The sequence below is a fragment of the Microtus oregoni genome, unplaced genomic scaffold (assembly GCF_018167655.1).
Source record: "Microtus oregoni isolate MIOR12 unplaced genomic scaffold, Mior012 000040F_ref0000088, whole genome shotgun sequence".
In the NCBI taxonomy this organism is placed as follows: domain Eukaryota; kingdom Metazoa; phylum Chordata; class Mammalia; order Rodentia; family Cricetidae; genus Microtus; species Microtus oregoni.
Genome location: NW_024543207.1, coordinates 6,977,647 through 7,049,735, shown reverse-complemented (window position 1 = coordinate 7,049,735; position 72,089 = coordinate 6,977,647). Strand labels below are relative to the sequence as shown.

The following is a 72,089-nucleotide window of genomic DNA, read 5'->3' as shown; positions in this document are numbered from 1 at the left end:
TCAATTAGCCTTTCAGCCTTGGTCATAACATAATCAAAGTTTAGTAGCCTACTCAGCTCACACTTGCTTTCCTCAGCATTCTCTCAATACTTCAAGGTTGACTCATGTTCACCAATTGCTCAATAGTAACCTGTTATTTTAATAATATAGAAGTCCTTAAATAACGTACTTCTTTTAAATTCTCATACTGTTTTGAAATATTGCCTATTTTCTTGCATCAGTCAAAACTGCTAGTAATAGTTCCCTGAATCAGGTGTGGAAATGAGGTTTCTTTACTCCTATCCGATTTTTCTTCCTGCTGTTTTTAAAACCTACTTTCCATCATTCTGACTTCTATATTCCCTGATCAGATAGCATGTGATGCTACACATCAAAGCAATTATAAAGTGATTGAGGACTTCCTGTTCGATAAATATAAGTTATGCCATTTTAGAGAAATACCAGTGATAAATGTAAACAGAATTTCTCCTGCTCACCGAATCATTTAAGTGGCTTGCTGCTGTGTTTCTGCCTCATTCAACAGGAAGGTAATGTAGATTTGTTGCCAGATGAGAGCTTGTAATGGAAAAGTGGATTTCTGTCTTCATTTTTAAAAACAGTTTGTGACAAATAAACAGTAAATGGTTTTATATGAAAACATATCTGAGGATGACACTAATTGTTTTTTCAAAGTATATAAATATGACATTTTCAATATTTAGTATTATTGACTTTTTCATAATATTTTTGGTTTGCATTATTTTTTACGTATCTCCAACAAATAGAGAACTCATTTTAAATATACATATTAATCTGTGCTATATCTTGATTAATATTTCCATTCAAATTGGTAGATATACTCTCTCACAATCACTGACAATATTGACAGTTGTAGACAAATAAATGGAAAGTATTGACATTTTACAGAGTTAAACAATTTAACCATAGGTTTACTATATTATTCAGAATATATACATAAGAATATGTTTAAATCTTACAAATGATTAACTAATAAAAATAAAAGGCACATTCAAATAAATACAATACATTTATTCTAATATACCAGATATAATATACATTAAAATTAATTTGCTCATCGTTTGCCTAACTATCTTATAGTATGGGAACCAAGTAAAGTTATTGAAGGCAAAGTCTGTGCTAATACCAATTACATGAGACATCCAAGTCATGCTATAAAATGATATCTACGTGGATAATGAAGATGTTTCTCTAAATGAAAAGAAATCAATTCAGTGTGATAAGACTTAAGTTTTATCATAGCAATAAAGATATAAATCATTTATCTTACATGTCCTTGTCTCTCCTTTTATTTTTTAACCAGCAAGTTAAGCTGCAGTTTACTACAATTCTACCTTTTAAAACCGATACACTATCAAAGTAAATATGGGAAGAAAATATTACAATTAATGTCTCTATAAAAGTCCTATTTATCTAAATCCAAATCTGTAAGTGTAATTAATTAATTTAATTAATATCTCATATGAGAGATGTAGGAAAGGGACTTAATAAACCTAAAAGCTTTCCAATTAGACTGACAGGTCAATTTTAACTGTAACAGGTGACTGAACATCCACCTCCTTCATTACCCGACAAACACTCTGAGCCTTAGTAGCAATGGTCATATATGTCTATAATTAATTACAGATTACCTTCTCAACTGGTACCTGACACAGCTGTTGTGCACAACCCACAGAGAAAATAACAGTCACCCTCACCTTGAAGTTGTGCAATTAAAAGTGATGTCATCAATAGACTTCTCTTGAAAATGTTATAGTAATGTTAAGAATAATATAAAATAGAGTCATTCTGTTTATATCTTGTTTTCCATGATAATAAAATTTGACATTTGAATTCTTTGCTATATTAAATGTGTTGAAAAGTCTCATTTTTGTCTATATAGATTCAAATTTTGCCAAGTTAAGTATTCAGAAAATACCAGATGGGAACATGACAGGACTCTAGCATCAGTTGGAAGAAAAGCGTATTGGCCAAATCTAGAACAAATTAAACATCTGAAAGAGTAGTGGTATTTATATATTATAACATATTGAATTAAAATTTAAAAGGAACGGTATTTAGTTAGTATGTCAAGTAATCATAATAAATCTTCATTTCCTGGTTAACACCTTCATTCAGTATAATAACGCTCTGTGCTCAGAAGACAGATAATGTGTGGTACGAATGAGCGCCTGTCAACAATGCAAAAGCTGACTTTACCACATATTTGGCTGTGCACACCCACTTTTTCAAGGTTATGAAGCTGAATTAATGCTTATCTTCTGCAGAAATCTAAAAATAACACATAGAGCAGCAAACAAAATATTTTAATTGTTATTTTGCAAAGAAAAGCTATAAGTGCAGCTTATTTAAAACATCAATATCCACTAATTGCTGGAAAAAGAAAATTTTCAGTGGCTAGCATTTTATTCTAGGCAGTGACCAATCATTTGCAGTAATTAAAGGGGATAAAACATTTTAGTTTGAATGTTAATGTTAAAAGTTTATGAATTCGTCTATTGACATATGTACATTATTAATCTGCAAACCTGGACTTTTCTGTAAACAATACTTTATTCTCTCTCTGTCTCTCTCTTTCATTCTGTGTGTGTGTATGTGAACGTATGTATGAAAACTAAGATTTTTTTTTTGTTTTGTTTTTGTTTTTTCGAGACAAGATTTCTCTGTGGTTTTGGAGCCTGTCCTGGAACTAGCTCTTGTAGACCAGGCTGGTCTCGAACTCACAGAGATCCTAAGATTTTTATTTTTTTTTAATTTCACAAAGTCAATGCAATAATACATTAATACTCTGGAAGCACCCAGCTACAGGCTTGAAAACACAGAGATAATTATAATTGTACAACATTGCTTTTAATCAGTTTTTCTGATCTATTGAACAAGACATTCATCTATGACAGCCACCACCTGTTTATCTATGATATTTCTGTAGCTGTTAAGTTTCTGCACAAGATTCATCCTGACATAAGACAGTTTTCCAATTAAGTGGATTAACATGACTTAAACAGAATTTTCATTCAAGTTTAAAGCTGAATTGTTAGGGAGATTGACATCATAATAATTATCAAAAATGATGATTTGAGCAATTGTCTTTTGTAGAGAAATTTTATATTGCATGGTTAATTAACAGACTAATAGAGTTACAACATCCAGAATTCTCTTGTTCATGACCACTGCCTTTTCTTGGAAGCATTCAAATTATCATGTTTTGGAAGAATTCAGTTCATTGTATAAGACACAAAGTCTTCTCAATTTAAGTGCAACTTTTTAAACTCTTTTAGGAAACTATATTTGTGTTCATATTTAAAACATCCTATTACAATAACATTGAATCAATTGCTGTACCATTTTAGAAACTGTATATAAAATTTTAAGTATTATTTAGTGGTTTTATGTTGCTTTAATTTTTTATTCTTCTCTTATACAATACATCCTGATCCCAGTTTTTAATCCCTCTACTGCTCCCCATCACACTCTTCCCCTTCGACTCCCTAAGACACACTCTTCCTCCATTTTTGATAATTGCATGGAATTCACCTTGGTACAATTTAAATATTTCACTTACACAGTCTGCTTCTAAAGGTGAGTTTTTAATTTAACTGGGATGCATTTTAGAAATCATTGCCACAAGGGTTCTCAAAGAGTCAAAGTGGAAACACTCATACATGGTAAATTAGGTCTAGTAGTAGATATATTTTTATTTCATCATTTGTTAGACATATTTTCAGTGATTCTTCTCTATGTTCACTTTATATTTAAGCATGTTCCTATCACATTTTCAGTGTGGTTTAGAGATATGTCTATACCAGTATTAATTAAGTTAATTAAATAAATAAAAACCTCAATACTGTGACAGACTAGATTTTGTGTTGAGACAAGAAGTCAATAGAAACAAATGATTAATAGAAAGGAATATTTTCTCCCCTGCCCTCCAGTCCTAAGAGGGGGCAGGAGACCCTGCCATGTGAAAGTTCAATGTCTTCCCCCATCCATCCAGAATTAGGAAGATATACATTCAAATAGAATAGGATCATAAAAAGACAGTACATTCAGTAGAGATAAATTCCAGTGCCATTATCATTGGCTTCTCAGTCTGCCTCAATTATGAGCCACATTCAGAGGGTCCTCCACTGCCCAGGGTCCTAGCTGGAGACATCCCCGTGGACACCTGGGAATCCCTCTAGAGTCAAGCCTCTTGCCAACTCCACAATGCCTCCCTTAATTACGATATCTTCTTCCCTGCTTGTAAATTCTTAATTCTTTGATTTAGTTAAAAAAATACATCTTCAGTGCTATGTCAAGGGCAATAAATACATCAACAATGTCTATACAGTTTGCATTTGACATATTCAGAAAAAAATACTCCACATATATCCTGTCTTGATGAGTCTGAAATCTTGTACCTATTTTAATTTCTGTCATAACTTAATTACCCTCTAAAACTATTGATATCTCTCAATCTTATACACTTTACACTCCTTTATTGAATTTCTTTTCCGAGTCTTCATAAAAAAGAAAAATTATATAACTGTCTAGTCTTCAACTCCCTCAGAAATGTGAGAAGGAAATAATATTAACTGAGTAAGCAGAAAGTGCAAATAAGAAACTTACAAAAAATATGAAAAATGACAGAAACATCTGGGTGCCTGGACAGTCACCCAAGGCTCCTCTGCAACCTTGGGCAATCTATCTTCTGCATATAGACTTAGAATACTTGATAGACTTCTGTGAAGCAGAATATTCTGAATTGCTCTCCTACTTTGTATTTGCAAAGTTCAGCAGTTCTATCTTTTGTGTCCTGCTTGTCAACTTTGCCAAAGCATATTGTCAGAAGTTGAGTCATGAGCACTTTCTTTGTTACAAAAGAAAAAAGCAAACTCCATTTGGAGTTTCTTCAACACCCATCATCTTTTTTGAAGAAGATTCGTGCTGTCAGGAACAGTGTAGTAGGAGGTTTCTTGCTCATTTCTTGGCCACGCTGACTCCTGAAATAGTCACAAAGAAACTGTATTATTTAAATCACTGCTTGGTCAATCACTTAAGTGTATTGCTAGCTAGTTCTTATATCTTAATCGAATGAACCCATTTCTATTAGTTTATATTTTACCATGAGACTGGCGGCCTACTGGCAATGTTCCAGCTGGCAGCTTGCATCTTTCCTCTTTGGCAGCTACATAGCATCTCTCGAATCTGCCTTCTTTCTCACAGAATTCAGTTTAGTTTTCCCCACCTAGCTCTATTTTGTTAAGCCACTGGCCGAAACAGCTTCATTATTCATTAACAACTAAAAGCAACACATATATAGAAAGACTTACTACATCAGAGCAGACAATTCTCATTAACATAAAATGAAAAGAACCTATGCTATTAAAACATCTTAAATGCCATAATCTGATTATCTCCGCTGTGTTTTTAAAATAACCTGTCTATCTAAAATATATTCTTGTTTGACCTTGAAAACATACCTAACGTGACTACAAGTTTAATTGTAATAGGTGTCTAATTGCTAACCTGCATTTCCTTATTACTTTAAATAGTTTGTGGTGATAATTTTCAAAAGCTAGAAAATTTCACTACATTTTTAAATAAACTACAAAAGTACCATACCTTGAACAAGATTAGAAATGTATATAATGTTTGTTTTAACAAAATTATTCTTAGCTGGGTTTCAATCTACATAATTTATATATAATACACAAAAGCCCAATGTAAATATTCAAAACTAGTAGCTAATTTTTAAAAGTAGACTCAATAATCGACCCCTTGTATCCTTTCATCTCTGTATCCCCCTTTCCTCTTTTCAGAGTAAATTCAATAATCTACTCTTTTAGCCTATCATGTTTATATTTACTCTTTTCTCTCTGTTTCTGGGTTTTTATTATTCCTATTATAAGGGGTAAATAACAATTTTTATAGCATGGTATTCTAGGACAGAGGATCTGAATAATGATGTTCACTTCAACAAGATTATGAAGACTAACAAGATTGTTTTAAAAGTACCAAATTCAAGCTAATTATCTGCTTTAGGGCAAGCAGAAGACCAGAGACATTGGAAGTGACAGACATCATTGATTAGTCTGACAAGCTATAAGTTGTGACTAATAATTATTCTTGACACCATTACCCTGAAATAAAGTTGACAGGAAATAAATAAATTGTGTGCCAAATTCTATTATTCTGGCAAACTTGTTTTTATTTCCTTAACAGGACTTTGTGTTTAAAAGTTACAGTAAAATAGCATTTGATAAAATGTTCCAGCCGTATGAAACCACTCAGCTGTATATTTGTATGTACTTGTAGAAGTTAAATCTGCATGAGCTATTTATCCAATTCTTATCTTTAGTATTTTGAATATTGTAAAATCAGACTGTTCATTGCAAGTTTGTAGTAATTAAAAAAAAATTCTTTCCAATTTGTTAGGACATTCCACTTGTATTTTATTAATTTCTGTTTCCTTGGTTTAACCTATCATACACAATCAGACCTGGCAAATAAAAAGGAACATCTTTATAATTTGTAATAACAAAACAAAAGAAAACAATTAATCCAGGAAGGTTGAATTACTTACTTTGAACAAACTTTACTGACAAAATGATAGATCTCTGAAACAAATATTTACAATGTAGATATTTCCAGGCATGCAAGATTACTTGATTGTAAGTAGCAAGCACAAAATAGCTTGTGTTAGTTGCATAATTTGCAATATAACTCTTGTTCTAGCAACTTGAATTAATATATGTAATACACGTCAAATAACTATTGATAGATTTTAAGCCAATAACAATTTCCTCTTCTGAATAAACTCTTATCCTTATGTAAGTAACCTATGAAGAACACACATGTACAATTTCAGGTACAAATTCAATGATCTCAAAGGCAGCATAAATCTTACAAATTGTAGGTGGAGATTGTTTGTTTCCAGGACACCTGTATATAAATAATCACACAAAAACTCTATTAATTCTGACACTCTTTGGCCAATACCTTAGGCATATTTCTAACTAATTCTTACTTTTTAAACTAACCCATTTCTATTAATCTGTGGCCTACTGGTAATGTTAAGGTTGAGGACTAGATTCTTTTCACTTTAACATCTACATGGCATCTCACTGACGGCCTACTTTCTCTCTGTGTCTCTGTTCAGATTTCCAGCCTGGCTTTACTTTACTAAACCATTGGCTGAAACAGTTTCTTTAAAAATTAATGGTATTAAAGCATATTCATAGCATAGAGAGGGGAACCTCACATCATCAATGTATTTGCTAAGATCATATGTCACAATTTTATTATGTTTTATTCTTTTAAATAATAAAGAAAATATTATCATTGAGTTAATTAATTGGGCACAATGATTTTCAAAATATGTGTACATATTGCATAATGTTTAAATGAATGCAAAGTATATCTATCTCTTCAAATACTACTATTTGTGGTTAAAACTTTCAAATTGTTTCTGCTCACTATAAATATGTGCCGTATGTATTTGTATTCTTACTACTATTCAATAATGTATAAAATTGCTTCATTTTTTTGTAGCAATGACTTTGACCTTATTGAGTAGCTTTTACCAATATTTTAAAATATAATGTTTTGCTAATATTTGCAAAAATGGAAATATTGTGTATATATATATAATGTATTTTTATTATATTTGAGCCCATTCCTCCTTTAACGCATCACAGACCAATATACCTTGTTATAATCAGTTTCAAAATTTCATATTCTATTAGAACCAAATATGACTTGGGAAAAAAGAATGACAATGTAATAATGCCTAATGATAGTATGTTATACTCAGAGGTTAGTACCTAGCCAAATGGTCATCAGAGAGCCTACACCCTCCAACTTAAGGAAAAAGATTCAAAGGCCCAGCCAAATATTAGACTAAGCTCTAGGATTCCTGCTGAAGAGAGGGAGGAAGGATGTAGGAGACAGAAGAGTCAGGACATCACAAGAACAAAGAAGAATCAAATAACCATGGTGCATATGAGCACAAAGAGAGTGAATTGATAACCAGGAAGCTTGAGTGGGGCTGACCTATACATTCCTATGTATATATGTAAGAGTTGTGTAGCTTGATCTTCTAGGAATCCTGCTTTGTCTGGCTTTTAGGACTTTATTTCTCATACAGGTTTGCTTTTCCAAGCCTTACCACAAGAAGAGGTGTTTATTTTTACTGAAACTTGATATGCCATGTTTTGTTGATATCCTTTGGAGGCCTGACCTTTCTAGAACAGTAAGTGAGGAGGAGTGGAAAGGGTGTAGAGAGAAGGTAGAGGGACTAAGAAAAGTGGAGATTGAGGAAATTTCATTTGGGTTGTAAAATGACTAACTAAATGTTAAAAAAGAAATGCTAAAAGAATATAATACGTATAATGGGATTTGCTGTGTCCATTATGCTTAGATGTTGGGCCCTCTAAAAGAACATACAAATCTTACCAGTTACCATGACTTTATAAATAACTGAATTTACCCTTGACAAACAGCCATCAATTGTCAATAACTCAATAGCTAGAGGTGAGATCTCACAAACCCCTCCCACTCCATGCTTTCCTCTATTTTTCACAGCCTCTGGTAGCATGAGTTCTACCATTCTAGATTCCAAGCATGAATAATATCAGACAGAATTTTCATTTATAAGCTTGAGTAACATTTCTTAAAATAAAAGACTTACAGTTCTACTTGATTTTCTTGATTTTTTTGAATAATGGGATATTCTCCTTCTTTTTCAGTTTTGAACTGAATAATATTCCATCATGCATATTCACTGTATTCTGTCATCAATCATTTAGTAGACACTGAGATGCTGTTATTCCTTGACTAGTACAAACAATGTGTAGTGAACTTGGGAGATCAGAATACCCTTTGGCATAATGAATTCATTTTCTTTACAAATTGACTTGCAGTTGGAATGGCTAGATAGTGTTGTACCACCTTGTACTAATTGTTCAGGGAAACTACACAGTGTTTTCAACATGCCAGTTTTCACCCTCACAAGAAGTTGCCCTTATTTCCCTTTGCTCTATTTCATCACCAGCATTTGTTGATGTAATTTCGATGATTATCATTCTTGATGGAACAAAGGGTTAGCTCATGATTGACTTGATGTTTGATTTCCATGAAAGGTGAAATTTAACATGTTTGTACTTATCTATTGATCATTTGTATGCTTTCCTTTCAGAAATATATGTTTGTCACCTCTATTTTCTTTGTAAGTATAACATTTCAACTAGATTATTTATAACGGAAAATGGATGAAATGATTGATAAATTACTTAATTTTAGCATATAGAAGTAATTGTTACCATTTTAGTAGTTTTAGGCATCATACTTCAGTTACAATGAGTTTACATAGGATTTTACATTAGTGGAGCTTTCTCCATAACTCAGAATAATTAAACCTCTCAGTGGGTTCAGTTCCTTGAGTGTCTTCCTAGTCATTTATTTCTGTCTCTTCATTTCAATATGACAAAGCTCGTTTTACCATTTCTAATAAGCCATATTTGCTAGTGATATCTTCTTTCATATTTTGATTGTTGGAGGGTATCTCACTTTCCTTCTCATTTTTTATTGTTACCTCCACTGGTGCACTATAGTTAATGAGATACTTTCATGTGTTGGCAGTACTCTGTACACTATGTACACCATGTATACTGTGCACACTGTGTACACTCTGTACACTCTTTACACTATGTATACTGTGCATGAGTTAGACTTACTTAAATTTGACTACTGACTTTTGAAGATCCTACATATGTATACCTTCAGGTCCTTCTTTCTTATTTTTTAAATATTCTGCTATTCTTTTCGTCACTGAATAAACTTAATATCATTTTGGCAGGAAGTTAAGTCTTAAATTCTTTTTTTGTAAATTTTTTATTTATTATGTAAATATTCTGTTTGTGTGTATGCCTGCAGTCCAGAAGAGGGCAACAGACCTCATTACAGATGGTTGTGAGCCACCATGTGGTTGCTGGGAATTAAACTCAGGGCCTTTGGAAGAACAGGCAATGCTCTTAACCCCTGAGCCATCTCTCCAGCCCCAAGTCTTAAATTCTTAAATTCTTTTGAACACTAATAGATTGAACACATGATCAATCTTAAATGTTCCAAAATTTACAAAAAACTTTCTTTATTCCACTATGATTGAGTATTTTCAATCAGTTTTTCTTTAAGGAAACTCATTCATCTCATTTATTTGTCCTGTTAGTGATATATTCTATCTTTTTTATTTGATTGACTGTAGTTTTAACATAAATGATTTCTGCTTCTTTTTTATTAATTGTATCTAAATCATTTATAAATATTTATTTATTGACACATTTAGTTCATCCCTTCAAGTTCACTGGCCCTTAAATACTAGAACAGAAACACATGTACATTTACATATAATTTTTTGTTGTTAAGCTTTGCTTATGCTAATCTAAATGAATTTCTGATCTTTTATTTGTCTATTGTAGTCCCACAGTTTAACTATATATATTCATATATATAATCATATATATATATATATATAATCTTTGATTGCATCTACTTACAGGTTTGCTATAAATCTGCAGTTCTTGTGTTATTATTGTTTTGCCACAAGACTACTGTATATAGTTTTGTTAAATCCATTATTTATACTTATTGTGAATAAGCAATCTAAATGCCTCTAATGAATAATCCTGTCTCATAATCCTCTGTTTAGGTTCACAGAGGTACAGGAAACAATCTGTGTTATTGCCACCAATTATATGGCAAGTAAAAGATGTGTATGAGCCATCCTGATACACTAACATCATACATGAGGCCTTACGTATGACCATGTTTTCATGAATAAGACCAACTTCAGAACAGGTTATGTGGAGGCCAGCACAATCCTGAATTATGTAAAAAAAAGGCCACACTAATAAAGAAAACCCACTTTTGAAATGGACCTATGGCCCAAGACTAGTGCAAAAATCTGTAGGTGATTGTAGACAAAATAAAGGCCCAACATTTATAAACACATGTCCTTTATTTGCAGCACTCTGGAGGCAACAGGTGGAATTCTATGAGTTTAAGGACAGCCAGAGTTACCATGGTAATTTGATTGCAAATTGCCCATAGGCTTACAGAATGTGGCATCACTTGAAAGGATTATGATGTGCCGCCTTTGTGTACTGGGTGTGGCCTTACTAGAGAAAGCACATCATTGAGGGTGAGCTTTGAGGTCTCAGAAGCTTAAGTCAGACCAAGTGGCTCACTCTTACTTCGTTCTGTCTGTTGATGCAGATATAGAACTCTATACTGCTTCTCCAACCCCATGTGCGCCTGTGTGCCTCCATCATTCCTACCATGACAACAATGAACTAAAACTCTAAACTGTAAGCAATCCCCAATGAATGTTTTCCTTATAAGAGTTTCCTTGGTTTGATGACTGAGGAAGGAACAAATCTGCTAAAAGACATTTGAATAGAAATGCTGCTGCATTATATATATATATATATATATATATATATATATATATATATATATTATTCTTTGACTTTAAAATTTACATCAAAAGATATGTTACTTTGGATAAGAGGTTTTGTTTTTGTTTTCACAGGATATGAGGGACTGTGGATTCATTCTGCATTAATAAAAAGCAAGTTTGATCAAGGAAGACCCCCTGAGAAATCTCTAATAGGAGGAATGGCCCAGATGTCTTAGATCTACCTCCAGAACAGTTCAAAGACTGCTGCCTGAGATGATCAAGCCTTAAATAATTGTCCACTCAGGATATGACCATAATCTTAAATTTTCCTTAGGTCCCCGTAAGATTATCAGCACTCCCAATCAGCAGGAAGTAGCCTGGAAAACTCTACCCACATTCCCAAAAAAATGGATTATAAATGTTTGCCTTTGTTTTAGACTGTTGGTTACAAATTGTCATGGATAATGGTCAATAGAAAAGCTAAACAAAGAAAAAAAAAGAGTTGCCTTGGTCATGTTGTCTCTTCACAGTGATAGAAATCCTAAAACAGCTATGTAGTGAGACTCTTTATGAAATAACAATAGTGGATTTTTATGTCATTTATATTTCCCCTCTCTTCTGGGATAGGGAAAATCAGTTCAATGAAGTGACACTGTGAATATCTTCTACTCCATAGCAGGCACCACATTAAGCCTGTAGTTGACCTGCATATAATGAGCTAGAAAATTTAAACTGTATCAGAGTTGCATCAAGAACCTTGCCGCAACTAGTGGTGTTATATGTGAAAACTCAGTTTAGTCATAAACTTTCCCATCTGATGGGACCATAGTCTTATGACTTCGCCTCCATGTATCTGCTTCTGCTTAGAGCTTTTGGTTCTACATACCTGTCAAGTGTGCTACTATTTTATAAGAAAAAAATATCTTAGCCGGGTGGTCGTGGCACACGCCTTTAATCCCAGCACTCGGGAGGCAGAGGCAGGTGGATCTCTGTGAGTTCAAATTCAGCCTGGTCTAGAAGAGCTAGTTCCATGACAGGAACCAAAAGCTACGGAGAAACCCTGTCTCAAAAATCAAAAAAAAAAAATCTTATTAGTTTTATGATGTTTTACTAAGTAAGAGTTTTACTCCTTCTAATATGGCTGAAGTCAATGGAAGATTTCTTGATCCAGTGTGTGCTTTATGGATAATGTTCTTGTGAATAAGTTTAATTGAAATGCCATAGATAATATAATAAAATCATTTGGAATAAAAATTAAAACATAACATTCTTTTATAGTACTAAAAAATAATGCAATGTCTCTCAAATGGTTTTCTTAGATAGTTTTGTATATTATGAATTCTTGGTCTTACAACATATGCAAAACAGCTGCTATGAAATAATACCATATAATTATGCTTTTTCAGTCTCATTTTAAAAATTAATGTAACCACTATTAATTTGTTATTTGTAAATTGAACAACTGCTAACAGGAAATCTGTGAACAAGTTTCATTGAAAATACATTGGTAACATTCATATCATTACTGAAAATAAAATTAAAACTTAAAGAATATAGCTCAAATGGAAATTTTATTATGGCTATTTTTAATAGCTGTGGAAAACTGTTTGGACAGCAATTTATAAAGTGTCCATCAAAAATATGCTCAACGATTATTTTATGCTAGAAATTTTAATGTGATTATAGATCATGCTTCTGAAAAATTAAAGTTGTGTGAAAATAGTTTTGCTAATCTTATTCAATAAAAGCAGAAAAAATGAAGTACTTGGACCTGCATTCTGACATTTATCAACTGCACAATCATAGATACCTAACTTTTGCATGAGACAACGGGAAGAATCAATCAAAAAAATTGAGTTTAAAACTTGATGAACAAAAATTCTTGAGTGTCTTAGAATAATCTCCATGTTATTTTCACTTCAGATATGTCTATATGATTAGAGAACTCTCAGGACTAAATATAAGAAGCAGATTAAATATGAATATGAATATATGCACTGCTAAACATTGTGAAAGTAACAAATGATCATTGCCATGCAGTGGGAGCTTAGATCAGGTATAAATATATTAGTTTGCTTCCAGTGATATTAAGAAAACAAACCCTAGTGAAACGATTTTTCGTTAGTTTGTATAATAGCATAAACAATGTAACTATCAAGAAGATAAATTTCAAAATCACTAAATGAATATCTGAAGGGGTAAATGGAAAACTCATCCAAGAATTTATAACCACGAGGGGTGCACCCACCCACTGAAACAGTGGAGCGGATCTATTGGGAGCTCACCAAGGCCAGTAGGACTGTGACTGAAAAAGCATGGGATAAAACTGGACTCTGAACATGACGAACAATGAGGGCTGATGAGACGCAAAGGACAATGGCACGGGGTTTTGATCCTGCTTAATGTGCTGGCTTTGTGGGAGCCTAGCCAGGTTGGATGTTCACCCTCCTAGATATGGACGGAGGGGGGATGACCTAGGACTTACCACAGGGCAGAAAACCCTGACTGCTCTTTGGTCTGGAGAGGGAGGGAGAAAGGAGTGGGGGGAGGGGGAGAAGGGTGGGAGGAGGGGGAGAAGGGTGGGAAGAGGGGGAGGGAAATGGGAGGCTGGGAGGAGGTGGAAACTTGTGTTTTTTTTTTTTTTCTCCTTTTCTCAATTAAAAAAAAATTAAAAAAAAAAAGAATTATGTTGGGTTCTGGAACTTGCACCTGGGAATTTAAACTTGCTAAGCAGGTACTCCACTGCAAAGCTATATGTCCACTCCCTGAGCCAAGAAATTACAAACATAATTGCTCCCAGTAGGTGAATGAATGAGCAGATTTTTGTACCATCATAAAACAAATGCTAAACTAAAATATATAGAAGACTCATATGTCTGCATTGTCAATGGAAAGAGCACAATTTGTAGTGATAGGTGATATTATTCCAATTATATGAAATTCTAGATACAATAGAATTATTAATGTTTTCTAGTATCTCAAGCAATAAAAAGAGGGAGGGAAAATTAGTAAGATTCTTCCATATTGCACAATAATGTTTGATACATGTACTTATACAGTTCTCACATTGATAGAATGTACAGTAAAAGCAGAGGCAACTCTAATATGAACATTATTTAATTGCATCATGTATATATATTAGGCAATCTAATGCGATAAATACACCAAGCCTAAGACCCTAAGTCATGTGAATCTCTCTTTATCTCTCTTTGTCTCAGTGGGACTGGAGCAGAGTAGAATCCAGTACTTTTCCTAATTCTTTTGTAGGTTTTAGATAGCTCTACAAATGAACATTTTAGTACAAATAAATAGTCAAATTGGATTTATAAGCAAAAATATGCATGTGCCCATTTTTTCACATTCACTTTTAGTAAGTATGGGCCATTTTATATTTGGACAGACAGTGGTCCACATAGCAAGGAGATCAATTAACATTGTGTTAGTAATTGCAACAATAGTGACTTGCTGGCTTTCTGGTATCTGTATTACTAAGAAAAAAAGTTTGGTGGATTATTCCTGCATCACTAATACGTTAAAAAGACAATAGCATCGCAACAATTTATTGGAAACTTTTATCTGATTAAATATGATAGAGAAGATAAATAAATATAAAAGTACTCTCAAAATATTCAAAATGTTTTGAAATTTTATAGGAGAATATAGATGAAATTATAAGATTTGGGGAACAAGAATGAATCTGCTGAGTTATGAATAGGAGGACTTGAGGTGCAGAGTATAATCTGGGAAGACATTCCGTCAGCTGAAACTTGTCCTCAACACTATAGTGTCCCTCAGATGCTTAATAGGGCTTGCCATTTCCAGGACATTATGGCATGTTTGAAGAAAACTTGAAGATAAAGTTTATATTTGTGTGAGTTCAACACACTCAACTGAAAATAGAAAATAAAATTATTAAAGAGAGATAATAACATTCATATGAAAATTCAAATAATTTTGTTTCTGGAATGAATGTGCAGTATAAGAAATATATAATGGGCTGAAAATTCAAGTTTTTTATATTACTTTACTTCTTTCTGCAGGTAAGTTGTGGGAAGATCATTAATAAAAAGAAGCAAGAATTGAGATGACCTATAGTCAGGCTTAATAAAGGAAGAAGAAAAATAATCAGCACTTATTTTAACACTTGTTTTAAATTAGCTCATAAAGTAAAAGTCAGATTTACTAGCAATAATAGAAATTAAAATGTGTCCCCCTTGTCTTCATATATCTGAATTAAACAATATGTTCTTTTTTTGTCAGTGATCTACCTTGATGTATATGCAAAGAATGGTTCTTACATTCTACACAATTTAGCTCAAAACTTCTTTTCTCATTAAAGAATCTTCTTGGAAATAATTAGATTTTATTTTTCATGGAAATTTGGGATTCAGAAAAGTTTATTGTTTTTTGTCAATATGAAATACATGGGTTCAGAGTGCAGCTTATGTTTCTGTTTTGCAAAAGAAAAAAGACCAAATCATGAACAAAATATCTCACATGAATCTTTGGTTTAAAATACTGCTAGTACACATGTATCATTATCAAGGAGGTGGTGGCTGTCAAATTAACTTGAGTATTCACTGGGCTTCACAGCTGACAGATGTATCTTTGTCAGAGAGGGAAAGAGTGACATAATTCACTAGAAGAAAAAATCTCAGTGATTAAATGTATAAAATTACTTCAACTTGACAAAAACACAAGAGTAAATTAAAAAGGTAAGTTGTAAGGAGCACAACTGCTCACTTTCTATGAGTAATTACAAGACGTACTTAAGACATTGTGTGCATACTTTATTTCTTTGAGCACTAAGGAAGGGCATTTTCTGGCAGTTAAGGAGGCTTATGTCTAATGTGATGAGGAGGAGTAAACTTCACACTGAACACAATATTTACCAATGTATGTATGTTGAAATGCTTTAAGGAAGCACCAATTACTAAATGTAAATCATTATATGGTATATAAGTTGTAACTGGCAAAAGTTAATTAGAATTGCTTTCTTAGGAAAAGGGATACTTCAGAATAATATTCACAAGATAAATGGGTGTAATCCTGAGAGGTTTACCAAATAAAAATAATTCAGAAAAAAACAGAAACTGGAAAGAATATTAAAGACATTCTCTATATGGAAATACACCTTGAAGGATGAACACAAGGACTAACTTTATATAGAGACCACTTGTCTATTTCCTGGCAACCCAGACCAGAAATAATCACACAAAAATTTATTAAGTAAAACATAGCTTAGCCTATTAATTTGGGCTGTTATTAAATAAGTATTACATCTTAAATTTTCCCATGTCTATTATTTTATATTTTAACACAAGGCTCGTGGTTTACCAGTAAGATTTCAAGGCATCTGTCTCCTTCAGCAGCTTCATGGTGTCTCTCTGACTCTGTCTTTTCTCTTCTGTCTCTGCTTGGAATTCCCACCTTTTCTATTTTGTACTGATATAAAACCAAGCAATTTCTTTATTAACCAATGGTAATAAAACATATTCACAGCATACAGATGGGAATGCCACATCACCTTCCCTTTTCTGTCTAAATAAAAGTTTGTTGACAGAGGCTTCTATCCCACCCAACACTTCAGACATTCAGTCTCAAAGAAGCACGCATAGTCCTACATTAATTATAAACTGTTTGGACTATTAGTTCAGATTTCTTATCAATTAACTCTTATATCTTACATTAACCCATAATTCTTGCCTGTGTTAGCAATGTGGATTGGTACCTTTTAGTGAGATATTCTCATCTTACTTTTTCTGTGTCTGGGTGACGATTGCAGAATGAGCCTTTTCTCTTCCCAGAATTCTCCTATTCTGGTCACCCCACCAATACTTCTTGCCTGACTACTGGCCAAACGGTGTTTTATTAAACTAATACACTGACAAATCTTTACAGGGTACAAGACCATTGTCCTACAATTCTTCCCTTTATTTTTCCTTTCAAAAGCAGAACTCTGAATCTAGTCTCCTTTGTTCAACATTTTTCCTAACCATTATCCTTAACAACTTATAACTAACACTCTAAAGAAAGACAAATATCCATAATTCAGTTCTTTGGAATTTGGACATAGTTTTCTAGGCCACTTCTTGCTGATTGGGGTCACTGATAATCTTATGAGGCCCTAAAGAAAATTTAGGATTATGGTTAAATCCTGACTGAAAAATTCTATGAGTAGTGATCATCTCAAAAAGCAGTCTTGAGTCTGTTTTGGACGTTGAATTCAAAGGAAACTCCAATAGAGGTTCTCTGAAATGCTGGGTCATCTGGGCCATCCACTCTTATCAGAGATTTTGCAGGGGGTCTTTATTGATCAAACCCAATTTTTCTTTAACCAGAATATATCCACAGCATCTCATTTTGTTTTGTGGAAACAAAAGCAAAACCTCATCTTCAACGTAACATATCTTTTGATTTAAATTGTGAAGTCAAGGCATTTTTACAACATATATGTTAGATTAATCTAGCAGCATTTATATTTATAATCAAATGCCTTTTAGCAGCTGTTGCTCCATCCTCAGGCATCAAGCAATTCAAAGACAACATAACAGGCAGTATCTGTGAATTTTCCCTCCTTGAATGGTTTTATTTTAAACTCTATTTCTTTTTTTTTACTTTTACTTTTTGTTTTGTTGAAACAGGGTTTCTCTGTGTATCTTTGGATGTCCTGGAACTCACTCTGTAGACCAGGTTGTTCTTGAACTCACAAAGATCTGCATGTCTCTGGCTCCCAGATGTTGGGATTAAAGGAGTTGGCCACCATACACAACTATTCTTTTTCTTTCTTTCTTTTTCTTTTAAGGACTTTATCCTTTATCTTTTCTATCACAAGCCCACAAATGATGTTAAACACAATATAAACTGTTTAGAAGTTGTTTTTATATGAATCTATCTTTACAGTATGTCTCTGTGTTTCTGATCACATGAGTCTTTAATTTGCTAACCAATGTGGCTAGAATTAAAGCTGTGGCTTTGGCAGCTGGATCCACCCCATTCTTTAGCTTTCTGAGAGTCTAGTTTCATGGCAGAGGTACTAATGGGAGCCACGTTTATTGCCAAAACTCTATGGAATTTCAAGGTCCCTGCCACCATCAAGAAGCATACTGTTGTCTATTCATAAACACCATTTAAGTGTTTGGTGGTGGTGCCTCTTAAAAGAGCTGCAACGATTTTGCAGCTAAAGCTGAGTCAGGAAGGCTCTCTTAAATGAGACAAGCTTGCCTCTAGCAAAGAGAGCTGACATAAGAAAATGCTACCACAAAGAAGCCATGTTTAACTCTTCTCCTTTGCATCTAGAATTCCTTCCCAACTCTCTCTGGTTTTATGTGAATGAAGTTGCCCACATTGGCATCATTCTTTAGGCAGAGGCTCTTTCTTCTTTCCCAACCACCCAGACCTGAAACTATTAATTACAAGATTGCTTGACCAATAGCTTAGGCTTCTTACAAACTAACTCTTACATCTTAAATTAACCCAAATCTATTATTCTGTGTATTGCCACAAGGCTGTCGATTACTTGGTAAAGTTCTAGCACCTCTCTTCATTGGCAGCTACATGGCATCTCTCTTTGATGCTGCCTATTCTCTATATGTATCTTATCCAGCGTGATTATGCTTTTCCCTGCTATAGGCTGAAGCATCTTCTTTTATCATCCAATAGTAGTAAAACACATTCACAGCATACAGAAGGGAATTGCCCAACAATTAACCAATAAGTAAACTTAAATGATGATTTCTATCTCTCTATGTGTGTGTGGTATGTGAATCCAAAAAAAATCTTTAGAAAGAATTAGTGTTCTTCAAAGAAAGAAACAAATTCAACACTATCTATGTATAGTGACTTGATAAATATATTAGGCATGGATGTATTTTTAGCACTCAATATAGATAGAATAGAAAAAAGTACAAAGAAAAAATATAGAACAATGTTGTTTTAGTCATTTTTCTCACCACTGTGAGAAAAAAAACATATTTTACAAAGTAACAGAGGTAGTCATATTTTTTTGGCTTGTGGTTTCCAAAGTGTCAATGAATTGCAGTGTGGAGGCATTCTTGGAGGCAAATCAGTTCACATCAAGTCAGAGAAGTAACAATGAAGGGAGAGACAAATACTCTGTTACTTTCTTGCTGTTTTATTTTGCTTTAGACCACTTCCCATCAGACCATACCACCTACATATACAGTAGCTCCTTTGCTGAGATAATATGCTCTAGAAATGTTTTTGCAAACACACCTACATCTCTTCCCCAGTCTTTTAGGCAATTATAAATATAGTTATTTAGAAATAAAAATTAAGTAAAATAATTTTATGTGTGTTGAGCATAAGCAAAGCATGAAGCTATGTGAAGTGTCATGATTCAATAAACCTGGAAAATCAATATATAGGATACAAAACATAATTACAGTATGGAATATAAATAATGACAACAATAAGATATGGAGAGAAAAGCTGATAAGTAAATGGAGGAAAGACAGTAATCACAGAAGCTGTTGGAGTTCATGGTCAGTAAGTGATGGAAAAGCTTTCCATAAAGAAGTACCATGTGAGAACAGTCTTGAATTTAAAATAGTTTAGGGTAAATAAAACAACTCAAGTAGATCCAAAACGTACCATATTCTGAAGGTGAGAAATAAATTTAACCAGGAATTCGAAGGGTTTGTTGGGGCTGGTGAGAGATGGAGAGCCAATGAGCAGAATTGATGGTCAGCAGGAGGGTCATACAGAGCCATGTGATCAATTTTGAGGAACTAGACTTTACCTGAATACTAATGAGTATCTGAAGGTTATTATGTGAAAATTACATGGAACAATTTTAGTTCAATAATTTGAAATAAATAAAATTGGCTTGAGATCAAGAAGATAACAGGAGTTTGATTCAGTTATTAAAGAGAAATATATCATTGTCTGCTCCTAACATAGGAGCAAATGGTATAGAAAATGGGATGCTATCCAGAAGACCAGAAGGGAGATGAGAAAAAGATGTAACAATGTTGTTAGGGTACAGTGAGTCTTCTAACTGCAATGATTTAAAAATAAATGAACTGTGTGATTTCTGATTATGGTCCAGAGATTTGTGAACCCACTATGCAATCATCTTTGTGAAGAAAAATGTCTAAAAGTGAAACATGAACAAAAAACCCCCATGAATTTAAATACACATGTCCAACGACCAAATTCAAAGCTGTATAGTAACAAGTAAGGTTCAAAAAGTTTCCAAATCAGAAAACTTATATAGAAACATGCTTTTATATTCAGAATCAGTCTCCTTTTTGCCAGCTTGCTCACTTGCTCAGCTAACTTTGTTTTACATTACAGATATTTATGACCTTCGATGTAACTTCTATTTCCAGATTTGGGGCATTTCTATATGAATAAACATCACCATCTTTTCTATTGGAAGTATGGACTTGATAAGAACACTTCTTAATTCATAATTTAAGGATTTCCTATACTGTGAAGAGGAAAGCGAAAGTCTTTGTATGTTGCATTATCACCTGCAAATAATAATTTTAAGTGGTAAAAAGGTGTCATTGTAAAGAAATAAAACAAAGGGATCCTAGGTAGTCTAAACCTTCCTCTATTAGCATGTCTGGGAAGAAGCAATCTGGGGAAATCTGAGCTTTGTTAGCCTGCTGCAGTAGACCAAAAGCCCTCTGAGACAGGTACCTTGAATACCTGACTATACACATTGTAACAGAATGAATAAGAGAAACTTTTTTATTGAATGACTATATTGATGGTTTAGAGTTAAACCCATTCTCCATAGACTAATTTTTATTGAGCCAACTTTGCCCAAGTCATTGCAGAGGATGTGGTAATGGATAATCCTTATAAGAACGCCAGCCATCTCAGAGTGTCTCGGGATTAAACTTAATGATGTCTGGAGAAACTGCACGGGAGCTTATGTGTATGTGTCTGTCTCCTTCATTATATTGTAAATCCGTGAATTGAAGAGACCATCTTTTATTCACTTCTCTATGCTTCAACGCACCTTAGTAGAATACCTTGCCCTTAATAAGCTAGAAATACATATTAAGTTGAATATAGTTTTCCCTTGCTTCAAAATCAAGCTCAGATGTCACTTTAGCAGGGCTTTCCTGCATCTTCCATGCAGAACTGATTATTCCCTATGCTATCAGACAGATAGCATAGAGGTAGTTTGGGCTATTGTCCCCTTCTGGTTTTGGTTGTGGGAACATAGGGGAGTGACTGGCTATTAGGGTCATTTAGATTACTAGCCACCTAAAATTCTTTTTGTAGGAGCTTCATATGGCCTGACAAAGTTAATTACTCCTAATTATCAGGTTTCTGGAGGGAGGAACAAGATTTCTATCATTTCATTTGGAAAGACAATCTTGTATCTTTAACATTCCTGGTTTCGCTGTAGATCTGTGGGTTCAAGGACCTTTGTGCTGTGCTCCCAACAAATAAAAATAAGAGGCTTATTTAATTCCCCACATTGAACATTCTTATCCTTTCAGACTCTGGTAGGGCACTGAATTCACCATATGAGAAGTAATAGGAAGAGAAAAGGTGACATGAAATTACCCATTTGCAAGAACAGTCTTACTGATTTCCTGAGCAATGACTCCAAGGCCTTTGGTACCTTCAAAGAGTCCCTTCTTTTAAACGTTCTCTCATCAATTAATACTATCATAGTAGAGATTGAGTTTTCACAGGAACCTCCAGAGGTCAAACTACACTAAACCATGGCAAAAGGTTTTTCCCAACCTTACAGGGAAGTATTGTTCCACTCTCCATCACGGCTATTAACATATCCACTCAGTACTTTGAATGTTTTCAAAAAATGGAACTATTGTACTTGCCTAGTAAATAACATTGCCTTCAGTTGTTCAATATTCATGTAAATAATGTCTTTCATTTAAATTCTGAAACTTTGTTTTCAAAACTATGCTCTCCTCATTTTCAGTACTGTGTCATACCTCTACTTCATGAATTATTAATTGCTTCCCTGCACGGTGTAAGTCAGTGCATGCTCACACAGAGTTTACCTTCATCTTCTCTGATATTTCTTCATCTTACCCTGTGTCCCTACTCCAAATCTTCCTAAGATTTGGAAAGAAATCTACAATTTTATTCAAATACAAGAAAAAAATGTTTCAACATCTTTGATGTGTTTCTTTAGTGTGGCTTGCACCAGTGAAAAGTTGTCAGAAATTTCTCTTTTGTTTTGCTGAACCCAGAAACATGAAGCATTATTTTTCAGTGTAACTGTCATTCTGTGAAGCTGATGGCTGAACACTAATAGGCTCGATGGAGATTGCAAGTAAGAAGTAGCCTACAAACTCTTTTAAGCTCAAAGCTTATTTAACCATTTGTAGAAAGAATGTGCTATTTTAAACAACATTAACATAATTTTCCATAATAACCCCTTCAGGATACATTTGAATTTTTTGTAGATTTAGTCTCATTAGACAAGCCAGGCTAGCTTTATAATTTTCCTGTGTCATTCTCAAAAGTGTTTGAAATTGGCTATGTGTCACCATGTTTGTCCTTGCATTTTTATTTTTGATGTATACTTATTAATTTGCTTAATAATTATAGATAATATTCAGTTTTATGTACATATGTACACACAGGACATAATAAAGAGAACCTCAGGGAAAATATTTGTATCTGCTAATTGTACTATTCATTATCAACATTAGATTTTTACATACTTTAAATATACTCAGAAAGTGTATGTCATTACAATATTTTGATGTTTTTTTTAAATTCCAATGAAAATAAACTAAGCAAATAACAAAATTTGCTTGTTCTAGCAATGCTAATCTATTGTTTGATCTTTTACCAGTAATACTTACATTGCTTTAGTGTTAATATTTTTTTGTTGTACCTATGATGGGCACCAGACTTTGGCATTTGAGCATAACCATAGACAGTACTGATGAGCTATGTATGTAAGAATGTATTCTTATCCGAATCTAATTCTTTAACCTAGTAGATAGAATTCAAGATTAGAATTCAGCTTTGACTACACAATAAAAGCCATTTACCCTTTCTTAAAGCTTTAATCATAGGGTTTAATTTTAAAGAAGTGTGGATTACAAGTATCAAGCTCATTCTCAAATCATTTTATTGCCTTATTATTTCTTGTCACTTAATTGGATTCTAGTGAGTGTAATTAGGTCTAAAATGCAGTGATTATGGAAAGACTATGCTTGTTTAAAGCACGCATCCTCCCTTGTGGTCTTTTCAAATTCTCGAACTTTGTCTAGTGGATATCCAGTCGCCTTACTAATTACTACTAGAAAACAAGTCAAAGCACATTCTCTACTGATGGCTGGTTAGCACTAGCATTTTGTTTAGAAGAGATAGCATGATTAAACTGACAGAACAGTAAAAGACGATCATTGTCCAGTATGGTTATATCCTGCTCATTCTGCACATGAGTTGGTGAACAGTAGAAAGTCAGTGAAACTTTAGTATGTTTTCAGAAAATCAATCCCAAAGAATGAGTTGATATAATCTAAATTGCTTAAAATTGTAACTACGATCCACAGCTAGGCAAATTCTGCTTTGTTGATTATATATATAATATATAATCAACAAAGCAGAATTTATATATATATATATATCAGAATATATATATTATCTCTTGACATTTTAATGAAGGTAAAATAGAGGCAAATGGGAATGAGTAACTTCAATTTTATAAAGATTATGATTTAAAATTCATTTGAAGTCCCAAGACATAGCTTAAGATGTGAAGGTACCTTCCTTCAACATTGACAGATTGAATGTCATCTCTAGAACCCACAAAATGGACAGAAACACTCCTGGAAAGTGCCCTCTGACTACATGAATGCCATAGCAAGCTCTCCTATCTTCTCTGGGATAAAAACTCTTCCTCACACAGATAAAATAGTATCACCAGTTTATGTGGTTGTTTTTATAAAATATTGTTCAAGGACAAAAAATTGTGAATACGCTGGAAATGCCAAATGATGCCGTGCAGACGCAGAACGATTGTAATGGCAGAGTATACCTGCATTAAAAAAACAAACAAACTAGTACTCTCCAGTGAGAGAGACTAGAAAATATGTATTTCACTATTTATTACTTTTGGAAACAACTCTGTGAGGGGAGTCCAAGCATACTTAGGGATCTCTGGCACTGTATTTCACTGGGTGGCGGATAATACTGTGGAAGATACAGATGCTTAATTAGATAATGTAAATGCAAGAGGTGGAATTGGGCCCTGGAGTAGCATTGCTCTTGCAGCAGCACTGGAAGGTAAGTACACTTACTTTCATGGGCGTCATAGACAAAGCAATGCTCATAATGGACTGACATTTATAGATCTTTTGCATCAGTTAACTAATCATAGTATTCCCAGAAGTGAAACAAATAGAAAGTCTACTAAGTTCTTGCTTGATCTGTTTAAGTGGGGAAAATTACAACAAATAAAAAAAAAATCTTACTTTCAATCTCAGCATTAGGAAAACCTGGTCTCCCCATGAATTTTAAGATGAGCCAATTTAAAGATCCCAAGTCCATCAAATGAAAGTGAGGCCAAGTCCCAGTAAAGAAGAATTAAAAAAAGTTTACATTAATTGTTATTTCGTTCTTTATCAATGGTATCTACAGCCATTTATGAGGGTTATTGCACTTTAAAAAAAGTATATAATCAGATATTTCAACATCTTGTAGACATAGGATGCAAACTGACAGCAAAACCAGGAAATTCCAGTTAACATTTTGGTTGTCTAGGCAAGGAACATCCTTAAAATTATCAGGGACTAGTGAAATTTTAGTCACTGTCTTAGTATGTTGCATGCAATGGATCCCAGACTCACACTGGGTTTATTTTCCAAATATAACCATGTGTGATAAGAATAGAGAGATATATTTAGCAATTAAGAGAATCTCAATATTGTTGCAATGATCTACAGACTGATGTTACGTTTGTTGGAAGACCAGATGGATGCCTTTAGAAATGTTATCAGTGGGGGAAATAGAGAACCGAAAAGAATACCACGTATGTGGAAGGATTCAGGTAGTACAGCAACCACCAAGGGTTTGAAAGATATGTGTGTGATGATTCCTTTAACTCTCCAAGTTCACATGTGTGTTCAAAAAACAGATGGGCCCTGGAAATTGATTCAAATTCTAGTTGCTGTGCCAGATGTGGTTTCTTTCCTTGAGCAGATTAACTTATCTCTTGGGGTCTTGTATGCAGGAATTTATCTCACAAATGTTTTTCTCCCCATACTTTCATAGAATGACTATTAGAAGCAACATGGTTTTTAGGTACTGTGTCCAAAAGTACAAATTAACTGGAGTATTTTAATTCTCCAGCTTTGGGGACAACTTGATTTTCAAATATCTTGATCGCCATTGTTCTACCACGTATCATATTTGACGTTTATGTTAACCATAGGGTGGATTTGACCAAGTGAGTAGGAGACTCTAAACCACTCAAAACTTGTTGGTAAAGTATCTGTTCATCTTAGAATGTGAAGTAAATCCAAAGAAACTTGAAGCACCTTGTACTTAAAAAATTATCTAGCACCTAATGATGCATTATCTATATTACATTCGTCGTTATTGAAAATAGATTTTTTCCATAATATATATTATAATTATACTTTCTCTTTCCCCAAATCATCCCAGATCCTCCCTATTTCTCCCCCACACAAATTCATACTGTTTCTTGATTTCTGTCATCAGAAACAAACAGTCATGTAAATAAGGTAAATAAATAAGATTTAAAAAACTTAATAGGATAATACAAACAAAATAAATAGAAAAAACAAAGAAATTCACATATACACACATTTACATAAAAAGAGAAAAAATAAATTAAGAAACTAACTTAGATACCTTAAAACAAAGACCACTAGGATAAAAATAAAAAAATTTACACATAAAGCATTACAAAACAAAAATCCTTTCAAAAACACCACTGAGATCATTTTGTATTGGCATTCTCCTGGGCATCAGACTGTCCCTTAATTATGGTTTGTATCCTTAGTGAAAGTCAACTGAAGAGAACAAATTTTCCTTTGCAAGTTTCGAGGTTAGAACTGGGGGCTTGTGTCCACTTCTCTCAATTCTGGAAGCTTTATGTCTCAGAGCTGTATCGACCCATCTCAGTAAATTTAGCCTCCTCTAGTTTTATGTTTCTTCTTCCATTACCCAATACACTAGAAATCCTTCTTTAGATATCAGAGAATTTTAATTGTTTGCATTATAAAACATTTAAAATCTTGGGAGCTGCATAGCTCGTCATTGGTTACATTCTGCACCTCTACTCTCAGGGACAGGTGTTTTTTTCTGGATCTAGGCACAGTTTTGTTTTGTTTTGTTTTGTTTTATACAGTTTTTAGAGACAAGGTTTCTCTGTGTAGCTTTGGAACATTTCCTGAAACTCGATCTGTAGATTAGGCTGGCCTTGAACTCACAAAAATCCTCCAGTGCTGGGATTAAAGGTGTGTGGCAATACCACCCAGCTTTGACTTTTTGTTTTTGTTTGAGTCTATGTATATGTTTGATGACAAAATGTGGTATTCAGAATTGGTATGAAGGGGAGTCAACACTGTCTAGTTTCACCTGTCCCTCAGAGAAGGCCCCTGTTACTTCCTGAGACAGTACAGGATTAATTCCCAAAAAACAAGAGTAGAGAGAAAATACTGCAGTGAATGGGAGTAAGAATGAATCTATCAATGAGGGTGGGAAATTAATTTTTCAGACAAAATAAGCCCCTCAGAATTTGAGAATTCTTTTCTTGCAGCATTATGAGGATCCTCCCCATATCTCCACAGAAAATTACAGGCCAGAGCCCATTCTTTCCTATAGTCCACAAACAGCTGACAGTGTTCAATATGGTATTCGACTTGCATTACAATCTTGGATTTTGTTCTTGGCAGTTTCAGCCTTATGGTACTGGAAAGAAGAATCTATCAGCAAGCTCTTAGAAGTTTGAAATTGTTCACGTACAAATGGAGGTGAGAAGTTTCATCTCTGAGCTCTTTCTTGTCCTGTTACATTTTGGGTAAAGACTTTATTACCAAGATGCTAACACCATTGTATTTCTAAGTTCTTGAGAACAGGGCATGTCTATGAGGGTAAATGTATAGCGGGTTCAATTAGGAACGCTGGAGAATGGAAAATGATAAATTTGAGTCAGACACATCAAGAGTAGAGATCAAATCTAGCTGAAACAATTGAGACAGGCAGAAATCCAATCTTTAATTCTCTCCTATAGTCTCATACTTTACCTCTGCTGTTAGACTTAACTCTGAAGATCTACTAAAATTTAATTATAAGCCTGTCTTTACATTGTCATCTATTTCTCCAGCAAACCAGCTGCCTGGGTTCATTGACCTATCAATCCATATACTGTCCTGGATTTCTAGAATTCACCCAGAATTTGCCTTCAAGTTTTCCTTTAAATACATTGAAATCTCTAATAGATTTTTTTTCATCCTTTATTGTGAGCTAAAGATATAGATAATAGAGATATAGAGATACATATAGATATATACAGATATAAATAGATATATGACAGAAGATAGATAGATAGATAGATAGATAGATAGATAGATAGATGATACATTTAGTATGTGGTCTAAGTATTAATATTTTTGGTAAATTCCTGCCGATCAGACATTGCAGCACTAGGTATTAACTTCTTTATAGAGTCCTAGTGAAGGATATCACCTCTGTAGGAGAAAAGAAGCAGGGCACTGCTATTAGGTCTTTTACTGACCAATGTAAAAGCACTTCAGTTTTTCTTAATGAAAAATATACTTTTTCACACTTTTGATCTAACCATTCTAATACTCAAATAGATTATTATTAACAGTCAGGAAAAAGTATCTGGAGTAACACATTTTATTCTGTGAGAAAGGGACTTACAGTTGTAAGAATGAACCCAGGCTGAGTTGCTCAGGCAACTGTGGCTGTCATGGCTCTAGGAAGAGAAGGTTAGCTTAAAAATATCATATGATACAGACATTTCTGTGGCTGAGTTTGAGACAAAGAAAACTTTGGTATGCATTTTTATTTACCCTCCAGGCTTTTTTCCTCAGGGCTTCTCATTGATCAAATCTAATTAGAGCCCAGAATGAAGTGACAGAATGGAAATATTAGTAGAAGGAAGCTTATAAGGCAACGACAAGAGAGGAGATCGAATATGATGAATCTGAAAGAGAAAGGAGAAGTTTCCTGCCCAATTAATGTTGACTATATCCTCCACAATAGAATGATGATGGCAGTCTTACCAGCACTGAGGACAATGATCAATAATACATCACAAAGACCATAGCCACACAGATAACACCATCTTCAGGAGATTAAGATTTGAACATATCTGTGTTTTGTTCTCTGAGGTTCAGTTGAGAGAATACAATATAAAGTTTTACTTAAATTCTCCATTTTTATATCACCCTCTTAATACCATGCTTTGTTTATATTAAACTAAAGGTTGATTTGCATTGTCATTACATGAAGCCTCATACTTGTCTTCAGTAAATTATGTACCATCTGATAGAAGGGTTTTTCAGCAGATATTTAATTTGCAATGCATTTCAAATCCTGAGGCAGGAAAAAAACTTCCCTTTTCAACCTTTGGATTTTCAGAATCTGCTAAAGCTCCTTGGGCTAACTACTTAATAACAATATATGTATTAGTAGATGACTAAACAAATGGATTAGAGTAATTAGAACAAGAATTATGTCATTAAGAAATACAAGAAGCTCACAATCCCAGAATCTCTGACTTTACTGACTCAGCCTTTCTGCTACTTGTTTTTGAAGAGCTCATTAAGATGAGATATTTTCAAAAGAATTCATCAGAATTCTTCACCTGCAGAAAAGCTTAAAAGTATTACTATGTCCATCCTGCTATTCCCTTTTGCTTTGCCCTGCCCCCCCCCCCAGTGGTCACAGGGCAGTTTGGTGAAGATGGAATGATTGATTGTATTCTTTCTACATAGAAAATGCCCTCCCACATACATATGCTATTACCTGAAGAAAAGCCAAGAAACTAAAACAAGCAGAAGCATTTTACTCTAAAAAAATTACCATATTCCTAGGAATAAATAGGATCTAAAATTGTACATGTAAAGAAAACATTTTAAAACATAATCAATCAATAAAAAAATTTACAAACACTAACTCCCAGTTTAAAATTGTAGAATCTTTACAATATGACAAAGTTATGTCAAGGTCACAAAGATCATCAATATTCCTGTACTCTAAAATAATCTCTTAAAAATATAACAAAAGAAATGCTTAAAATACTTAAAAATACTTGTTGTTGTATAATAAATAACTAGTACCGTTATTATCTGTAGGAATAGATTTGTGGTATTTTTTTCTTCGTTAAGGAAAATTGAAAATCATTTTTAAAGGCATGAGTCTTGTATTGGAGAGAGCCTTAACAAAAATGCCACTTTCCAGGGGAGAGGCATGGGGAACAGAAAATTAGTAATGAGAATGAGGGTGTGAGTAAAAATAATAAAACAGAAACATAGGATAGTATCAGGAGGGAATTTCGGTGAATACAGAAAATCCCCAAATTTAATTTTCCATACACTTTTATACTCCAATAAAAAGGGGGAAGAAGACAACAAAAGACTTATTAAATATGATACAAAAGACAACTCAGTCAATTGCTTAAATAACTTGAGATATCAAGTCATCAGCATTCTGTTCTTTAGGCAGTGAACTCACCCTAGACCAAATATCGTGAAGGCAGTCACACCCAATGTCAAACCTCCTGACCATTTTCAAGGTAGAATAGCTCTATGTGCTTGAGGCATCTTAATGTCAAAAGAGCCTAGTAACCACATCCTGGGTCAGGAGGTTTAGCCCTGGTTGTTGTCAACAATTATGAGCAACCACAAACTCTCTGACATTCAGACAAGGTGGTAATAGGTTCATAATTTTGGGCCTCCATAATTCCTTCCTTTTAATTAATTTTAATAAGGCCTGTGCATCTGAAACGGGAATGATGATGGTGTCTGCCTTAAGTGAAAACTTTTCCTTTTTCCAGAGTTACCTGTCTTTGGTGCATGCATTCCAATCATGCATGCCCATATCTTAGCCACCTAGAATGGAAAGAATTGAACCTATCTCTGACTGCTGAGCTCTGTAAGCAAACAGATAAGGGAGAAAGCCTCTCTTGGTACCCTGAGCCTTTGAGAACACTTTTTGTGTGATGTACATGCTCCTAAGTATGGCTACATTATCTCCTAATTAAAAGAGTAGAAGAACACCAGGGATAGGAATATTCTTTTGAATTGATCTAGAGCATTTAACGGTTTTCAATTGTATCAAAATCTAAATTTATCTTCAAATCCAAGAACTAATTGGCAACATCAAACTTCTCTTAGACAAGTCTTAATCCTTTTCTTATTAACATCTTATAGTGAACTAAAGCAGTTATAAATATTAACAGGTAAATGCGATAATTCTAGTATATAAATTAACAATAAATATGCTGTTTTCAAATCACAATTCTTTTAAATTCATTCTAATTAAAAGACAAGTTTTTTGTGATGGGTGAGACTCCTACTTTACTGATTCTTTTATATAATTGTCCCAGTCTCTGAGCACTTTAAAATACTCTCCTCATATCTGAAGAGGGCCTTCAGTCATCCCTTGTAATGAATCTTTTTTTTCACCTGAAGGGAAAGTTGAGGTCTCAGTTCTCAGGTTCTTTCAATATTTCAACAGCAGATTTAATACCTCACTGGTAATCTAAAATCTGTGTGCTAAAGTATAAAACAGTCAAATGTTCAGTATACATTTTTGTGACTGAATCCAATGTAAACAGAACTCACTAGGTCAGAAAGTTTGCACAGCAAGTTCATCAAAAAAGTAGTAATCACTAGTAATCACCATGATCTTTTTTCCCTTCTCAAACTGTTGCATGATGTAAGTTTAGGGACTTTGGTTCAGGTACCCCATTTCCTCAGACTGAAACATGGTGTTAGGTACGAAGAAATCAGGAACACAAACTCTCATGATTCTTCTGTGGAGAGATTAGTAGCTACAATGTCATCATGCTGGCTGGCACCCTTCTGCTGGATGTATCCAACCAGATGTCTCATTTCATTTGATCCTCACCCTATGGAAAAAAAAAACACAGACATGCCCTCAACCCCATATTAACACAGGATTGGGTCCTCTCCATATTCCACCTTGCATTAGCATAGGTCAGATTGGTGCCGTCATGCCAAAACCTGTTCACAGCGAATATTGCTCATGGACATCCATAATCAAGAAATTTAGTGAAAAAGATGCATGATTCAAAGCACTATGTGACAGTTGAGGATATAATTCCCCTGTTTTTACATTTTTTTTTAATTTTTTTTTATTGAGAAAAGAAGAAAAAAAAACATAAACAAAAAACAAGTTTCCACCTCCTCCCAGCCTCCCATTTCCCTCCCCCTCCTCCCACCCTTCTCCCCCTCCACCCACTCCTCTCCCCCTCCCTCTCCAGTCCACAGAGCAGTCCGGGTTCCCTGCCCTGTGGTAAGTCCTAGGTCCTCCCCCCTCCGTCCATATCTAGGGAGGTGAACATCCAAACTGGCTAGGCTCCCACAAAGCCAGCACATTGCGTAGGATCAAAACCCCGTGCCATTGTCCTTGGCGTCTCATCAGCCCTCATTGTTCGCCATGTTCAGAGAGTCCGGTTTTATCCCATGCTTTTTCGGTCACAGTCCAGCTGGCCTTGGTGAGCTCCCAGTAGATCAGCTCCACTGTCTCAGTGGGTGGGTGCACCCCTCGCGGTCCCGACTTCTTTGCTCATGTTCTCCTTCTTTCTGCTCCTCATTGGGACCTTGGGAGCTCAGTCCAGTGCTCCTGTGTGGTTCTCTGTCTCTATCTCTATCCATCACCAGATGAAGGTTCTATGATGATATGCAAGATATTCGTCAGTATTGCTCTAGGATAGGGTCATTTCAGGTTCCCAATCCTCAGCTGCCCAAGGAACTAACTGGGAACCTCATCTTGGGCACTTGGGAGCCCCTCTAGGGTCAAGTCTCTTGCCAACCCTAAAGTGGCTCCCTTAACTAAGAATTGTGGTTCCATGCTCCCCTATCCACCCTTCCTTTCTCCCAATCCTCCTGTTTCCCCAAGTCCCCCCTCCTTCCCTTCTACCTTTTCTCTCCCCATCTTCCCTTACCCCCATCCCACCCCATGTTTTTACATTTTGACATTGTGTTTTTAAGGAACAATGGGAATGCTCCACAATTCCTTGTCCTTGAGGATTATAAGGAATACCCATCTTATGTTTGATATTCCAGTGGGAACAAAATTGCTGAAATGGTTTACTAACATATCAGGACACATTATCTGTCTTTATGATTTTGGAGTTCCCATATATGAGTAGCATTTTAAACAATGTGTTATTACATGTTGAATGGTTTACCCAGTCCGTGCAGTGGCCATCAAGAATCCTGAATATGCATCAATTGTCACGTGACTAATTTTCCAAATCTACAATATGAATAACATCCATTTGGCAGAAATGATTAAAAAGTAGTCCTCAGGGATTTACTCCCAGATAAGGTGCAGGTAAATATGGTGGTCATATATATCACATTGCTGAACAATTTGGTGAGTAGCTTTTCTTGTAAATCTAAATTGTTTTTTTTTTCTTTCTTTTATTTTTTGATTTTGGATTTTTGAGACAGGGTTTTTCTGTAGCTTTGGAGCTTGTCCTGTAACAAGCTCTTGTAGATCAGGTCGGCCTCAAACTCACAGATTTTCTCCTGTCTCTGCCTCCTGAGTGCTAGGATTAAAGGCATGTACCACCACCTCCCGGCTCTAAATTGTTTTCCTAAATTTCTGCTATTTTGATGATGCAGAGTTTGTGATCACTGAGCAAGCACAACCTAGTTAAAGCAATTATTTTTGTAAACTTATCAGCGAAAGCATTGCCTTCAGCTAGGGGACTGGGAAGATTTGAATGTGCTCTAATATGCCCTACAAAGCATGTCAATTTTCTTTGTTGTATGGCATTTTGAATTTCCTGAAATAAAATTTTAACTTGCCTGTTGTTAGTTCCAATATGTGGGATGTATTCTAGGACTTGAAGATAATTAAAACATATTGGCTGTCAGCATGTAGTTTAAATGCCATATCTGCAAAAGGCTGCAACACTATAGTAACAGCTTATAACTCAACTATTTGAACCAAGGCCGATTCTGTTTGCACTACATGTCTTTCACCATTAACAACATATGTAGTTCTTCAATTGGAAGAACCATCTGTAAAAATTAAGATAGTACCCTTTAAGGGATCTTTTGCTACAACCTTTGGGAAAATAAAGGAATGGAGTAGTGTGAATTTCAGCAACAGATAAACTGGGAAAACATTATTAATCTGTCCTCGAATTGAGGAAACACAATTGCCCCAAATCACTATTTTGCAATAATCTACCAATGTGTTGATTATTAAAGGAAAATTGATCATAGCAGTTTTTTTGCCAAATTATCTCTCAGATCATTCTGCTTTTCTTTACTAAGCAAGGTACTGCTCCAAAATAAGGATTTAATACCTTAACTGAAAAAAAAAAAAACAACAGGATGATGTAGTCATAAAAGCAGATTGTTTTGGCATAATACTGCTGTTGGAGAAAGTTTTGTAGGTAAAATACATGCCTGTCAATGATGATCATAATTAATATAATGTACTTTCTGTTTCTGTGTAGTATACTCTACCTGTGTGAGTGTCTGTCTGGCAGAGTCTGTAAGCCAAAAGGGCTTGCACTTTCACCAGCAGTGCAGGAGTGTTCCCTTTACCCCATAGCCTCTCCAGCATAATTTGCCATCAGTGTTTTTGATCTTGGCCATTCTTACAGGTGTAAGATGGAATCTCAGAATCAGCTTGCTGAAGGTACTAGTCAGACTATTTTTAGAATGTAGAAATGCCCTTCTGAGTTGGTTACAAGCAGAAGTGCCACCTGGCAAACTGTTCTCTCCAATCTGATCCAGGGATACTTGAAACATGGCAAATCAGGTTCTTCTCTAACAGAAGAGTAAAACATTTCTGGGAATGTATCAAGGTGAAGATCTGTAAAGATCTAATGTGTTACTACTGTGGAAATGGACATAGAAGCTTCTGTTATAGCATCCACCTGCTCATAGGGTTTATCTCTGCACCATGTGTGTTCTCAAAAGCAATGTTAGTAAATTATTCAGAAGCTTTGTTAGACTTTGTCATCTGCTGAGTCCCTAGGAGAAGAAGACAAATGGCTTGGAAATAAGTAAGGGAACAAGATGTGGAAAAAGGTATAAAGATTTTTCTGAGCTGTCAAATTAATTTCCTTTTGTGCTCTGGAGTCTTTATCTTTTCCCACAAGATGTGCTGTTGATCAGCAGAAGTGATGGCAAAATGAAAAGGTGGCCGGACTCATTATTCTAAAGGATGCAAATGATTGTTTTATTAATATTGTTTTATATCAAACATCTAAGACATCCACAGCAGTGAAGATCAGCTGTTGTCCTTAATCGTGGAAATGCAGCCTTTCATGTCTGATGAAATGATTATTGTTTTTACTATATTGGCAAAGGGGTTGAAATAGATTAATTGGGCTATATTTTCATTGCAAAGAAATGATTAGAACAATTCCACTCTGATTGCTTTTTAATGTTTGGGGCTGATAAGACCCTCAGTAACTAGACTGCCAATTAACATTTGAATTACAGAATGATAACTTCTGATATCAAGCATAGTTATGATGCACACAAAGCAATATTTTTGTGTGGCAAATTTGTAATAATCACGAACTATGTAAAATAACTAACATATAACTTTTCAAAAAATTTTACATTGTATTGTATCTTGGAAGAACATTTTAGGACAGCATCAGATAAAATTTGTTAACCCCTAAAAAAACAAATCTGCAAAGAAATACAAAGCAACAATGCATTTTGGTAAACCAAAATATTGAATTTTAGCATCACATACAAATCTAAAATGTAATCAATGTGAGTCAACAAATATACAGAAGACATTAGTAAAATAAAGATGTATAGTCTCTTACTGTTAGTACCACAGTAGTTTGGCAAGGTTTTCTGCCAATTTTTTTAAAGAGTTTAGCAGATGACATTTATTTTAGCAATTGAATCTACAGTTTCAACTGCATTCACCTAGTAGATGCATGGTTGAAACTGTTATTCTATCTCATTTGTATGATTTTGTTTATTTTTCTTGACAGGATCTTGCATAGCCACAGCTACTTCAGACATGCTTTCTAGCCAAGGATTACCTTGGTGCCTCCATTTCCTGATGGTTGGGATTACATGAGTGTATCAGTTGTAAAATATCAGATAAAGATAATTCTAGGCTACCAGACTTTGAGGTGGTCATTTAAGGCAATGAATTGGGTTGAAATTACTTATTATCCAATGACACATACTGAAACGATAAAATATTGATTTACCCCCTGATTTTAGCAGTATCCTAAATTAGCTAGTGTAGGGTATCTCAGTGTTATATATTGTCCCAACAGTTCAGAGGATCACATAGATTATTATAATGAAGAAACTGTATATGTTCTAATCAGTCAGGGTTTATCAAAACAGCAAGGAATTCTGGAAATTCTTTCACTGTTTCTCATTGTTTACTGAATGTGAAACTACATCCCACATGGTCACAGTAGGACTCAATACAATGTTCATGGTGATGCCTCCATGTGGAAATGCATTTAAATTTTCTCTCAAGCTGTGATTCCTAACTAATAGTTTTTTGTTTTTTTTTGTTTTTTTTTTGTTTTTTTAGAAATTTCTTATGGAATCTTCATCTATTAAATAGAGTATGAGCATACAGAATATGGGAGTTGAAAACTGTCCATTTTTTAAGATCACTAGCCATCTCTTAGAAAAGAGGGCAGGGGGCATATACAAAAGGATATGACAAATGTAGAAAACTGGAAGGCTTCAGAAAACAAGTTACCCTAACTTTAATAATAAAAGAATCAATGTTTGTTTAATCTGTATCTAAAATGCATCCCTCATGATATTTAGAGAGCATAACTTTGTTTATACATGATAAAATAATCTATTCTCTCAGTTTCCTGGTGTGACACCCTTCACTCACTATTCTCTCATGAGTACCCATTTTTCTCAAAATAAAAAAAAAATGGATTAATCCCTGACAACTATTCTGAGGTCTCTGATCATAAAGTTCAGGGACATTAAGGGGTCCTAACTTTTCCTTAAAAACAAGGAGAAAAACAAAAAATAAATAAAGAAAGAAAAAAACGAGAAATTTATAGGCCATTTGAAGCTTAGGGATTAACTATAATCTTTTTTTTTTTGTTTTGTTTTTTGTTTTTTCGAGACAGGGTTTCTCTGTGGCTTTGGAGCCTGTCCTGGAACTAGCTCTGTAGACCAGACTGGTCTCGAACTCACAGAGATCCGCCTGCCTCTGCCTCCCGAGTGCTGGGATTAAAGGCGTGCGCCACCACCACCCGAAAGGATTAACTATAATCTTGAGTCATTTGTGAGATTATACATTAAAATCAAAAGTTATAATTAATATTACCAATTCTGTGTGACTATGTGTAGATGAAATGTACTTTTGTAAATTTCATGGAGTCATGAACTAAACTAATAATCAAGAGAGCAGAATGACACAAACCGTGCATACTCTGATTCTGGAAGCAGTAGGTGAAATGATGTGCACTTTGTATATTAGAAGTGTTTAAGATTATTTCCAATTTTCAATTATGTGTACTAGAGTGTGTCCTCTGTGACTCTGGGCATGTGATATATACAGGCAGATAAGAAATCAAAAGATACCTATGGATCTTGTGAACCCGAAGTTTCAGTCAGCTTACAGCTGCCAAGTGCTGGTAACCAAATTCTAGTACTCAGAAAGAACAATAGATTGTCTTAATAGCTGAACAAACATGCCTACCCCATTTTATTTTATTGAATATTTTATATATTTTACTATATTTTAGTATTTTGTACAAAACATATGACCCTTTATTCCATGTAATTAATAAATATCATTTTATTGTAATAAGTAGCATATTTTGAAAAGAATTTCTTCATTTAGTTTTAGTGCTGAGCTCCAATATTATTTATTTATGTAGTCACTATTATATGTATGTGTATATATGTATATATAAATATATATATATATATATATATTCATTCTCTCATCACATAATTAACATTTTTATTTGGAGTCCACAAAACTCTACTATAAATGTACAGCTAACGATCATTAGGCAGATTCATGGGAAGTGTATACACACATGTCCAAATGGACTAACCTGCTTAGCAGAGCTGCAGGAACACTTGTCTTTTGAAAAAAATTGCTGTCATATCTTGGAAACCTCGAGAGGTCATGATTCCCAGAAAACATAAGTTTTAGACATATACATTATATAAGCGGCATCATATTTATGTTAGAATGATTGCGACAGATGTTTTTGTACAGTAAAATGTATCTTTAAAACTGTGAAAGGCAGCGTGAGAGAGAAATTTGATAACTTGCATTTGTCCTCTTACCTTTATAAGTTGCAGACACACATCTTAATCACTGGTATTCGTATATTTTAAGTCACCCTTTATTTAGAACATGTTAATAGGTTATACTGAAATTTGTTTGGTGAGTTTGTCCTTTTAAACTGATAAAATCTCTCAGCTGTCAAGCTGCATCAGAGATTTTTGAGAAGGACTGGATTTTACTTGAGGAGTTATTGATTTAAAATATCAGAAAACTTACTCGGTTGTCTACCTGGAGCATCTCTTCAGGGTCCTCCATGGTCGTTGAGGGTTTTATTTGCCTTTTGCTGTTCAGCGCAGGGCTTGCAAGGTTTTAGAAGATCATGTGGGTTAGAAATCTATAGGAAGACAAGCCCATCTTGACCTGAGCCATTAGGAAAGTCAATTACATTTGATCTTTGTCCACATCTGGATATCTTCAGTTTAGATGAAAGGCAGTTTTAGTTTTGCCCAGTAGTCAGTGATTGGCAGTTGATGAAGCAAATTGTGGATGGATATTGTACTGTGCCTACATATCTTCTTTGGAGGAAATAGAGTGATGCTAGAAGGCAGACTCCCTCTGTGTTATATATTTTTTTTAATAATTAAACATTTAAATGCCATATTTCCCAGATCTCTGAGCAATTAAGAACTGTTTATTGGGATAGGTAAGTTATAACTACAGAAAAAGATCTGCTTGTGGAGCTGGGTCCAAGCTTGACTGCACTGGCTCTCAACTTAATAGGTAAGATTTATACATGTAAAAGACAAAGAAGAAAAAAAAAACTGCTTGTAATAGAAGCTTAATGATAGAATTGACAATAGTGGAGAACAGGCCAATATATTTTTAAGCACGGTTAGATTACATATACAGTATTTTTGCAAGAGATTTAAGAAAACATACCAATTTAAAATATGAGACATTGTTTTCTTAGTTTGTAATGAGATATAATGAATAATTTTATCTAACAGTAAATATGTGTACATTTACACCATTTGAATTTAAATTTTATACACATATGTACATCGAATTAAAGCTAACTTATTTTTATACATAGTTAACTCAAGTCACATGTGCACACACACACACACACACACACACACACACACACCCATTAAACAAGAGTTGGACAAAATAGGTGTTTTTAATGGACCCTATCGAAAGTTTGTCACTGCACAAAACACAAATGTTATAGAGTCTGTCAGAGGAATTTAGAGACAAAAAAGGTAAATAAACCATGAGACTAGGAAAGGAATACCTCAGTAAAGATGCTTGGCTGTGGTCACCTGACCTGCCCTTAGTCAAAATGGTGGTAGTCACATGCTGTATGGAGAAACGATGCTTCTATGACCGCATGTTTTATAAACAGATACAAGTAATAAGAGAGACATAGAGGCCGTGTAGAACATACATTTAATGGTGAATGGACACAGCATTCACACATTCGTCAATACAAGAAGTAGAAAAGAAAATTACTCAGTACCATGATCCAGCATGTCGCTGAGTCACTGTACCACCAGCAGTGGCAGGGTACAAGGGCTGGAAATGAAAACATGGAAACAGCTATTTTGTGGATCCAACTCATCTTGCCAGTTTCTGGGGGACCAGCGGTAGCAGTGACAGATAGAACAGAAGGAATGGGAACAAGGGAAGGAATACTAGCGAGGAAAAGAGTGTTTACAGGTGGGTAGAGATGGGGCTGCCCAGGAAAAAGAAAGATGTAGCCAATGGGACACGGGCAGTCCTGTGCAAAAGGGAGAGCAGGCAGGCATGAAATGCAAGCAGGTGTGAGATGCCAGCAGGCTGGGGGGGGGGGGGGCTGCCTAGGGAAATAAAAATAGAACCATCGGGACACTAGCAGGACTGTGTAGGGACCAAAAAATGCAGGCTCATATCCCACGTTGTCTGTCTGGAAGTCATAGAATCCGGGCAACTTAGAGGGGCAATTTGCACCTTCCACACAGGAGGTGCTCGCCTGGCTCTTTTGAAGTTAAGCAAATTTGGTGCCATCCCGTGGCACCAGGATATGCTAATATAATTCTGCTCCTTTCCATTGTAACTATGAAGTCAACTGGGGAAGAGGTGTCTTCACATTATGTGACCAAGTCGACATAATATGACTCAAGTCATTCCCACTACCTAGGAAACTGTTGCCGGAGCACCTTCCGCTCCTTCAGCCAATAGCCACTAAGATACCAGCCCACTGGGTCGTAGTCTCTCGCACTTTAAAAAAAGCAGCCACTTCCCTCTGCTTCTTGCTGGCTTCCTGCTCCTCTTCCTGCGAGTAGATTCCCTTCCTGATTGAGCCGAGGGCTGTTGTCTTGGATGGTGATCTGTAAGTTTTTTCCCTTTAAAGAAATAGCTTCTCTATTGGTAATAATTCCAAACTGGTGTGGGATTGTTTGTGACTTACGCCTTCAGGAAACAGAATGTTAATGAAGTTTTTTGTTACCTTCTTCCCCAGTTTATGAAGATTTAAAAACTGTTTGAATAATAGACACAAGTGATAATCCCTGAAACTCCCTCCTGATACTGTGGTGTGAATTGTGTCTTCATTTTTCCCATGCCTCTATGCAGGTGAGAAATGTTTGGTTGGGGCTGATCCCCAAAAGTCTTGTTTGCTCGTGGAGAGTAGAAAGTTCACACTTTAGGTTGTCATTTGTGGGGTACATAGGCTATTTATTTGTGTAAAGGCAGGTAAGGTTAGGAATCTGTAAGCAAAGCAGAGGATTTAGGATCTATAAAAGACAAAATGGGGGAAGTTGCATGGATAGTTTTTGAGGGCTTGGTTCACATGGCTAAGAATGTAAGAACAGTGAAAATGGTGAAAATACAAGAGCAACTAACCAGATATCTCTGAAATTGTGCGTGGGTTGGTAATCAAGCCAAACTGACTTCAAGGCCCATTGGCTGAGGAGGAATCGGAAGCTAGGACCACACCAAGAAATCTGACCAACAGTGGTAGCAGTGCAATAAGACCACTTCCGAGTGGCCCGAGAGAAAAAGCAAACAAACAAACAAAGACCAAAAATCAAAACAGCATGATAGGACCACTTCCAAGTGGCCCAAGGGGCGGGGAGAATCCGATCAGCATGAGAGAACCACTTCCAAGTGGTTTGCTCACGTTTTTTAGCTATGGGAAGCAACTAGAGGTGAACATGAGTGAGAACTGACTTGGAGAAAGAAACCTTACCATTTGCAGTGATGGAGCACACACAGGATGTTGGAAAGTGGTCCTAGATCAGGCTCCCTATGTGTCCTCAGCTGGCCTGCCTGTGGGCAGTAATGTGGAGAGAGCCTGGCAGAGTCATGCACCAATCTTATTGTTTATAAACATATGGTGAATGGGAAGGCTGGTTCCACGAGGGACAGGTGCTCCCAGTAGGGGCAGCTGTGGGCCACCTGCGACCTCACAGGGACAAAGATGGCTCACCTGAGGCTTTTGCAGTTCCCCACAGGCCTCGGCAGGTTTACTTGGTGGGTAGGAGACCAAGGCAGATGAGAGACAGACAGATATATTATACACAGAAAGATTTTGGGTATAGAGACGTTTTATTGGGTTATGGATGGGAAAGGGAACGGGGAAAGGAGAAATGAGGAGAAAGGAGAGAGGGAAAAAGAGAGAAAGGAGAGTAAGGGGGGGGGGAGAAGTTACCTCTTCAGAAGTGGGATGGGAAGGGAAAGAGTGAGAACAAGCTGGAGAGGAGGCTGAGGGATCAGCTTGCCTCAGCAGAATGAAGGGTACAAGTGGACAGAGCTTGTCTCTTAAAGGGACAGAACATCCAGGTGACAGGGAAGGTCAGCAAAATAATAACAATATTATATGCCTGTCAAGTATTTTTCCTATCTCCAGTAAACACAGCAGATATTGAATATCTATTATTCCAAATAGTTGACAGACTGATGAGTGAAACTCATGCCCCCTTCCCATCTCCACCAAGATTAACAAAACAGTTAGACTCATAGGCAAATATGTTTGTTGAGCTAACTTCTTTGGGATTTAGGGTGATTTATTACTATATAATACATGCAATGGAAGAAAATAACTGATCTGAAAGGAATAACTATACTATGATTATCAGTAGCAATACCCAGAAGACAGAAGACATATTGTGTACCCAGAAAAAAAAAAGAAAAAGAAAGAAAAAAACAAAGAAGCTAGTGGATTAACTGGAGTTGAATAAATTGTTTAGAGAATTCAGAAAAAAACATAGCAATTTTGGAGTGCTAAAATTATACTATAGTTGTGTTTTTATAAACATTGGTTTAGTGAATGCATAGATTCATCCAAAGCAAACTTCTTTCATGATTGGATAAGATGATACTACAGAAGAATCTAGGTTGCACTTAATTACCGATTGAGACATTCAGAGGAATAGTTTACAACTAATCCCAACTTTCTAAGGTTGCTATACATACTCTTTTTTTTTAATATTTATTGCTACTTTATTTTTTTTTCAAAAAAAAAGTTTCATCCTCCTCCCAGCTTCCCATTTTCCTCCCCCACCTCCCATCCTTCTTCCCCTCCCCCCACTCCTCTCCCCTTCCCTCTCCAGTCTAAAGAGCAGTCAGGGTTCCCTGTCCTGTGGAAAGTCCAAGGTCCTCCCCCCTCCGTCCATGTCTAGGAAGGTGAACATCCAAACTGGCTAGGCTCCCACAAAGCCAGAACATGAAGTAGGATCAAAACCCTGTGCCATTGTCCTTGCCTTCTCATCAGCCCTCATTGCTCACCATGTTCAGAGAGTCCGGTTTTATCCCATGCTTTTTCAGTCACAGTCTTGCTGGCCTTGGTGAGCTCCCAGTAGATCAGCCCCACTGTCTCAGTGAGTGGGTGCGCCCCTCGTGGTCCTGACTTCTTTGCTCATCTTCTCCCTCCTTCTGCTCCTCATTGGGACCTTGGGAGCTCAGTCTAGTGCTCCAGTGTGGGCCTCTGTCTCTATCTCCATCCATCACCAGAGGAAGGTTCTATGGTGATATGCAAGATATTCGTCAGTATTGCTATAGGATAGGGTCATTTCAGGTTCCCTATCCTCAGCTGCCCAAGAGTTGAAATAAAAGCTTACTGTATCTTAATGAGAATATACAAGTAAAGTTGACCCTGAATTCCAGTAAAATCTTTGAAAAGAGTAAGGAAGAGACCCTCAAAAACAAGTTTGCTAATTTATATTTTATACTAAATTATAGTATAGAATAAAGTATGAGGAGTTGAAAATTGTAGCCAAATACTTCAGGTGTTGCTCCAAGTTCAAATATCACTCTTCAATAGTTTTATAGAACTTACCTCTCCGTCAACATTTTTTTACAACATTATTCTATTATTTAATCTGAAAAAAGAGATGAACTCTATCTTGAAACATAAATGCTTGGAAATTCTTTTCACTATCAATTTTGATATAGGACATGAATATTTTCTCTTCTACATGCGTAATAATTAAAATGTATGTATGGATTTTGTTGTCTATGTCATTGTAAACTTCTCTTAGTAAATACAATATGATTTTAAACTAAATTTACTCATGTAGGAATAGTTGTGTGAGTATTATAACATACAAAAGTTTTTGGAACTTTAATCCCATATCCCTGGACATTGTGCTCAATAAAATTCTTTGTATATCTGATACTTTCTCTGCCCTGGAAAATAATTTATATTCTGAGCAGAGGAATGATTTTCTACTTTGATTTGTTATTTACTCAAATATATTCCCTGGGTATTCTTGAACCATGTTTAAATCAAGCAAAAACAATACAAAAGAAAGTGGTACACTATGCTTCTCCCTCTAGAGTTTAGATCTCCAATTCTAATATATACATATCAAATTTTCATTATTTTTGTATTTATGTTAAATCACACTATTTGTATACTTATCCATACATACGTACATACAGAATCACATGACATATACATAATTAAGGAAACATATTTAAGTGAAAAATTTCTTACTACTATGTGTTTTTCTGAATAGTATCTTTTTTACTAAGAAATAATCAATTCAGAAACTTCATTCTAAGAGTCTTTAGATTTTTCAAATTTTAAAAGGCACCTTTGAATTTGCACACATGATCGATGTGGGTACCCAAGAGCACAGTACTTTGGTTCCTCATAGATTCTGTATGACATCATTTCAAAGTTTTCCTACAATTAATTTGAGAAATACATCCTGAAGACATGCTACACCGGTTTTCCTGAACTGTGTACATTATGAGTTCTGTGGTAATAGTACTAAATTTAAAAACTTTCATGAATGCAAAAGTAAATGATTTGCAGTTAAAAGAAACTAGGTTTCCACTGTTGTTAATGTTTAAATGAACACTATGTTTCCTTTACGTTTTAATCTTTATGATGAAGAAATTTCAATGGCAAGGTGTTTTTCTTTACATTTTTTCTCATTTTTTATGTATATGTTTACAAAACAATATAATTAATAAAGAAAAATTATTTGTCTAAATGTAGTCAGAGAATCTCAATTTAAAATGATGATCTTTGAACTATTTCAATCATTTTCAATAATTTATTTCCATAGAAATCTATATTATCCACAACTTCCTCTGAGGCTGGCTTTAATGAGCATCCAATGATTATGTGTCTCTGGGTTCTCAGGTGAAGAAGCGTATTATCAACCTGATTTGCATCTGTGGCTGTGTTCTGAAACATTTTCCCAGTCACAGTTTTGTTTGTCCATAGTATTTCTCTATGATAAGAGGGCTACATAAACACATTCTTTTCAATCATTTCTCTGACCTTAGATTTCAGCTTAATATACAAAGTGGTGAATAAAAAATCTGAAATAGGACGATTACTGTATTATCTGTTTCCAATTAACAGGATTTGATCATTTTTGGCACATCTTTTAAGTTTTCATGTATATTATATTTGTGAAAAAGAAAGCTATTTTAGGTATAATTTAATTAATCTTCAATATTCAGCACTGTTTTCTGAGAAATATGACATATTACACAAAATTAAACTTATATTATCCTGATAAAATATGTTTTTAATGAAATAAAACACAATAAATGAGTGAAACTATATTGCTTTGATAATTTCTGTCATGTATAATCAAAGTTATCAAATTTCTCTTCTCAGTACAATCATCCTAGATCCATTGGTTTTTTAAAATTGTCATTGACTTTTCAACTATGTGTGTGATGTGGGAGTGTCATATATCAATCTGTTGATTTCATTGGTTAAGTAATAAACAAACTGCTTGGGCTCATAGCTTAGAACATAGGTGGGTGGAGTAAACAGAACAGAATGCTGGGAGGAAGAGGAAGTGAGGTAAGATGCCTCAGAGAGAGACGCCATGCCCAACTCCCAGGCAGACGTATGTGATGAAGCTCCGACCCAGGATGGATGTAGGCTAGAATCTTCCCAGTAAGACCGGTGCCCACAGATTATTAGAGATGGGTTGATCAGGATATCAGAATTAGCCAGTAAGGGCTAGAGCTAAATGGCCAAGCATTGTTTAAATGAATACAGTTTGTGTGTTGTTATTTCAGAGCATAAACTAGCAATGTGGGCGGCCGGGTGCCGGGGACGCAGCCCCGCCGCTCCTATTACTACAAGGTGTGGAATATTCTGTTTTCTACAATATACACAATTAGCATCTTTATGCTGTTTGGGTTGAATTAAAACACTATCACTTTAGGCAGCATACAAAAATGAGTTTTCTCAATGCTATAAACACTACCTGACAAAAAAATCACCTTAAGGGAGGAGATTATTGATCTGGTCCATGTTTATAGGATGCTGTTCATCAAAGTGAATAAGGCATAGTGGCTTCTCATATTGAATTCACTACCAAGAAGTAAAGAAACTGATTTTTTCTTCTTCTGGATTCATCATTTTTCTTTCATTTTTGTAAGTTTCTAGGCCATGCTGTGGTGTTGCTCACATTCATAGATTATTTTTCCTTCTAAGAAAAATTTTATTTTTCCTTTGCCTCCTTGGATAGATGTGCTGGAAGATACCAACATGGATGTTTATTGAAGCACTATTCACATTATTGAACTAATGTCATCCGATTAGGTTCCCCCATCATTTGAATGGACAAAGAAAATGAGTTCTATATACAAAATGGAAATGGATGTATCCTTACTATAGGAAGAAATTAGATCGATTGTTGGAAAATATTCAACTAGAGATAATTGTGTATGTTCTCTCACTGTATGTCATATAATTTTTGCAGATCCCAAAAAAAATGATACTTTTTAAGAATACTATGACATGGAGGTAGAAAGGAACCCAGGGCACATAAGGAGATTGTCAGGAGGAGGAAGGAGAAGAGACTAAAGAGAAGCAAAGCGAAGAATGGAGATGGTGAAAGCATGTGATATGCTTTTAAAATTGGCTGCACTGGCTTTTTCATGACTGTAACACCTTAGTTATATGTTGGCTAGAACATCTGTGAATATGGATCAAGAGAGTCATAATGCATAACATGACACCATGCCCAAAGTTTGGAAGGCCCTGGATATGAAATATCTGTATACACTGTATGTGTTTGTGAATATGTATGAAAGCACTCACAAAAGCAGACCAATGGGTGCGCATTCTGTGTGAGTATAGATCCAAACTGGTTGATACGGAATATTAATCCCTTGTAATATTCAACTAGACCACCGTGGTGATATTTTGTCTTTGCTGCATCAAATAATGCTTGCCTGAACATCACAGTGTAGAGCTAACTACACTACACAGCCATAGAGCCCGGGCAGTGTTCATGCACACTTTTATTCCCAATACTTAGAAGGTAAAGGCACACAGTTCTCTGTGTTCAAGGCTTCCCTAGACTGAGCAATTCTCAGAGAAACAGTGCCAGGTGATAGTGGCTCATACCTTTAATTCCAACACTAAACAGGAGGAGACAGAAGTTATATAGCTGGGGGAAAAGAGGAAAATAAAGTGGGAGGATACGGGAGCTTACTACATTCATTCTGAGTATTCCGAGAAATAGGCTGGCCTATTTGGTCTGAGAATTTAGAGGATGTAAGACTAGTGGCTGGCTCCTCTTCCTCTCTGATCATTAAGCATTTACCCCACATCAGACTTGAAGTTTTGATTTTTAAGACCAATTAGCAATTATACAACAGACCACTATTAGTTTATAATTCTTACCTCCTGCCCCTCAAAGCCTCCTAGTCATTTCACCATACAACATTCACTTATTACATATCTATAAGTCTTGAAAGTAATAAAAATATGAGCATCATTTAAAACAAGAAATTAAAAAATTTCTTCGAAATCAAGACAATGACTTCCTAGTGTCTTCTTGAAGGTAATCTTATTCAACCACGTACTGTGTATGTCTTTGCTTTCTAGAACCTTAGTGGAAGCCTCAATGATCACATAGCTACAAAGCTAGTGTTTCACAGAAAATAATATAAACATCTTTGCAAGCTTGAGATGTACCTTAGCTTCTTGGAATATAACTTCTGTGGTTGCAATGTGCTTTCAAGGAAACCTTCGGGAGATGCTTTTCTATTTTGTTCTATTTCTGCACCATATTATTTTTGGGCCTCTTTCTTCAAACTCAGTCTTTTGGAATAAATTTGCATTAGTAAACACTAGCCTGTCTTGTGCCCTAACTAGGCCTTCTGTGTGTGAATGCAAGTAGTGAATCTTGGTCTGTTTTTGGAGTTACTAACAGTGGCATTAAAATCTATCCTGGGAACATTAGCTGGCTTTTTGGGATCCATTCACTATGATAGAATGTCTTACTTAGGCTTGATTTGGTGGGCAGGAGCTTGGTCTTGACTCAAGTTGACATGGCAGACTCTGTTGACTCCAAATAGGAGGCCTTACACATTCTGAGGAGTGGATGGTTGGTTTGGGGCTCTTGGAGGAGGATGTGAGGGCAGGAACAGGAAGAGTGAAGGAAGAGGAAATTGTCATTAGTATGTAAAATAATTTAAAAAGTTAAAATAAAAAAAATAAAAATATGCTATCTTTAAAGTTTTTTTTTTTTTGACAGAGTTTTGAAGACTGTCCTTGCTCTAGTTCTTTTGGGCAGAACATTGGTGGCTCATGCCTTTAATTCCAGCAATCAGGAGGCACAGGTAGGGAATCTCTGTGAGTTCAAGGTCAGTCTCCTTACAGATCAAGTTCCAGGACAGACTTCAAAACTACAGAAAGAAACACTGTCTTGAAAAACAAAAATGAAAGCAAACAAGCAAAGAAAAAGGATATTTTAGACAAGGATAACAATGATCATTATATAAAAATTAAAAATATTTTTAAATTTTATTATTATTAATATTATGAGAATGTGAATGTTGGTTTGTGGTATTGCATATGTGGTGTGTGTGTGTGTGTGTGTGTGTGTGTGTGTGTGTGTGTGCATGTGAGTGCTCAAAAGACAATTTTGTGGCTTTTGCTATTTTCTTTCACCTTTACATGAGTTTATACATGAGATTATACATGCATCAACAGGATTGAACAGGGAGTATCTCTATCACATGAGATATCTTACAGGCCACTCTAATTGTTTCCTTCCTTTTGAGTCATTTATACAGATATGTAAATATTGACACAAGTATATAAATATGAAAGAGCTGTCTTCAATTTTACAGAACAAGTCTTGCAAAATATAACTTTCACTCTATTTTGAGAAATAAGAATTATATAATAAGCCAATTATAGAGATTCAATGACACTGTAAAAAATATTGCTATAGCAATTATGAATATATATTGAAGGAATTTGAAAGAAAAGATACTTAATTGAAAATTGATCTGACCCCCACCCTTTCTCCCATTTTTGTATCCATGTAACATGTTGACAGATTTATTATACTAGAAAACTTTTCTAACTGAAGGTTTGATATGTGACAGATTTTTATATCTCTAATCAAAATAAATTTTTTTCCTTATGACCTTGACTACTTTATCTGACTCTTTTCAGCTTTTCCTCTTGAAATGGAAAATGAAACCAAAGTAGAATCTTGGTGCCAAACAGATGCTTCCTTTGGCTGAAATTGTCTTGGGTAAATTATAAAATAATAATTAATATCTCAGAGTCAGTGCCCAGAAATTACTCAAGCATATCCATTACCTCTGTACATAAACAGAATCAATTTTCATTAAATATGCTAATTCTACCCAGGCTCATTATCAAAGCTTTTTCAATGCCTGACTAGGCATTATGCCTTATTTTCCAAATCAAACCAAACAATTTTTCATTATTTGTTTTGATTATCTTCAATATGGCCAAGCCTAATTGTATGGAGAACAGGTGCATTTGTGTTGCTAAAGGAACAAAAATAACAGTTTGAATATGAGCCGTGTGTATGCCATGTGGTGCAATTATTTCATAAGGACACACAGTGGGAAGGATTCTGCTAATAGCTCTCTTACTTAATATAATTATAGGCCAAATGGAGAATAAAAAGGGAGCAGGGGAATTATAGATCATAATTTCTAGTGGCATCTTCCAGATGAATCAATAGATGAGAATAATTTTATTCAAAATTTTTAAGGGAAATCAAAATTAATTACCTCAAATATATTTCTGCAACACAATTCCACTTTTGTAGTGTAATATACTTTATCAGAAAAATATAAAATTGGAGTATTTAATTAACAGCATAAATATGTTCTACACAATTTGTTAAAATTCATTTGTTTTAAAAATATGACAGAAACATAACCAAGCAGGTAGCTGACTAAATTTTCTGAATCTATTAATTAGATGTTGGATTTTTTAGAATATATTTTTGAGTTATAACAGCAGTCACTTGATTATATTTATTAGCAACACTGTAGTCATGCTAAATGATTGACATCTTATTTAATACTTTAAATACATAAGTTGGCACCATTTGCCATATATGAAAAATGAAGCATCAAAGATTACCAAAACAAATCATATTCAAATTCAAATGCTTGCTAGAAGTCTCTAACAAGACATTTCAAAACATTTCTCTAAGCATTAACGTATCAGCTGTCCATTTTATACAATGGTATTCAGTAGTATTGAGCAATCTTTCAGATTATTAAATATTGCATGTTAATAAGCAGAAAAGTCTTGTTGAGTTGTGAATATTTTGTAAATGATATTTTTAATCTCTTATGTTACTGGTTTTAAATAATTTTACTAGAAAAGATCATTGGCAACATATGTTCTATTATTATAATGAATTATCACTTAGGACATAATAAGAAATCATATTGAAATCTTAATTATGGATGAATAATAGACACAGAGATGATTAAATATCTGAAGAGACTAGGCATTTTAAATGTCCATCTCTCCATCTATTTCAGTGTTCTATTCTCCATACAAATGATATATCTTGCCTCTAAAGTGTTGGAACTAACTATTTATAGTTTGTTATATGATTTATTTGGTATTTCAAGGTTCGAATGAACTAGATAATATCATATAATTAGTAAAAGAATGAAAAATGCCTTTTTTGCTACATAAACACATAGGTGTGCACAATACATTTAAATATATATACAATACAACCTTGTTTACTTGCCTTTGTTACTTAATAATTTAGCAAAAATGTTCTAAATTACTCAGAATTTTATATGTTGTATTTAACTTCTCTAAAACTTTAGTTTGTAACTGCAAACACTACTAATAGCTTACTTTTAATAATTGTATTTGTTTTTTGTTTTAGCTTGTTTGCTTAGACATTTGAAATCTATCTGCATACGCCAGAGAGGTCATTTGATTTTCTCTTCTATAACTCTCCAAAGATTTCTTTGAAGTCTCTCTCTCTCTCTCTCTCTCTCTCTCTCTCTCTCTCTCTCTCTCCTCTGAACCTAGAACCCCACTTTCTAGTCTAGGTCGGAAATAAGAAGCCACTCCAGCTTCCCTCCACCTACATGAACACTTGTTGCTGTGGTTTCAGGTGTTTGCTGTGATGCCTTGATCTTGATTCTGATGCTGAGCTCTGAAAGAACAATTTCTCTTAATGGCTAAGTTGTCTTTCAGCTCCATATTTTGAATTTCATGTTCTTCAAAAATTTAAGTTTTTTCAACCCATGTGTCACAGTTCTTTGGGAAATCAAATTTTCTAGTAGCATTCATTAAATAAGTAAAGTTATTAGAGATGGAAAAAATTATTTCCTATTTAAGTTCATTATTAAATTTGTTCTTAACTTGAGAGCATATTTATATTTCAAATATAGACTAGTATTTATACTACATGTATGAATACTAATATGTCACTAGATATATATTCTTAAGATAGGCACAATTACACTGAATATCTTTTCATAAAAACAAAATATGTCAAAGACTTTCTTATATGATTATTGAAATTATTCAGATCACCAAAGTTAGAGATTTATTATTTAAAATTTTAAAATAAGGTATTTTAACTTCGAAATGATACTATGGTAGAGTACACCAAACCCAATGACCAATACACAGGGTTTGAAATTAATATGTATATTAACTTTGCTCACTTGATATTCATTAGAAAGATCTCCAGGAAATATGGACTTAAGGATAATTGATTTTATGAACTTTTTTTCTTAAAGAGAAGCTGTCCTAACATAGATGTGAGCTGCATTATATTATATTATAAAGAAATAGCATTGAAATTTTAAACAATAAAATATCTTTGTAAACCTTGTTGAATGTTTACCAGGCATTTAGAATTTGGAAATGATAGACTATGAGTTAGGAAATCTTTTTTAACATAATTTCAGAGCCGCTATTTAGGTCTGAAAAATATATAAGTGATATCAGAAAGTCATAAATGTTTATATGCAGATCTTATAAGTTTGCAAGATAGATCTGGACTGAGTGTGGTATCATTAATGTCCACAAGAAGACAGGGGAAGAGATTACACAAAAGTCAACATATATTAAGGTATGGGCATGATATGATGAAAATAAAAAAGAGAAATAATTGAAAAATAATAACAAAATGAAAATTTTACATTTGCAATTGTGTTATTAGTTAATGAAAATGTCATGAAAGTACAAAGAATTTAAAATCATATATTTCAGTTAATCAGACAAATCACAATTTAACCAAACACTACTATGAAACACACTTGTTTTCTGAATTCTTAGTGTATTTAGTCCACATAATGGTGAAACTATTTTGTAAGAAAATATTGAGAAAGGGTTAAGTGGCTTCAAATTCAACCACAAAAACAATCAGAATAGGTGAAAGATTAATTAGAGGCCATCTTGGTCTGTGACGTGAGACTATACTAGTGAAGAAATGAATGAATGAATGGATAAATAAATAAATAAAGCAAGCCTTGGGAAAATTAAGATGAGAAAATATTGTATTTCAAAGTCTAGATGACAAAAAATGTATTTGCCTGAAGAGTGTTATTATGCAAAACTAGATATCCATATCAGCTTAAGTGTAGTAATTTTGCTTTTACTCTTTTGTTCTCATTCTTTTTTAAAAATACTATCTTTTCTCATTATACATACCAATCCAAGCTCCCACTCCTTCCTCCCTTCCTTCCCTTCCATATATCCCCCATGCCAACCCCATCCACTCCTCAGATAGGGTAAGGCACATTGCATTGGGGAAGGTCCAAGGCCCTCCTTACTATATCTAGGCATATGAACAAGGCATCTATCCAAAGAGAATAGATTCCTAAAAGACCAGTAAAGCATCATTGATAAATCTTGGTGCCACTGCCAGCAGTTCCTCAGTCTGCCCCAGCCATGCAACTGTCAACCATATTCGGAGGGACTAGTTTGGTTCTACACTGTTCTTTACCAGTCTGGTGCTGGGTGAGCTCCCATTAGCTCAGGCAGACTGTTTCAGTGGGTGTCCCAAATTTTTCCTTGCTCTCATGTTTGTCTTTCCTCCATCTGAACTATTATGTTCCCTCAAGTTTTCCTTACCCTCTCCAACTCCCCTTCTCTTCTGCTTCCACCCTCTTTTCTCTACCCACCCCCATGCTCACAATTTTGTCAGGCAATCTTGTCTATTTTGACTTTCCAGGTGGATCCATTCATGTTTTTCTTAGGGTGCAACTTACTGTTTTTCTTCTCTAGGATCATGTAGGATCTAGGCTCAATATTCTTTGTTTATAGCTAGTATCCACTTACGAGTGAGTACACACCATCTTTTTTGGGTCTGGGATACATCACTCAGGATGGTGTTTTCTAGTTTCAGCCATTTGCATGCAAAATACAAGATATCACTGGCTTTTTTCCTACTGAGTAGTATTCTAATGTGTAAATATGCCACATTTTCTTATACATTCTTTGATTGAGGGGCATCTAGATTCTTCCCAGGTTCTGGTTATTACAAATAATGTTCCTATGAACATAGTTGATCAAATGTCTTTGTAGTATGATTGAGCATCTTTTGGGTATATGTCCAAAACTATTATTGCAGGATCCAGAGGTAGGTTGATTCCCAATACTCTGAGAAGCCGACATATTGATTTCCAAAGTGGTTGTACAAGTTTTCATTCCCACCAGAATTGGATGAGTGTTCCCCTTACTCCATATCCTCTCCAGAAGAAGATATCATCTGTGTTTTTGATCTTAACCATTCTGACAAGTATAAGATTGCCATCAGAGTTGTTTTAATTTGCATTTCCTTGGTGGTTAAGGGTGTTGAACATCCTTAAGTGTCTTCTGGCCATTTGAGATTCTTCTGTTGAGAATTCCCTATTTAGTACTGTACCCTGTGGCGGACTTCTCGACCGGCGAGAAAAAACAACCACCACATCAGAATTCCACTCCGATCACACTTTACTGGAGCACCCTTGATTGATGGGGAGCAGGAAACGAAAGGGGCAGGAAACGAGGGGCAGGAAAGGAAGGGTAGGAAGCAAAGGGGCAGGGAGTGAAGGGGAGAGACAGCATGAAGCAAAGGGATGATGGGCTCTTAGGCAGCTGCTTAAATAGGGAATTGGCACATGGGTCACCCTGTGATTGGCTGCCAGAAACAGCTGACACCAGACCGCATTGGGATAGGCTCAAGGATCCTCATCCACCGCACATGTGGGAAGCGGGGGACACGCAGCTCTCAAAGGCATAGCCAAATATGGAGTTGTTTATTTCCAACAAGACAGGATGTCGGCGCCATCTTGTAATGGGGATCCTGTCCGGCTCACTAAAGTACCCCATTTTTAATTAGTTATTTGGAATTTTGATGTCTAATTTCTTGAGTTTTTTATATATTTTGAAGATCAGTCCTTTGTCTGATGTGGGGTTGGTGAAGATCTTTTCCCTTTCAGTAGGCTGCTTTTTTGACTTATTAACAGTATAGAATGTCATACATTTAAATTTCTTTTAATCATCAACTTTTAAAAAATCATTTTACATCTTTATTGTTTTAACTAATTTATTTATTTATTCTTCTCATATATTATATCCTGACTGCAGTTTCCCCTCCAAATACCTCACCTCTTTTACAGATCCACTTTTCCTCTGTATCCCCTCAGAAAAGAGCAGTTTTTACTAGCTTATTAGTCAAAGATGGTAAGTTACAATAAGACTGGGCACATTCCCTCATTGCAAACCTGGACAAGGTAAACCAGTAAGAGGAAATGAGTCCAAAAAGCAGGTAAAAGAGTCAGACTAGTCTCTTTTCCCATGGTTAAGACTCTCACAAGAACACCAAATCTGTACAACCATAAAATGTTTGCAGAGGACCTAGATCAGACCAATACAGGCTTGCTAGTTATCAGTTCAATCTCTTTAAGCCTGTGAGAGCCCTGGTTGAATCTGTAATCTGTCTTCTTTTGATATCATTGATTTATCTGGTTCCTACAAAGCTTCCTTCCCCTCTTCTGTGAATCTCATATACTTTTAAATACATTAATGTAGACACATATTTTAAGTATTATTTTCATCTAATCCTCATACGATAAATATGTAACCTTAAAAAACACACTTTGAAAAACTTTAGGCAAAATGCCAAGTCTTATTGAATTAGACAAATAGGTTTTATTATTTTTATTAAAAATTTCTACAGGAAAACTAATACAGCTTATAAACACATCAGCAAAATGACTAGATGCAAGATTAGCTGAAAACATAAGTAGCCCTCCAAATAGAAATGATAAATGAGCAGAGAAAAAAAATAAAGGAAATAACTCTTTTCAAAATAGGCACAGATATTGGAAAATATCTTGGAGTAATTCCAACCAAACATGTGAAAGGCCTTTATGACAAGAAAGTCAAGTCTTTGAAGAAAAACATTGGAGAAGACATGAAATCATTGTCCATGGGACAATAGGAATAATGTAGTAAATGTGTCTGTCTTACCAAATCAATATACAGATTCAATAAAATCAGCATTAAAATCCAAAGCAATTCTTTACAGACCTTGAAAAGACAATGCTCAATTTTATATGGAAACCAAAAACCCAGAATTGCTAGAACAATGAACTTCCAGAGGTATCACCATCCTTGATTTTAAGTTCTACTACAGAGCTATAGTAATAAAAAAAACCACATGATATTAACATAAAAACAAACTGATGGATGAATATAATCAAATTGAAGTTGTAGACATGAATCCACATACCTTGGGACATGCAATATTTGACAAAGACTTCAAAATTACACAATGGAAAAAACAAAGCATCTTCAACAGATACTACTGGTAAAAGTGAATATCACCCTGAACAAAATTCTCTGTATTTACTTCCATCTGGTACAGACAGAAGTCTCTGAAATTTAAGAACCATATTTTAGCATTAATTGTTTTACTTTAATCAATTCCCTTTACATCCCGACAGCAGTTTTCACTCCTTCCTTTCTTCATAGTCCACTGACTTGCCTCTTCTCTCCCTCCCCCAATCTACTCCTTCTCCATTTCTACTTAGGAAAGGGCATTCCTCCTACACTTATCTACAACAAATGGTGTATCGGTGGTGGCATATACCTTTAATCCCAACACAGGGGAGGCAGAAGGCAGAGGAAGGTGGATTTCTGTGAGTTTGAGGCCAGCCTGGTCTACAAGAGCTAGTTCCAGGACAGGCTCCAAAGCTACAGAGAAACTCTATCTCACCCCCTCCAAAAACAAACAAACAAACAAACAAACAAACAAAACACAAAAGCAAAAAACCCCACCAGAAACAAAAGAACAAACAAACAAAAAAAACCCACAAAAACAAAACACATGATATATCAAATAATAAGAGTACCTTGCCCTGTATTAACACTAAACAAGACAATCCATTATGAGAAATAGTGTCCCAAAAGCCAGCAGCAGAGTCCCACAAAAGGAGGACTCTGTTCCCGGTGTTAGGAGTCCCACAAAAAGATCAAGCTACACAGCTGTCACATATATGAAGAGGACTTAGATCAATCCCAGGCAAAGAATCCTATCTTTAACGAAGAAAACAGCTATTGTTTTCAGCTGTGAGTCTTAATCTTTAAAGACAGAACAATCTACTTTGCCAGAATAGAGAACTGCATTAGAAATGAGAATCATGGTGAGAAAGTTAAAATTTGGGATTTACAAAAAAAAATACATAAATAAATAAAAAAATAGAACAATGATTGGTTGAAAATGCAAAAGTGGAGACATTAAACTAGAGTCATTTACCAAAGGCTAATTGACTCTTCTGCATGACAAAGTCATGTGATGTTTGGGTCTCCTTCAAAAACAATATACAATTGAGACTGATAACATGAAGGGAATGATTGGACTTTAATTCATCGCCATGTAAAATGGGGCTTAATTATTTCATGACAATGAGAGGCTAGAGATTTTTGGATTGGAGCAGAATGAATAAGAATACATGAGTAATTAAAAATCAGTCTCCCTGAAGTACTTGTATTTGTGTCTAAATGACCTTTTATCCATCCTTTTCTTCACTTGAGAATTATTAATTAAACAATGCTCTTCTTAATCATTGGATTTGGAATCATACTGGAGACTCATACCTGCGAATTTGTAGGAACGAATAAAAAAATCTACCCACAATGAGAGCTATAAATGTTAAAGAACAGGGTTTCAGCCTGAATAAAAAAGAGAAAAGGTAGAAGAGAAGCAAGCACAAGAATTCATTATTCCTGGCTACCTGATTATAGATACAGTGTGATCACGTGCCTCAAGCTCCTGCCTGCATCCTTTCGTTGTCATGATGGACTTTATCCTCTAACTGGGAGGAAAAACAATGTCTGTCTTTAAGCTGTTTTTGTCATGCATTTGTCATAGCAATTGACAGCCACAAGATAACTAGCATACGTAGGTATCATGTCCTCTCTAATAGAGATTCTAGTCGGGAGAAGTCGATTAAGGAGCCGAGCATTTAGTTCCTCTTCCAGAATGAATGGGAACCAGAAATTGGAGGCTTGTAACCAAGACAGGCAGGATTTCATCTAGCACTTCTCCCAGATTGTCAAGGTGCTGACTGAGGACGAGCTAGGCCACCCAGAGACAGGCCAGGCGGGTGCCATTACCTGGCTTAAGGAGGTCCTAGAGTACAATGCCGTGGGAGGCAAGTACAATCCGGGTTTGACTGTGGGCTTCAAGCATTCTGGGAGCTGGTGGAGCCAAGGAAACAGGAGGCCTAGAGTCTTCAGCGGACCCTGACTGTGGGTTGGTGTGTTGAACTGCTCCAGGCTTTCCTTCTTGCGTCAGATGACATCATAGATTCCGTTCTCACTCGCCGTGGACAAAACTGCTGGTAGGGGAAGCCAGGCGTAGGCATGGATGCTGTTAATGAAGCTCTGCTTCTGGAAGCCTGCATCTACTGCCTGCTGAAGTTCTACTGCATGGAGAACCTAAACCTGCTGGAGCTCTTTCTGCAAAGTTCCTATCAGACAGAGATCGGGCAAACCCTTGACCTCATGAGCGCACCGCGGGGCCACGTGAATCTTGGTGGATACACTGAAAAGAGGTACAAATCTTTTATCAAGTATAAAACAGCTTTCTATTTTGTCTACCTGCTTGTTGCAGCTGCCATGCGCATGGCAGGCATTGATGGGGAGAAGGGACATGCCAATGCCATGAAGATCCTGCAGGAGATGGGCGAGTTCTTTCTGATTCAGGATGACCACCTTGATCTCTTTGGTGACCCCAGTGTGACTGGAAAGTTCAGCACTGACATCCAGGACAATAAATGCAGCTGTCTGGTGTTTCAGTGTTTGCTACGAGCCACTCTGCAACAGAGTCTGATCTTAGAGGAGAATTTTGAGCGGAAGGACCCAGAGAAGGTGGCACAGGCGAAAGCAATGTATAAAGTGCTGGGACTGCCAGCTGTGTTCTTAAAGTACGAGGAAGACAGTAACAGCTGCCTCAAGAGCCTCCTAGAACGGTACTCTGTGCCCCCGCCCCCAACCATCTTCCTGGAACTAGCAAAGAAGAGCTTCATGTGTAAAAGTGACCTCGAGATTGCAAAGGCTTTGAGAGGCCATTTGCCTGGCTTTCTCGGAGGTGGAGTTTAGACTAAGGAAACCATCAGGGGAGGGGGCTTGAAGAGTAGTTCCAGACTAGTATTCCAAAGATGGGTGCCAGGGGCTAAGATGAGGCCACTGATTATAATATTCCAGACTCTTTGTATAAAGGGGTTTTAGGGAGCTGGGGTGATGCTTTCGACCAAATAAAAAGTTTGTAGTTAAAGGTAATTTGGAATGTTTAGGAAATTCATACTTAGTTTGTCCTTGCATCCACTTACTAAAATTAATGCTGTATCATATATCCAGTGATGTCTTCTTTTTTTCATAGGCATATGCATGTATGTGTAACTGATGCTCCCTTCAGTCCTCCGCTTTTTCCATTCAGAATTATGCATTCGCAGTGCAGCAGCAATAAGAAACCAAATGGAAATAAAAAGCACTTGAGGGATGGAGAGATGGCTCAGTGGTTAAGAGCACTGGCTGCTCTTCCAGAGGTCCTGAGTTCAATTCCCAGAAACCACATGGTGGCTCACAACCATCCATAATGAGATCTGGTGCCTTCTTCTGGCCTGCAGGAATACTTGGATGTTGAATGTTGTATACATAATAAATTTTCAACAGTTAAGATTCTAAAACTTGTAAAATTCTTTTAAATCAACCTCTTAATTTTGAAATTCTTATGAAAAAACAGATAAATCTCTAGATTTTATGTGTGTTACACTGGGATTTGATATATAGAAAGCAGGCAATAAAAATCTAAAAAAATAATGTTTTGAAAGGTCAAAAGCAATTGAAATGATTTAAAAACCTCTGTGATGTATCTCATAACACAAAAAGCCCGACAATTGGATAAAGTATAGAGACTGAGAGCCCTTGGGACACTGAGTCTTAAATGGATTACATTAATTGTCTCACTGAATTACGGACGCAGCCTGGCAAAAGAGGAGGCAAGAAGATGGTACAAATCAGGGGTGGTGGGGGACACTAAGAAAATAAATCCTCAAAGTACAACAGGAGTGACACATTTACGAAATCACAGAGACTCTGGAAAAATGGACAGGGCCAGCATGAGTCTACACCATACTGGGAAAAACTGAAAATAATAAAAAAAGAGAAAACACATGAAAATAAATTTTAAAAATACCATATAGAAAAGAAAGAAAGATGGGAAAGAAGGAAGGAAGGGAGGGAGAAAGGGATGGAGGAAGGAAGAGAGGAAGAGAGGGAGGGAGAGAAGGAAGAAGGATTTCAATAAAAAAGGAGTAAATCTTAATTTTTAGACTACCATAAGGCATAACCTTTTGTTCTGTGTTTGTTTGTATCTTGGGTTATTTTCCACTTGATGGAAGAACATATCAAAATTCAAACAATTCTTTGAACTGAAAGTCACAGAATTGCATCAGAATATTTCTGTTACTAAAGAAAAAGTGCTCTCACGTGTGGTGAATTATCTGCATTATCCACCAGAATGTGAAATCATTAAGTTTGTAATATATATTCACCCACTCTGAGGATAACTGTATCAAGCTAGTACTCAACGCTCAACTTACTGCTTTCACTGCTAATGATTTTCAGATGAAATGAAATGTTTTTCTTAGCATTAGAATCCTCATCCTGGAGAGCAACGCATTAAAGACGGTGCCCTTACAAACAAACTCTCTGGGGTATGCAGAGTATGTGTAAAATATACATGAAGGAAACACAGTTTGAGCAGATTCTGTTGATATATTTATTATCACACAAACACACACACACACACACAATATCTAAAATGTACTGAGAGTTTCTAAAGATTTCATAGTTTCCCTTCCTCCACAGCCTCTCCAGCAAAGGCAATCATTGGAGTTTTTTATTTTAGCCATTCTGACAGGTGTAAGATGATATCTCAAAGTTGTTTTGATTTGCATTTCCCTGATTGCTAAGGAGGTTGAGCATGACCTTAAGTGTCTTTTGGCCATTTGAACTTCCTCTGCTGAGAATTCTCTGTTCAGTTCAGTGCCCCATTTTTTAATTGGGTTAATTAGCATTTTAAAGTCTAGTTTCCTGAGTTCTCTATATATTTTGGAGATCAGACCTTTGTCTGTTGCAGGGTTGGTGAAGATCTTCTCCCAGTCAGTAGGTTGCCTATTTGTCTTGGTGACAGTGTCCTTTGCTTTACAGAAGCTTCTCAGTTTTAGTAGGTCCCATTAATTCAATGTTGCCCTTAAAGTCTGTGCTGTTGGGGTTACACATAGGAAGCGATCTTCTGTGCCCATCTCCTGTAGGGTACTTCCCACTTTCTCTTCTATCAGGTTCACTGTGTTCTGACTGATAGTGAGGTCTTTAATCCATTTGGACTTGAGTTTTGTGCATGGTGATAGATATGGGTCTATTTTCATTCTTCTACAGGTTGACATCCAGTTATGCCAGCACCATTTGTTAAAAATGCTTTCTTTCTTCCATTGTATACTTTTGGCTCCTTTATCAAAAATGAGGTGTTCATAGGTTTGTGGGTTAAAATTCGGGTCTTCTATACAATTCCATTGGTCAACTTCTCTGTTTTTATGCCAGTACCACACAGTTTTCATCACTGTAGCTCTGTAATAGAGTTTGAAGTCAGGGATGGTAATGCCTCCAGACAATCCTTTATTGTATAGGATTGTTTTGGCTATCCTGGGTTTTTTGTTTTTCCATATAAAATTGATTATTGTCCTCTCAAGATCTGTGAAGAATTTTGATGGGACCCTGATGGGGATTGCATTGATCCATTGCTGGTGGGAATGCAATCTTGTGCAACCACTTTGGAAATCGGTGTTTCGGTTTCTCAGGAAATTCGGGATCAACTTACCCCTGGACCCAGCAATACCACTCCTGGGAATATACCCAAGAGATGCCCTATCATACAACAAAAGTATATGCTCAACTATGTTCATAGCAGCATTGTTTGACTTTTTAAAATTTTATTGTAATGATTAAGCACATTATGAAGATCTGCTGTGTTTCATATTCTCGCCTATGTATATTTTTGTGTTCTGTTCTATACAAGATGTGCAAACTTACCCGTATTCAACAAATTTTTGCTTTCATTGTCATTTTATCAGTTATTTCTTTGCAAAGTGTATTACAATTTTAGGCAGGTGTTCTGCTTTGATTTAGGTAAAAATTCATCATTTCCTGAAGGATTTAGTGAAGTCATTTCTAAAATTTCAATTTAAATATTAATAATCAAATTTGTTATAGTATTTACACTTTTACCTTTGTATCTGAAGTAAGAAAGTAATAAACAATATATTATGTTGACTTAATGTGGCTTAGTGTGCTAATATTTTAAAATTTTCTCTTTTCTTCAGCTCTGTGTTGGTTAGACATTAAATATTCTTCCATACGAGTTACAATTTCAACATAGGATCAACATATATTTGAATTAATTGTGTTTTCTTCTTTTATTCTAAGGCACTTATATTTTCTAAAATATTTTTATTTCTACATACATATTACATCCAAGTATCTGATGTTGTTTTATTCTCCAACATTTGTATTAGTTAGGGAATTTTTATTAATTAGCCTTAATATTCTACTCATGTAAGTAATTTAATGATACTTGTTAAATTGGAATTTTTATTATGTTTATTTGGAAACATTTTGTATTATATCCCTTTTATATTTTTAGAACAGTGTGTTTGTGTGTATATATATATATATATTTATATTCTAGATATTTTTTAAAAGTAAAGTATCCTTGTTCTGTTAATTGTACTGCCAAAGACCATTTTCTTTCTGTCATTGTGTGTTTTATTTTGTTTTATACTCACAGCATTAATTTGCAAACCTTCGTAAAGAGAAAAAGATACTGCCATGTAGAGTTTTTAAAGTACACAAATGTTGGATGAGTCTGCATAAATCTCAATTCAAAATAGACGAAAGAATTAAATGCCATTAATTAAGTTCTCTGAACACCACAGGAAAACATAAAGGTAATTTTCAAGCCTTAGCAATGGACAGCTATTTTCTGGGAAAGACTCCAGAAACAGAGACAAGAACAAATATTGGTAAATAGGATTGTCAACAAAAGAAAGCAAACCAAACATACTATCCCTTTTGCAAAGCATAGGAAGCAAGAGCAAAAGTTTTCAGAATGTTAGGAAATGTCTGTAACTTTATATGTGACATTATTTTATGAGTATTTAGAGTAAAGAGATCATTTAAAACAAGGATGTTGGCACTGTAAAATTGTATAGCCAGTATGGAAAACTGTGAAGAGACTGAACAGAACTATAAGGTTAATCTGAAAGTGGTACAATGTATGCTTTCTCCTGTTCACACTGATATGTGAGCTGGTGTTGATATCATTCTGATCTTGTTCAGGAAACATTATAGTGAAGACTTCACTGGTACATGCTCCCTGTCATATCTACATAAAGAGCAAAAGTAGTTAACGGCTCTTGAGAGAGGGAACATCATTTGCCTCCAATGATGAAAGCACTCATACATAGTCCAATATAAATGGCCAGCTCTGCACACATAGACACAAACACTGTAATAGGAAGAGTTCATAAATTTGGGAGCAGAAAGGGAAGAAGAGAGAATGGAAGAACAAATAGAAGTTTTAGTGTGTTCCTGTGCAGCTTAAAATATTTTCCTTCTGTGTAGCTTCCATGGTTACAAAAATACTAATCAAGCAGCCTATGGAGGGACGCAATTAAACAGTCCTCTGTAACTAATGTACCAGTGAAACACCACAAAGACGAGCATGGCAAGATACCTGAAAAAGTGCAATAAGGGCCACTCATGGCTGTGGCACCCAACCACTGTATAATTAAACTTTAGACCCACATAAAAGGACGTAAATCATTCCTGATACTGAATGAAACTCAGCCAGCTTTCCATGGCTAGAGAGGCAATTATCTTATAAAAGAACCTAATCTTGCATTTCATATAGACCAACACAAAAACGTATTGCATTCTAAATATTATCTTTGTATCCACAGATATGTACAGCTTGCACTCTTTATCCATGACTCCTCTTTTTGCAGAAAACAGTGGTTATCACATGCATGCTTGAACACACACACACACACACACACACACACACACACACACAAGAAAAAGTACAAATTAAACAAATTGTGGAAAGTTCAGTCCCGCTGGATATATCACAGCTCAATTTATAGCACTGCAACCTGAAGAAGAGGGGACAAGAAGATAGTGCAATATAGAGTATTAGGAAATCTCCTGAGAATAATCTCTATTGGATATAGTTGCATAATCGAGACTGGAACAATGACAAGATGAATGGAAATGTTAACGTGGAAGAGGGAATATTCATTTGGGTACACATTGATCTACTAAAATATGTAATTTAATTAAAACAACATTGCAATTGAATTTCAGATATTTGCCTTCTGAACTGGTTCCACTCAAAAGGAAGGGTCATAACTGAGTTGAATGTGGAAAGGCTATAGTCAAGCCATGTTGTTTATATGTATTGAAATAGAGAGGGAATAATGTTTACCTTTCAATGAGTCAATTGACAATTGACAATAGAGAACAATGTGTTTTTTTTCACAGTTTAATATTTATAACATTTATTATACTGTTAAATGTTTATGACTTGAGGAATTAATTTTACTATTTGGTATAAATGTAAAGAGTAATCATATCTTAAGATTTTATCACTTTGATTACACTCTTGTTCTTCCCCTTCATCGAGGAGTATTTCGCATATTTGAAGATAATTGTGATGGAAAGAGGCTTCACTACCTAGTTCATATTTATGGGATCTTTTTAGTCTATGAGACTTTTTCACATATTTGATAATATCATTAAAGACTCAGACATTAACCTCACTTACTCCATTGATAAACTTTCCTATACTATGATTCATACTATGTTTGCAAAATGAATCAGCAAATACATATTTACACATTTCCAGTACTCATATGACTTTTCTGCAGTGTGCTTCTTGATGTATTGCCAATGAATCTGGAAAACCAATTACTTGCAAAACTGAATCGTATTCAACAAGTCTATTCGATGTGGGGACTACTATATAACTTCTAATTATTTTGTGGTAGGGTACATTTCTTTTTTCCATATATTTATACTCTTAGGGCTTGTATCCAGAGTGACATATGATTAAAGGAAGAAGAACAGATAAAAGGTTTCCACATTGAATTCACACATTGAATTTCTGGTCCACATAGACATGTTGTAGGGGAAAATAAGAGCAAAAATGGGTGGTATAAAATTAACCATCCTGGATTATTCCTTCCTTGTTGGAAGCTGATCCTTGGCCAGGTATACATTCTTGGCCCATATTGGCATTGTGGCAGTCTGAGGATAACTACAAGCATACCTTCTTCCATGGGTTATCAGGGGATTTGCAGCTGCCAATGGAGGGAGATAGGTCTCTCCATCACACCAGGGGCAGTATATTCCTTGGCAGAGATGTCCAGTGCTCTAAGCTGAGGTGAGCCCTTTGTCATCAAGATTTATAAAGTTCATATGGAAAAGGACCATTGTTAAGGCCAGATGAGGATCTCGCCTAGTCTCTGATGAGATAGACCTGGCCAACATCTTCTTAGGAGCTTCGTTGATCCTCTCCAAAATGACCAACAAAATGATTTATTAAGAACAGAGAACCTTTGATTCCTAATTTTTTTGAAAGACTTTGGCATAATACAAAAAAAAGGTTTTGGACCCTTCATGGATTCTTGCATATGCATTAATTGGTGGGATGGTATTATTATTCTCCTTAAATGTCTCCCACAGCAGGTCTGATATCAGCAGACAAGTAAGGAGACTCTTCAGGTGTTAATGGCCTTTAGGCATCCTTCTGGCAGTCTTTGACATGTATGGTTATTGTAAATCAAAAGGCTACAACTGCCTAGTCCCCCACCCCGGGCAGCTCTCTGGGAATGAATGATCTTCAACGGGTGGTAGCCAAAGATGGTTAAGAGCTTGTCTGGGAGATCAAACAAAGACAGACAGTCCAGTTGCTGAGCCCTTTTAAGGTGGGGTCAACAAACCTAAGAAAAACTGACTTCTGCTGAGTGACCTATGTAATAAATAAAAAAGGGTGTAGATGTAGAAAGTTAAGGCCTATCAGGCCAAAAGGAGCCAATCTGGAGACTGCCTGAGCTGTCAGAGGTCCTGACCATGCCTAGCCAATAAAAAGTGACCAAACAGTATCTTGAGTGCCTAGTGACAGGTGCTGTCAGAGGATCTGATCATGCCTAGCCAACGAGGGACGGACATGAAATGTCAACTGTCAATGGATCAGAATGCCTGAGTACTGGGAGGGTATATAAGGTTTTCCCTGTTTTTAAAGAAATGAGTCTGCTATAAGCCTTCTACCAGACTCTCAGAGTCTGAGATGTTGACACCATTCCTTTTCACACCTTCCCCCAAGGTAGTTTTTAGGGCCCAACAACTAAAGGTTTACATATGGAATATGAGATAAGTATGTGCCCAAAAACTTCTAATAAGAAAATAGTCCATAGTAAAGTTAGTGTTACTCATGGAGTTGTTCTGTCTTGGCTAGGTTTAGAGAGAGGTTGTTAGAGTTAAAAGGAGGTTGTTGTGGAGAAAGCTTAATCCCTGTACAACATGTCTATGAGAACAATGTGTTTTGCAACACTTAGAAATATTGATGTTGTTGAATTTTGTACCTGAATTCACTTCTTAAGAGGATTTAACCCCCAATGCCTTTCAATGTCTACAGAGCTACTTATATTTAATATACCTTCTTCTCTGCAGCTCATGGAACCTTCTCAAAAATTGACCACATACTTGGTAACAAAGGAAACCTCCACAGATACAAAAAAATATCAGTGTCCACCTGTGTCTTATCAGATCATCACGGATTAAAGTTAGAAGGCAACAACCACGCTGCCCCCAAAAAACCGACAAACTCATGGAAACTGAACAGTCAACTACTGAACCACACCTGGGTCAAGGAAGAAATCAAGAAAGAAATTAAAGTCTTCCTTGAATTTAATGAAAATAAAGGGACAACATACTCAAACCTATGGGACACAATGAAAGCAGTGCTAAGAGGAAAGTTCATAGCACTAAGTGCCCACTTAAAGAAAACGGAGAATGCATACATTGGGGACTTAAAAACACACCTGAAAGCTCTAGAAAAAAAAGAAGCAGACGCGCCCAGGAGAAGTAGAAGACTGGAAATAATAAAACTGAGGGCTGAAATCAACAAAATAGAAACACAGAAAACAGTCCAAAGAATCAATGAAACAAAAAGCTGGTTCTTGGAGAAAATCAACAAGATCGACAAACCCCTATCCAAACTAATTAGACGACAGAGAGAGAACACACAAATAAATAAGATCAGAAATGAAAAGGGGGACATAACCACAGACACAGAGGAAATTCAGAGAATCATTAGATCTTACTACAAAAGCCTGTATGCCACAAAACTGGAAAATACAAAAGAAATGGACATTTTTTTAAATAAGTATCATATACCAAAGCTAAACCAAGACCAGGTGAATGATCTAAATAGACCGGTTTCTCGCGAAGAATTAGAAATGGTTATCAAAAATCTCCCTTCGAAAAAAAGCCCAGGACCAGATGGTTTCAATGCAGAATTCTACCAGAACTTCCAAGAAGAATTAATACCTATACTCCTTAAGGTATTTCACAATATAGAATCAGAAGAGTCATTGCCAAATTCCTTTTATGAAGCTACAGTTACCCTGATACCAAAACCACAAAAAGACCCAACCAAGAAAGAGAATTACAGACCGATCTCACTCATGAACATCGACGCAAAAATTTTCAATAAAATACTGGCAAACCGAATCCAAGAACACATAAGAAAAATTATCCATTATGATCAAGTAGGCTTCATCCCAGAGATGCAGGGCTGGTTCAACATACGCAAATCTATCAATGTAATCCACCATATAAATAAACTGAAAGAAAAAAACCATATGATCATTTCACTAGATGCTGAAAAAGCATTCGACAAAATTCAACACCCCTTTATGATAAAGGTCTTGGAGAGAATAGGGATACAAGGGTCCTACCTAAATATAATAAAAGCTATTTACAGCAAGCCAACAGCTAACATTAAATTAAACGGAGAAAAACTCAAAGCCATCCCACTAAAATCAGGAACACGACAAGGATGTCCACTCTCTCCATACCTCTTCAATATAGTGCTTGAAATTCTAGCAATAGCAATAAGACAACATAAGGAGATCAAGGGGATTCGTATTGGAAAGGAAGAAGTTAAGCTTTCATTATTTGCAGATGATATGATAGTGTACATAAGCGACCCCAAAAATTCTACCAAAGAACTCCTACAGCTGATAAACAGCTTTAGTAATGTGGCAGGATACAAGATCAACTCCAAAAAATCAGTTGCGTTCCTATACACTAAGGATAAGGAAGCAGAGAGGGAAATCAGAGAAGCATCACCTTTCACGATAGCCACAAATAGCATAAAATACCTTGGGGTAACCCTGACCAAGGAAGTGAAAGATCTACTTGACAAGAACTATAAGTCTTTGAAGAAAGAAATTGAAGAAGACACCAGAAAATGGAAAGACCTCCCTTGCTCTTGGATTGGGAGGATCAACATAGTAAAAATGGCAATTCTACCAAAAGCAATCTATAGATTCAATGCAATCCCCATCAAAATCCCATCAAAATTCTTCACAGATCTGGAGAAGACAATAATTAACTTTATATGGAAAAACAAAAAACCCAGGATAGCCAAAAAAATCTTATACAATAAAGGATTGTCTGGAGGCATTACCATCCCTGACTTCAAACTCTATTACAGAGCTACAGTATTGAAAACAGCTTGGTATTGGCATAAAAACAGAGAAGTCGACCAATGGAATCGAATAGAAGACCCTGACATTAACCCACAAACCTATGAACACCTGATCTTCGACAAAGGAGCTAAAAGTATACAATGGAAAAAAGAGAGCATCTTCAACAAATGGTGCTGGCAAAACTGGATGTCAATCTGTAGAAGAATGAAAATAGATCCATATCTATCACCATGCACAAAACTCAAATCCAAATGGATTAAAGACCTCAATATCAGTCCGAACACACTGAACCTGATAGAAGAGAAAGTGGGAAGTACTCTACAGCAAATGGGCACAGGAGACCACTTCCTATGTATAACCCCAGCAGCACAGACACTAAGGGCATCATTGAATAAATGGGACTTCCTGAGGCTGAGAAGCTTCTGTAAAGCAAAGGACACTGTCACTAAGACAAAAAGACAACCCACTGACTGGGAGAAGATCTTCACCAACCCTGAAACTGACAAAGGTTTGATCTCCAAAATATATAAAGAACTCAAGAAACTAGACCGTAAAAGGCTAATCAACCCAATTATAAAATGGGGCACTGAGCTGAACAGAGAATTCTCAACAGAAGAAGTTCAAATGGCCAAAAGATACTTAAGGTCATGCTCAACTTCCTTAGCGATCAGGGAAATGCAAATCAAGACAACTTTAAGATACCACCTTACACCTGTCAGAATGGCTAAAATAAAAAACACCAATGATAGCCTTTGCTGGAGAGGTTGTGGAGAAAGGGGTACAATCACCCATTGCTGGTGGGAATGCAAACTTGTGCAACCACTCTGGAAAGCAGTGTTTTGGTTTCTCAGGAAATTCGGGATCAACCTACCCCTGGATCCAGCAATACCACTCTTGGGAATATACCCAAGAGAGGCCCTATCATACAACAAAAGTATATGCTCAACTATGTTCATGGCAGCATTGTTTGTAATAGCCAGAACCTGGAAACAACCTAGATGCCCTTCAACGGAAGAATGGATGAAGAAAGTATGGAATATATACATATTAGAGTATTACTCAGCAGTAAAAAACAAGGACTTCTTGAATTTTGCATACAAATGGATGGAAATAGAAAACACTATCCTGAGTGAGGTAAGCCAGACCCAAAAAGAGGAACATGGGATGTACTCACTCATATTTGGTTTCTAGCCATAAATAAAGGACATTGAGCTTATAATTCATGTTCCTAGAGAAGCTAAATAAGGCGAATCCAAAGACAAACACATAGGCATCCTCAGGAATATTAACCTTCATCAGGCGATGAAAGGAGACAGAGACAGAGACCCACACGGGAGCACCGGACAGAAATCTCAAGGTCCAAATCAGGAGCAGAAGGAGACGGAGCACGAGCAAGGAACTCAGGACCACAAGGGGTGCACCCACACACTAAGACAATGGGGATGTTCTATTGGGATCTCACCAAGGCCAGCTGGCCTAGGTCTGAAAAAGCATGGGATAAATCCGGACTAGCTGAACATAGCGGACAATGAGGAATACTGAGAATTCAAGAACAATTGCAGTGGGTTTTTGATCCTACTGCACGTACTGGCTTTGTGGGAGCCTAGGCAGTTTGATTGCTCACCGTACGAGACCTGGATAGAGGTGGGCAGTCCTTGGGCTTCCCACAGGTCAGGGAACCCTGATTGCTCTTCGAGCAGATGAGGGAGGGGGACTTGATCGGGGGAGGGGGAGGGAAATGGGAAGCGGTTGTGGGGACGAGGCAGAAATCCTTAATAAATAAATAAATTTAAAAATAAATAAAAAAAAAAGGAAAAAAAAATTACAAAAAAAAAAAAGAAGTCATTTGGTCATTTTGAATTGTATTTATTGTGTCATTTCTTTTTAGTGTAGATGTTTAGTCCTGAAGAATCATTCTGGGTTTTTACTTAGGTTGTAGCTTGCTGGTACAGCATTGCCTAGCATGCATGAGTCTCTGGTTGAATACCAGCACTACAAAATTGAAAATAATAATAGTTCTTTAAAAATTATAATTTTTTACTTGCATTAAAGCGTTTGAAATTTTTGATATAAGAACAAGGTTACACATAATTGTGTTTAATGACCATGTTCAGTACTGTTTAAAACAGCTTAACGATTTTGTGGCATAGGATTCAGAAATAGAATCTCTGACAAGAATGCATATTGTTATTTGATTATGAGTTATGCATGAATCTCTTGAAAAATTATACTAATATAAATTTTATTTATGACTCTTTCTATGGAGAAGAAAATTTCATGATCTGCTTTTACCAGTGTATAAATTATATTAATAAAATTAAATCATCCATATTTACTACAAAAGCCATTTTTCAATGCTTTAAACAACATAATTTATATCAGCTACTATTGGTTTGCCTTTTTATGTTGAGCCCAAATACATTCTTTATATTACACAAATTCTCTTGTGTATTCAAAATGTTCTATTAGGTTTGGCATAAGTTACTAAGTAAAAATATATTAGCTTTTTAATTGTGTATAAATTGCTTTTCTCCTACAATTCTAAATAACAAATGAAAGTAATGTATTTTTGTTATTTTGAAATTTTGTGCTACTTACTCTACAGCTAAATTAACTCTACAATGATTTATATTTATATATGAAAATTTATTCATGAGCTATAATTATAGCTCATATTAAGCCATTTTCTTAGTTTGTAGTAGGCCTTGGGTTTAATCCCCAAAATTTCCAAAATTTATCTTTATGTTTCATTTTATGCCTGAGGTTAACATGGATGATATAGTAATGTTTCTATATAATTGCCCTACTCCTAACATGAAAAAAAATACTGTTGATAATGGCTTTTTGCTAAGAAATATTCAATTGTCTACATTTGCTGATTTATCTTGCACTTTTTTTTAAAAGGATGTGTACTTCCCACAATGTATATGAATACACACACAGCCCTATGAACAAAAACAAAAAATTTCAGTGAAATTATAAAAATGAATTCCACTGCATCAGTTTCACACTAGGCAGTGCTGAAGGTGTTTTTCAAAACTATGATGTCATAATTTCTAAATCCTTGTTTAGTGGGAAGAACTGAAGCCTGTTTCTTGCATCTTGGTATATTTAGTATTAGGACATATACATATCTAAGCTAAAACAAACAAACCAACAAAACAATGAAAATTAAGGACTGTAACTAAACCTCTCAAGCCAGTTTGCCTCAGAAGCCTGGGTTCATGAACTCATTTCACCTTCCACACATCCCAGATTTGAGACCCACCTCTCTGAGGCTGGTTCCCAGTAAATGATAATAGAACAAACCTCTGAACATATAATCAATTCCATTAAATGTCATTTATAAAAGAAGTCATGACATCTCTTCATAATAAAAACCCTATCTAAGACAGAGTTGGTACCAGTGACTGAAATATTGCTATAATAGATATGATTATGTTTTTGTAGAAGAATTTGAACTTTGATACTTTAGTTTAGGAAAGTAGTGAAATGTTTTAAGCACTGTTTAATGGGCCATATTAATAGGAGCATGTAAGTCAATGGTCCTGAGAATGATTTGAACTGAGGGGAGCTGACTCAAGAGGTTTCAGAGGAGAAGAACTTTACTGTTTCCTAGAGAGAGTTCTTGCAATATTTTGGTGAATAAAGCACCTTCTGTTGTCCTTATTTGAAGAGTCTCCTGAGGCTAAAGTGAAGAGATTTGGATAAATTCCAATAGCAGAGGAAAATCTCAAAACACCCTAGCATAGACACTGTCTGGTAGTTACTTCTGTTTATTCTTGTAAAGATTTAATATAAAAAAAAGTAGGTTAACAATGAAAAATACAAGATGGAAAACAATTGAGGAGAAAAGGAGCACCAGAACATGGAATGGAGGAAATTTCTTTTTTCTAGATGATGAACAGATTAGAAAATGGAATAAAGGGAGTGGTCACCTCATGGTAAGATCCCACCCATCTAAATTTCCAGTTTGTGGAAAGGAATTCAAAATGATTTAATACCATGTCTAATTAGCAGAATAATAGTATTGATTTTGTCCTTAGAACCTATAATCAATCTAGTTACT

General features: G+C 35.4%; 1 pseudogene; it reads left to right on the top strand.

Moving 5' to 3' along the window:
* The first annotated feature begins 57,147 nt into the window (after positions 1 to 57,147).
* Positions 57,148 to 58,286, top strand: LOC121433614 (annotated as a pseudogene).
* The last annotated feature ends 13,803 nt before the right edge of the window (positions 58,287 to 72,089 follow it).